Source organism: Pleurodeles waltl, chromosome 11, assembly GCF_031143425.1.
Source record: "Pleurodeles waltl isolate 20211129_DDA chromosome 11, aPleWal1.hap1.20221129, whole genome shotgun sequence".
Classification (NCBI taxonomy): domain Eukaryota; kingdom Metazoa; phylum Chordata; class Amphibia; order Caudata; family Salamandridae; genus Pleurodeles; species Pleurodeles waltl.
In genome coordinates, this window is record NC_090450.1 from 762,118,091 (window position 1) to 762,190,179 (window position 72,089).

The window sequence follows — 72,089 nt, forward strand, 5'->3', positions numbered from 1 at the left end:
AGAGTTTACCATGTAGGCCTACTGAAAAGTCTATGGAAAATGCATTGGGAAATTTTCTTTTGGGACCCCTTTTTTATCAGTCCCTGCTTGACAGATCATCATGAAACTTTCCAGGGAGAAGCTCAGGTGATTTTTTTTTTTGTACTTATAAGTAGGACCTAGTTTCCATAGGAAAATAATTTTTTCCTTTTGCTTCTAACTTTGGTGCTGTTTGACAAAACTTTTAAAGCTAGTGTGCCAGTCAGTTCAGCTGCTGTGTGGATTGTTTTGGGTGATTCTTCAAGCTATGGCTGAGAAAAGAGGGTCCTAAACACATTTTCCCCATACAATTTCCCATTGGGATACTAAACCCTATTATAGCCCGAACCTGCAGAACTGAATCACAAAAAATGTGTCAGTCAGCTACATCTTGGCCAGAAAAGATCTCTTTTTGTAATTTAGTGGGGCTATGGGCACATTGGAGGAGGCCACAGGGCCCCTCTAGAGGAACCACTGATGGCCCTGAGGACGACCACCCCTCAGGTCTAGCTCCTGATATGTCCCAGGGTGCCCATCCCCAGGACATAGCTGTATGCTGTGTCTTGGCCGCAGCTCTGAAGCTGCAGCCAAGCCACAGCAAAAAATCAGCTGTTTGAAAAAAAAAAAAAAAAAAAAAAATATATATATATATATATATATATATATATAGTGGAGCACACAAACATACAATACAAATCATGCTGATGCCGTATGTGGGCTCAACATATGTCTTTTAGGCCCACTGACGTCAAGCTTGCAGTACTGTGTGAAGAACACATTACGACTTCTGTAATAGTTAATTGTTAGTGCATTTTTAATGTATCAGTTTGTTTTGTGTTATGATTTGTATTGTATGTTGTGTGTTTCTTTTAATAAATCATAGCTTTCTTTATATGTGTAAATGAATTGTTATGTACACGTGAACAAGAGAACTTACACCAGGGTTGCTAATGCAAGAATAGTATTGTAGGAACATATTGGAATTCTTGTTTTCAACTTAGGAGCCACTATTGGCCCTTCACATTTGTATACTAAGAATGATTTGTGTGCCTCGCTATATTTTTTCTTTTGTCTATTACTGGTTTTCTGTGGGGAATTCCGGGAGGCACATCATGGCAACAATGTGTTTTAGTGTATGAGCACCTTCAACCAATATTACATATCGGAATACTATGGGAATGTGCATTGATTTTCTTCTTAGTGTTGCCAAATAATTATTTTACATTCCAAAACTCAGCTGTTTGACACCTCTGCCTGTCAAGCACTTCCCACTGTCAAAGAGCGGATCTTTCGTCTCTGTCCCCTGCTCACATGCAGGGAACAAAGATGAAAGCAGCTCCTTGCTTGCTGAAGCAATGGCACCAAGCATTTGGCCTTAAGGCTTCCCCAACAGTGGCAGATAGCAAGTAAAGGGTATTTAAAAATAATATTAAATAAAACAAAATTAAATAAATAAATATGTAGGGGCCATTGGCTCCCTCACGGTACCAGAAAGCCTATAAATGGCAAAAAAAGAAAAGAAAATCAATATCTCAGTTTGAAGGTTGTGGCCCTCACAACTGAGCATTAAGTGTTAGAGTCCAGCTGAACTCGTTTCCCTCTTTTTTTTTAATAATAAAGTACAAATTTTTTTTTTTAAATGACAGATGCATTTTTTATTTTAAAATGTACACAAATATTTCATTATAAGTATATCAGACATCAAAGCCTGAAACCCTTTCACTTTCTTTCTTTCTCTCGCCTTTTATCAGTTTCTCCCACTAACACACCCAATCATACATGTATGCACCTATGCACCCACTCACAAACACACTCAGACACTCATGCACCCACTTACATACCCACTCACTCACGCACCCACTTACAGACCCACTCAGACAGTTACACACCGACTCACACACCCTCTCAGACTATCACACATCCACTCAAAGACCCACTGACACTCTTATGCACCATTCACAGACCCACACACATACTGGCGCACCCACTAAAACACTGATCCACACACTCTCTCACCCAGATAGACACTCATGATAGACACTCTCACCCCCAGATGCAGCCTCTCACACCTATTCTCACACCAAGGGAGGCCGCTGCCACTTCTGCCTTGCATGGATAAAGAGCCAAGCACAGCATGGGGTTGGTTGGTTAGGGTAGTTGGCCGTATGGACTGGCTGCAGGCCAGCTCTTGTGAGCAACCCCTGCTGCTCATGGGTAAAGGACATGCACAATGCAATGTTTGGTGTTTATAGGGGGTTGACCCCAGGGCCTGGTCACAGGCTGAAGGCCGTGCATGGTGGTGGATGGATTAACTTATAGTAATGAAAATTACTATACATTGAAAAACCATAGAAATTCACTGAAAAAACAAAGGTTACAGGGATGATTAAGTAACTATAACTTGTGCCCTAAGGTAACTATAACTCACGCCTTCACCATGCACAGCTAATTACTCCACATATGACATCATTGATGACATCCTATTTCCCATCTTTCATATTATCACTGCAACATTCATAACAAAAATATTGATGAGACAACTGTGCATGGCTAAGGCGTGAGTTATAGTTACCTTAAAGCACGAGATATAGTTACTTGAAAGAATAGATATAAACATATACACACATGAAGCCACTCCATTCAGGTACTTAAAAAACAAAGGCCCAAATTTAAGAAAAGTGCTACTGTATTATATGCAGTGCCACTTTTCTTGCACCCATCAGCGCCCCCCCTAACTCCACCATGTGTGTGCCATATTAAACATACGACACACCATGGCACAGGTAAGGGACAATAGAGTCATACTTTTTGAAGCTATTGCAGTACATTGCAGGATTAGCATAAAAAATGTTGGCAGTAATCCTTCTAGGTACGTAGGGGCCCATTAAGAATAATGGTGTTCCCCTTTTAACACTTACTCTGTGCAGAGATTCCATTGTGCCATTTTTGCGGTCCCCCATAACCAGAGACCCTCCCTTTGCTTGCATTATGCCTGGCGCAGGTATAATGTGGTGCAAGGGGTTACAAAGTAGCACAACGCATGCATTGCACCATTTTGTCAATCTGACACGGCAAATTTGGCCTTGTTGAGCCACATTAGCATCATAAAAAATTACGCTAATGTGTTGCAAGGATGTGTTAGGCCTTTTTAAATCTGAGACAACATTTATTATGGTGAGGAAAAGCAAAGAACGCGTTTTGACCAAAAAACGGGTCTTGCTGATTGTAGGAGGCTGGACTGGTTTATAGTGGGTACCTTGTGGTACTTACACCTTGTGCCTGGTCCAGTTATCCCTTATTAGTAGACTAGAGGTGTTCTAGAAGCTTAGGCTGATAGAGGTAGCTATAGCAGAGCAGCTTAGGCTGAACTAGGAGACATACAAAGCTCCTACTATACCACTTATATCACTTATCACTATATCATAAGAAAACACAATATTCAGAGTTACTAAAAATAGAGGTACTTTATTTTAGTGACAATATACCAAAAGTATCTCAGAGGATATACTCCCTTAGGAGGTAAGCAAAATATACACACAAACCAAAATCAGGTAAGTAAACACTTAGAAAAGTAGTGCAAACACTGTAGAACACAATAGAATGCAAAAGGAGACAATAAGCCTAGGGGCAACACAAACCAGATACTCCAAAAGTGGAATGCGAACCACAAATGGACCCCAGGCCTAGTGTAATGTGTAGAGGGTCACTGGGAGTGTAAGAAAACAGTAAGGGTGTCCAAGATACCCCACCCCAAGACCCTGAAAAGTAGGAGTAAAGTTATCCTACTACCCCAGAAAGACAGTAAAGTCGAGATAGGGGATTCTGCAAAGATAACAATTGACTGCAAAGCACTGAAGATGGATTCCTGGACCTGAGGACCTGCAAAGGAAGGGGACCAAGTCCAAGAGTCACGCAAGTGTCCGGGGGGGCAGGAGCCCACTAAACTCCGGATGAAGGTGCAAAAGGGCTGCCTCTGGTTGGAAGAAGCCAAAGATTCTGCAACAACGGAAGGTGCCAGGAACTTTTCCTTCAGTCAGAAGATGTCCCACGGCATGCTGGAGGATGCAGAGGTGTTTCCATTCATAAAGACTGCAAACAAGCCTTGCTAGCTGCAAGAGTCACAGTTGAGGAATTTTGGGTGCTGCCTGGGCTCAGGAAGGACCATGAAATGGTCCCTTGTAGGAGAAGACAGAGGGGGAGCTCAGCAACAGAGAGAGCCCATGCAGGAGCAGGTAGCACCCGCAGAAGCACCTGAACAGGCATTCAGAAGATCTGAGCACAACAGTCGACTCAGCACAACAAAAGAGGGTCCCACGAAGTCGGAGTCCAACTCAGGGAGTTGGGCAATGCAGAACAGAGTGCTGGGGATCTGGGCGAGGCTGTGCATGAAGGAAGTCTTGCAAAAGTGCACAGAAGACCTAGCAGCTGCATTTCACGCAGTACACAGGATTACTGTCTGGCATAGGGAGGCAATGACTTACCTCCCCCAAATTTGGACAGAAGGGCCACTGGACTGCCGGGGACACTTGGATCCAGCTCCTGTGTTCCAGGGACCAAGCTCTGCAAGATGAGAGGAGTCCCAGAGGACTGGTGATGCAGAAGTTTGGTGCCTGCGTTGGCAGGGGGAAGATTCTGTCGACCCACTGGAGATTTCTTCTTAGCTTCCAGTGCAGGGAGAAGGCAGACAGCCCTCAGAACATGCACCACCAGGAAACAGTCGAGAAAGCCAGCAGGATGAGGCGCTAAAATGTTGCTTGGAGTCTTCTTGCTACTTTGTTGCGGTTTTGCAGGTGTCCTGGAGCAGGTAGCAGTCGATCCTTGGCAGAAGTCGAAGAGGGAAGTGCAGAGGAACTCTGGTGAGCTCTTTCTTTCGTTATCTGAAGAGAAACCCACAGGAGAGACCCTAAATATCCCTCAGAGGAAGATTGGCTACAGAGAAAGGTAAGCACCTATCAGCAGGGGTCTCTGGCATCACCTGCTGGCACTGGCCACTCAGAGGTGTCCATTGTGCCCTCACACCTCTGCATTCAAGATGGCAGAGGTCTGGGACACACTGGAGGAGCTCTGGGCACCTCCCCTTGGGAGGTGCTGGTCAGGGGAGTGGTCACTCCCCTTTCCTTTGTCCAGTTTCACGCCAGAGCAGGGCTCAGGGGATCCCTGAACCGGTGTAGACTGGCTTAGGCAAGGAGGGCATCATCTGTGCCCTTCAAAGCATTTCCAGAGGCCAGGAGGGGCTACTCCTGTCAGGCCCTTAACACCTATTTCCAAAGGGAGAGGGAGTAACACCCTCTCTCAGAGGAAATCCTCTGTTCTGCCTTCCTGGGACAGGGCTGCCCAGGGGGGCAGAAACCTGTCTGAGGGTTGGCAGCAGTGGTAGCTGCAGAGAAAACCCTGGAGAGCTAGTTTGGCAGTACCCGGGCTCTATGCTGGAGCCCCGGGGATGCATGGAATTGTCCCCCCAATACCATAATGCTACTGGGGTGACACTTCCATGATCCTAGACATGTTACATGGCCATGTTCAGAGTTACCATGGTGAAGCTACATATAGGTATTGACCTATATGTAGTGTACGCATGTAATGGTGTCCTCGCACTCACAAAGCCCGGGGAATTTGCCCTGAACAATGTGGGGACACCTTGGCTAGTGCCAGGGTGTCCTCACACTAAGTAACTTTGCACCTAACCTTCACTAAGTGAGGGTTAAACATATAGGGGACTTATAAGTTACTTACATGCAGTGTAAAATGGCTGTGAAATAACGGACATTATTTCACTCAGGCTGCAGTGGCAGTCCTGTGTAAGATTTGTCTGAGCTCCCTATGGGTGGCAAAAGAAATGCTGCAGCCCATAGGGATCTCCTGGAACCCCAATACCCTGGGTACCTAGGTACCATATACTGGGGAATTATAAGGGTGTTCCAGTGTGCCATTCAGAATTGGTAAAAATAGTCACTAACCTGCAGTGACAATTTTAAAACCAGAGAGAGCATAAACACTGAGGTGCTGATTAGCAGGGCCTCAGTGATACAGTTAGGAATCACACAGGGACACATACAGGGCACACTTTATGAGCACTGGGGTCCTGGCTAGCAGGATTCCAGTGACACAGGTAAAAACAAACATACATACAGTAAAAATGGGGGTAACATGCCAGGCAAGATGGTACTTTCCTACACTGATGGTGAACAAGACCTGTTTGGTTGAAACTGTTCATCCACCTCAGCTCCATTCTGCAAAGTTTTGGAGTGATCTGTCAAGCTGGAAAGAATGCTTTTAATGATTTGGTATACATCTGTACAGTAGTTTTAGAAAATTAAGGTTTAAAAACTATTTATCTGGATGTTGAGTTTGAGCTTCAAATAATAGAGCAATCTGATTGGTGGATGATGCTTTTTTCCCATCGGCTTCATCATTCTGGTGAGAGTGAAAAGCTCTTGCAAGCTCTCATGAGACCTTGCACTCTCTACACCACTGTATTATGATGTATGCAGGTTGAACCGCTGACTGCCAAAACAAATGATTGCCCGCCAGCTTTGCAGCGGCCTGCAATCTTGGCAGTGCGCTGTCCATTGCAGACATAGCCACATGGAACTGCCGAGCCCATTACAAAAACACAGTCAGCATGGCGGTCTCCTTGGGGCAGTCATCAGACACCGGTCAGCCACCATGGTACGCATTCGGCAAAGCTACAGACAAGTGGCAATTGGATGGATTAAAAACAACACAGCTGACTTTCATTGGTCCAGTGGACACACCTCCAAATCACACTATAAAACTCACCCCATCCCATACCATGATCCTTTTTCTCTCCACTGTGTTGGCTTAACTGTTTTGAAGATGTCATGTTCTTTCCCTCATCTAAAGTGCAGTTGATCAACAATCTAATGAGTTGCTTGAGTCTAATAATTTCTGAAAGCTTCACACCTGACATGTCAACAACTTCTATTCCAAGTTAACATAGCACAATCAGCAAACCTACCACTTAAGATTGTCCAATGTCTCTACTTACAGTGACACAAATCCTTTGGATGTAGATACCACACTTCAACCAAAAACATTTTACTCTATTGCTCAACAGGTCAAGCTGGTACAGCACCTGGCCAGACATTGTCTACCAACCAGTCTCCCAAACCACCTCTGGATGAAGCCCTTAGTGATGATGACCTTCTAGACATGTGGACATAGATGACGGTCCTGCCCCATCTGGGTAGCCTTGTCAGAGGGCAAAAGTGAGTCTCACTGTGTACACAACAACACCTTCCACCACAGTTACACCCACATCACAGGCAACAACATGCCCCCCAACCTGTGTACCTAGCACAGTTGCTACCATCTTGTACCCCAGTCTTGGATCCTGAGATGAAAATCAACAATCCTAACACTGAGGGTCTAGGATCCAGTTGGAGAGTGCACCCTGTGCCAAGGGCACAGGCTCATGCGGTAAGGTCCATGGGAGGGATGGTGAGGGCCAGCACAGTGAGGTCAGTGGGGCCACTCACGATCATCAACCTAGTCTTACTTATCAGGAGTCCCAAGGTGTGATGGGCCTTGTGCTAACCGAACTCTGGGAAATCAAGTAGCTGCAGAGGGACATGAACTAACATGTGTAGGACCATAATTTTAACATGGCCACCCACAGGGATGCTGAGGGACATCCATACAACCCTGAGCAAGGCTTTTCGCTCCAACATCTACTCCTTGTTATGGGCCAACTACAGCAAGCCCAAGTACATCTGTGGCAAACACAGGAAGGGAGGCCCTGCCAGAGGACCAACTACTTTCAGACACTCCTGCAACAACTGAACTCCACGTGAAAATCTGGGAGGTGCGGATGGCAAGACATCCACCACTGCCAGCAAGAAACCTCATCCTTAACGTCCTCCTTGGTGTGTCAAACATTCACTCTGTGGGCTAATCCTGAGCCCTAATTCACTTCTGATGGGAGAAGTACTCTAGACTTTGGACCTCTGAAGGCATCTACTCCTACGATTTCATTCACCATGACTGACCACTTCACTTTTCATTTATGTAGCTTTTGTCACACGTTTGTTCTCACCCTTAGCAACATAACACATTCACCAGTCACAAACTCATTGCCTGCTATCTTAAATTTCACAATTACATATTAGCAATGTAGATAACTATGAACATGTGAACCATACAATGAAAAAGCAAGCTACATGTGGAAGCATGGATATGTTGCATGTACACAGTGTCAAGCTCAAGATTGCAACCATTCCATACAAACACATACATACACGTGTCTTGTCAAAGAAGAAATTGTATTACAGTATTCAGCTTGTAGGATGTCAATATGTACGAAACATAGGAAATCACACATGATTTAATCATACTGGACAAATGATCAAATTTACAGGTACAGACCTCCAGACCATGGAAGGAAGGGATATATCAGACATTGTCCCGTAGAATAGACAACAATGAAATTGCTTGATGTCATCAGATGCAGCCATATTGCCTGCCTCACAAAAGGAACCGAACATCATGAAACACATCAACATCTACATATAGTTCATACAAAAAGAGTGTTTAGCCATGTGAAAGTAAACTAACAGAAGTTCAGCCCAGCCTAGGACTACATACTGTCTGATGCATCAGGGCCACCACACGACAAGCAACAAGTCCAATGGAGTCTGCACAGGTCTTGTACACCCAAAATATGTGACCTACATTTCCAGGAACAATCCATGTCCAGAAAGCATCATATCCCTGCCAGTGTCACAGCTCGTAAATGTCTCAATGTAGATGTCATGGTAAAGGTACCTGAACAAACACAAAAATAAGGAGTATAGTTATGAATCCGTATATATGACACAATTCACATAGAAAAGGTCTGGAGAAAACTGTCCATGTTATAAATCTCACGCAAACAAAGCAACATCTCCAAACTGTGATTGTGTCAAAAGCTTCCTCATCAGATCCACTTTGCCAGTAATTGTCAAAGCTTCAGCTTCTGAACTTTTCCAACAAATATACTGCTCAAATCATCATAACAAGAGTTCATTGTACAGTGAAAGTCATGACATCTCATGACATACTTCCGCTCATCAGAAGAAGCTGTTGACGAGATCTTGTCGCAGGTCAGTTCCTTCCTCTTCACCACCACCATCTTCATTAGCATCTTCATTTGGCATTTCCAGATTCTCACTTGGTGGCACTACATGCTCCCACTTCTCTGGGATGTAAGGGATGTTATGGAGCATGCAGCATGCTAGAGTGATTTGACACACCTTCCCGGGTGAGTAGAGGAGGGCTTTCCCAGTCTTGTCCAGACAGGAAAATCTGGCTTTCAGGAGCCCCAAAGCCCACTTTACTGGTTGCCATGTTCTTCCATGGATCTCATTGAAGAAGACTTTCCCTGGCAAAGTTGGATTCATCAGCAGTGTTAACAATCAAGGATGTTTGGGATATGCTGAGCCTCCTGTTTTGTAATAAGACATAAGTGCCACAATGAGTCACACACTTCTGAATGTAGCACCTGACATTGCACATACAAGATCAGGACAGATGAACCTTACCAACAAGCCAGGCCCTCTCAAGTTGCAGTTGTGACATCAGATGGGGTATGGTGCTGTTCCCCAAAACAAAGGAATCATGGGCTGAACCTGGGAAGTGGGCACAGATGTACAGATCAGACAAGCAGACAACTTGCATGTTGATTGAATGGAAGTGCTTCCTGTTGCGATAGACTTGTTCACTGGCATGCAGTGGCACCAATGCTATATGGGTGCCATCAATAGCTCCCACAACATGTGGGAGGTGACCAAATCCATAGAAGTCAACCTTCACATTGGCTAAATCCTCACGTGTGTGGAACCTGATATAGCTGTCAATGTTTTCATCATTGATGATAACGTCTTTTAAAAGACGACTGAACATAAGTTGAGATGTACCAAGAGATATATCTACTGTATATTGAAATGACACCATGAGATGAAGTGTAATACTGCCATGTGCCTCACAATGGGTGGTATACATGTTGGATTATTGTTTTGAGGCATGAGCTCTGGCTCCAAATTATAAGATAGATCTTTAATTGTTTGCCCATTCAGATGGAAGTCCTTTACTATATGATGTTCTACCAGGTTCTGGAGGTCTGAAAATGGAAGGTATACTGGAGGTTGTCACCTACTCCCTCTCCCAGGGAACCTATGTGTGGATTGAAATGAGTTGGAGCATTAGTCACTCTGTCCAGACCAACATATCTGATGAGTAATACCAAAGTCATATGAAAAACATTACTGACTGGAAATACATTACACCCATTGCACATCAAAACTGCCTACTACTCAAGGTCCAGCATTGATCTCCATGGTGGTCTAGACATGTGTATACAACATGTATATGCACATAATGCACTTAGCTGCTCTTCTTGTGCCCCATGATATTGTAAAGTATGCTCTGACTGTCAAAAATACAGTGCACCGCAGTTATATGGGATTTGTGACCAGTGACACACCACACTGATAATTGTATAGGAAAATCTACATAACAAGAGAGCTTTATATCTGTTGAGATGTTACTATACATTAATAGATGTTGGGATGCATTTAACAGTCACCAAAACTGTTGTTGTCCACTACCAAAATGGGGGATGTCTGACCTCTTTCATTGGACTTAAGGAACCTTCTGCCGCTGGCGGAAATCAACTTCATGGTGGGCGGTTCTATCTGCAGCAGACACAGCCATAGGCTAACATTGACAGTGACAGTCTTGGACCAATGGATGTGCTCGCCGACGATGATGACCGTGGATGTTGCGTACATGTACACAGTGATTTGCAAAATAACTCACTTCCCTCCTTACACTGCTGCCTTCAACACCTCCACCACTTCAGCTGCTGTGTGCCACCTCTGGGAACAATCATGCCAGGCCAAGCAGGTGAAAAGGCCCCTACCTTCTCTCCAGAGGAGCAGGAGAAGCTTGTTGAAGTGGTCCTTCCCCTGTATGATCAGCTCTATGGCTCACCAGTGGAACAGGTTACTATCTCACAAACATATTTGACTATGATAAAAACCATCATTTTCTTCCTCACAGGCTAAAATGTGAGCCCCAGTGAGTTATTTGGATGCCTGTTGTCACAAGCTGTGGTCCATACAAGAATGTACAGGTAGTGGATTGTGAAGCTCTGTACTTTGAGTATTTCAAATGACCAATGTGTTGTGTGATGAGCCCTAGATCCTCCTTGGGTTGCATTCAAATATCTATGGAAGTAAACTTACAGCCAGACAATGATATATCTGATGATCTAATGATGGTAAATAACACAGTAAATTTATTTGCATTATAGCATGAGCTGTGTATGTTTACCATTGGAGTCAGTTAACAATGATGTTAGCAGTGTGTAAAGTCCCACAGATCACTCAGCCCAGATCAGGCCTGGGGCAAACTGTGATATGAGACCAATGTAAAAGTCACTGAGCCCTCCATAGTGCCACACAACCCTGAACTCACATATTAAGATGGCAACACAATGTACTGCCACGTATGGACGTGATGGAAATGTGCTGTTCATGTAGGCTCTGTATGCTCAGCCTGCAGAGAGCAAGGCTGACCAAAGCTTTTTCACAGTATGGGACATATGCCAGGCTGGTGCACCGTAAAGGTGGTTATGCAACTGTGGCACTGGGCCCACTCCTTGTTGACATTCCAATCCTTGGACGTGGCCTAAATGAGTCTTCAGAAGCAAGCTTTTTCCTGAATGCTTTTACATTGATTACATTAGGAGTGAGGGCTGAGATAACCACCTGACCTCGTACTTATTTCCATTAACCCTCATTGGCAATGTGTGTCATTACCTAATGACAGGCCCTTTACTCTCATACGTCTGTTGCCACCTTTCCAGACGTTATGTTTAGACAGTGCAGGCCTATTGCACAAATGACAAACCCACAGTGCAGATAGTTGATTAATGCAAGGGAGATCATGACATGTGAATACCTAGCTTTGTTACATGCAACCAATGAGACCAACCATACCTTGGTATGTTGAATGTCATCTCTGAAGGAGTGCCATATATGGTAAGAGGTGTTTCCTTTGATTCCAGCACATACCACAGAAATCCACTCAAACGTGGTGTGAGATTCCATTATGTAGACAACATTTCCACACATACACAGAGACACAGCATTCAGTGACACCCATGCCAGCCTTTTCATTGTCACCTAAATCGTATGGTGTAGTCTGTAGGCATGGTAGTTGGCTGTTTGGACTGTATGCAGTGAGTGAATGTGCCTGGCTGTAAAGGTGTCTCTACAGTCATGTACAAGCTTGTTACCCCTCAGAAGAGCTCTATGGTGTGTTTCCCAATGGCTCACATCATAGTACATGTTGCTTGGCCCTAGGCTACATGATGTCAATGGCCTTGCTTAGTCAGTGTAGGCCATGACCAAGTTTGTGGCTAGTCAGCAGATGACCCAAAATTATCTATTTATGTCCCTGTACGTATCACCATGTGTACTTTACATTTGCTGACAATTACAACATACTTGTGCTAGGTTTTTACTAAATGTGTGTTAAACAACGAGTTACCTTTAAAAAGTGCAGTTGTGATCTCTTCATTTGTCTATTGCATCCATACAGGTCAACGTCTATCAGAAGCAAGTGATATGGAGAGCCATTGTGTGGAACATGTGGACCCTGAGATCTATCGCCAGTGCAGCATCCACTGTTGAAAAAGGTGGGGGTACCTGAGATGTTGGGCCTGGAAGATCGCTGAGGTCTAGCTGGGACTGTTCTCCCAACGTGTGTGGGGTGCATGCCAGAACCTGCCCCCCCCCGGATGGCCTGCATACTGGAGGTGGCCTACCCCAAGATTGATGTGCATTTGAGGGGAGCACAGCAGCTACAAGGGGGTGATTCCTGGGAAGATTAATACCTGTTACATTGCCAGGTTGATGTGTTTAAGGCAGCCATCACTCCATGAACATTGGACACAGCCAATGTACTATATACAAGATGAGTTATTGTTTGTGTAGGTATGTTAGATGTTGCATGATGATGTGCCATACGTCTTGTCCTATTGTCCAGGGACACAACAGAGTACAGTTCACTAACAATATACTCTCGTGGGCAGACACATGAGCACAACAAAATCTATTGGAAAATAGTTTTATTTGATCGGTATATTGTTCATGTGGTACCACAGACAGGAGTGTGTCAATGTTTGTTGTGTCACACATACTCCAACCCATTACTCCATATAATTTATTATGAACAAATGCAGAAACAATAAAGGACATGGCAGGTAGACCTACCATACTTACTCACAATTTGCATGTCCATGCCATTGATGTTCAATTATTTGGCTAAGTGGTTTGCACATATTAATTTTTGAAGGTTTACTACCTGAATGTTGACATGCATCAGGGAGTGACATACAAAAATGTTTGATTCATATGTGAGTGTGTACACTCAGTAATCCAATGGAATTTGTGTTTGCATGACAAAAAGGTACAGAGAGGTGCCTTCCCATTGAAAAACATGTCAAATAACCTCTTCAGCTATTGGAGATTCCCTGAGCCACAACAATGATCAATGCACTCTTTCCTTTTAGTTATGCAATGTTAGACAGGTGTTCTCAGCAATACCAATTGAAACAGGTGATTTCCCTAGGCATAGCTGATACATTGTGCTGTGAATATTTGTAGACACATCTTCCAGACTGACCAGATTGTCTCTAGTGTAATTTTCTGTGCAAGATGTATTATATAGCAAATCAACATTAGGGATGTGCGGGGAGCACTGTTCCGCTGGTGAAGCTAACTGAGGTTTTGGAACTCTACGCTCTACATGGACCAGGCAGTTATCCAAAAAATCTCTGCTACTCCCGACAGCGGAGCGGAGCTCACTCGGTGCATGCTGCAGCCCAGTATGGCTGCGCAGCGCAAGCACAGACAGTCGGCACTTGTGCTGTGCATCCCATAACTGGGCTGCAGCATGCACCAGAGCAGAGGAGGGAGGCTGCCACTGGAGAGGACTTGTCGTCGGATGATGAGGAGATGAGGACCCCCAGAAAAACCCAGGTAAGTCCTTGTCTCTTTCTTTGTTTTGTCGTTGCACACTGGTGCACAAACAAGAACTGAAACAGCAGCTTTCACTGCCTACGGCCCTGGTCTGAATTTAAGCCAGTGCTGTAGACATTGAAAGCTGCTGTTTGAGGTCTCTTTTGCACCGGCGTGCCCTGTGTTCAATGCACACAGGGCAGGCCAGTGCACAAACGGCCTAGCAGCTTTTGCTGCCAGGCCAGGGCAGGAGGCAGCGAAAGAAAGCTGCACTTTATACGGGACAGACGGGTGCACATGTGGCTTGAAAGTGCAGTTTTCACTGCCTACGGCCATCCTGAATTCATCCATCTGGGAAGCGTTAAGCAGGGTCGGGCCTGGCTGACCAGAAGTACTTTGCAGAATTCCACCGAGTTTTTTTAAACTCTGTGGAATTCCACAAAGCCAGACCCATTCACTCCACCCAGGCGTAATCAACATTAGTACAAAATCCATTACACAATTTAGACAATGTACATAATGTGAAGTTACCATTGGTGAGTTTTTACAGTGTGACATAGGTATTTCCATGTCATCTTCTTTGGGCTACTGTACTTCCTACTGCAACATGGCTAGATTATTAGCCCATCATTTCATCATGATGTAGTATTGTGTATATGAACATTTGCTGATTGCAGAACCTTGTGTGGCATCTGTGAGAATGCCCTTGGCATTGCCATTATTTTAGATACCAACAGGTTAGCGAGGGGGGCTACAAAAGCAAAATCATTGAAGGTGACAAGGTCTCCTACATGGATATTGGGATTGGACAGCTTCACTCATGCATCTGAAGTTGTCTCTGATTCTGATTTTTCTCTGTGCAAATGCATACAGTTCATGTAGCATGCATACATATGGTGTTGCAAATGTTGGAGGCACTCTGGAGGACCTTGTGGCTAGGGGCTACTATACATTATGGAAATGTTTTGTAATCAAAGTTGTTATTCAAGTGTGTACAGGCACATGGACCTACGTATTTATATCTGTCATTTTACCATCCTCACAGGCAAGTGCAGGAGACAAGGCTGACATCAATGGGGAAACATCTGACCATGATACCTCTGGTCACGAAACATCAGACACGGAGGGATCCAGTGGTCCAGAGGGTTAGGGGAATGCCACGGAGGAGACCGGCTCCACATCATTTTCTTCTGAATCGATCTCCAGTGGACACTCCCTAGTGGTGGTAGAATACTCAGGACCTACACCTGATCCATCCTTGTCCACTACCCCCAGTTCCATCTCCACCCTCCCTGTTGCTCTTCACCCAGTTGGCTGAGCCCTCTCACCCAAGAGGGTAGCCGTCTCCTTCACACCAGGCACCTCACCCACCTCCCCAGTTACCCCTGCTGCCCTCAGTTAGGAGGCTATTGATCTCCTGAGGACCATCTCTGTGGGTCAGACCACCATTCTGAATGCCATCCAGGTGAAGAGCACCCAGCAACAACATATAGTTACGTACCTGGAAGGCATTCACAGTGCTATGTCTGCCCTACAGAGATCTTTTCAGGCTCTGGCCTTCCAACCACCCACAATTCTCCCTCCACCCCCACCCCCTTCCTCTTCCATCTAATTTCCCTATTACCTTACCTGTCCAAAGCACCCATACTCACGCACACCATTAAACAGCCACAAGCAGCACACATAAACACAAACATCAAAAGACACACAAGCACACAAACACTCAATAGTCAGTCACCCCATTCACAACCACCACCACATCCACCATACCACTGGACACCACTCCAACACCCATAGACACAGCCACCACATCCACCATACCCCCAGACACCACCCCAACAATCACAGATACAGTCACCACATCCACCACACCCCGAGGCATCACCCCAGCACCCACAGACATGTCCATCACATCCACTATAGCCCCAAATACCACCCCAACATCCACAGACACAGTCACCACATTCACCATACCCTCAGACACCACCCCAAAACCCAGAGACAAATCCACCACTCTCACACCTTACCTCCACACACCACCTCCACACACACAGACATATCTACCACACCTACCTTACCATCATGTCTATGTCACAGCCCACCAAGAGACGCAAGCGCCAACATTCCATCATGCAACAGTCACAAACAAAACACATACTTCAGACATACACACTCCAGCACTAAATACTCCCAAATCCACAGCTGACAGAAGAACTTCTTCAACCTCCCAACTCTTAATCCCTCCTGTACATCCTCCTCCTTTTCCCAAAGAAATGTTCCTGTTTGTCCTTACGCTTACCCCTGTGAGCCCCTTTCCCAAATCAAAAAGGACCCTGCCCACACCCCAACCCATGCCTTCAATGTCCAAGTCCTCCCCTGTGATACCTGCCTCCCCCAGACCCAGCCATACCCCCAACCCAAAAAGAAGTTGGCACCTCCCAAAGTGAAGCTCACCCCTCCCAAGACCAAACCCACCCATCCAAAAGCTAACCCCACCAAGGGTTGATCATTGAGGTGCCTGGAATACCCATTAGATGCCCCTTCCTGTGGAGGTTCCTGTGGCAGTGATTTGTGAGCCAAGTTGTGGGGCACAGCAGTGTGCTCAGCACACTTTTTTCACGACGGACTGGCCATTGGCCCTCACTCCATTTTTGGAGCGCTGTATATTAAGTTCACTTGTTTGCTTTGCTAACATTGGTCCTGTCATTACTCTTCTACCTTTTTTGATGTTCATGAATAATTTTTGATATGACTATATTTGTGTCTGCTTTACCTTGATATATGAGCCAGTTGATGTGGTTGGTAAGATTTGACTTTGGAATCAGTGCTGCTCACCCAAGACAAGGTGAATTGTTTGATGCATGGATGGATGTTTGGGATGTAATCTAATTGGGTTGGCATTACGTTGGATGTTTGCTTTCTAGACTTGCACTTACACATTTACCATGTTGACATGACACTTGGTTATGCTACTGGTAGTCCCTGATATTTATCAGGCAGCAGACCCTGTGCAAATAGTGTTTTTGAGATATGTGCAAGGTGAAATGTGTCCCTTGGCAGTAGCGCTCCTCGGGTCTCCCTGACGCCGCCTAACCAATTCTACAAGGATTGTTTAAAATGTGTGCTTTGGATGTTTGTCACACAAATCATTCTGCATCTCATTTAGCTTACATTCTCTTGCAATGTGGTTGATATGTTTGAGCCCATTACAAGGATTTTGCAGGGAAGTTGTGTTTGGTTCAATGACACTTCCATGCAGATTTACATGGTCTGTCACACAAGCCATGGCATGTAAAACATTTGAGGGTGTCACTTCAATTTGTAGGAGTGAAACTGATGAGGATTTGCTGTTGTGTGGCACACTGTTCTGAGCACATCATTTTCCCTGAAACTGGGATGTGTGCACATTTCCTGCTTTGCAGAGTGAGGCGGTACAGTGTCAGTGCCTGGGGCCAAAGGGAGTGCTATGGGACAGTGATTGGGACATACGATGTGTACAACTCTAAACTGGGACACATGACATATATGCTCAAGCAGCGGCAGGACCTGTAGGATTGGCTCCATGGGAGCAGAGGACGTGTGACGCTGCCTACAGGTAAGTTTTGACCTTATAATATTCTGTTTCCTTCTGCTCAAGTGTGGTGGTTGGACGTCCACCATCATGTCAGCAGAAAGCAAAATTGTGATTGGGACGGCAGTTGAGCTGCCCTTCAATAGACGCATTGGCCTATCTTGCCAATGTGGTGGTCTAGATTTGCCAGTGGTGCAGACAGGACCGTGGCCGTCTATGTAACCACATTTATCATAATACGACAGTCAGACTACCAACACTGCGCGGTCGGACCACCGGCACCACCATGGTAGTCCCCAGACTGCCAAACTTGTGGTCAGGCTTTGAGTCTCTGTGTCCTGAAAATAAAAATAAACAAGCAATAAACGGGTAGCATTAGGGTGTCCTATCATGCACAATCTTGTAGGGGTACCGGAGCAATGCCCCCTAGCACCAAATTAAAAAAAAATATATGTATATATTTTTTGTGGTGTCTGCGATCCTGCAGGTGCCTCACATGAAATTGACACTAACAAAACCCTAGAAATTCACAGAAAAAAGCAAAGGGTATAGCAACGTTATTGTTAGCTATGGTAATAATATCTTAATTTGCATGAAATAAACCTCAGAAAGTCATGAATAAAAAATTAGGATACAATGATGTTATAGTAATGAGAAAATGTCAATTTAACCTTAACAATATAAATAAAAAAAAATATGAAATTCAGCAGTTCTATTTATTTCAAATAACTATATCTTGCTCCATCGCCATGCACTGCTTATGACCTCACTCATTAGATGTTCTGTGACATCATTGATAATATTACTAATGACAACTGAGCTGACATAACTGACAACATTGCTTTGGATGGTGGGGCCCTAGGTTATAGTTACTGGAAAGAACTATAACTCTTGAATTTCTATTTTTAGACTCATAATAAACATTAGAAATTACAAGGTACTACATAATGGCAGAAACAATCCTCTTATCAACTTTCGTGTATTTGATGTACAGCCCTAAGTTGCAAAGGTATGCACAGATATAGGTTCTGTGTCTCATGTTCCACTAGAATTAAGCTATATCTGACTGACGAGCCCCGATCAGGGTGAAACCGATCAAAGGCTGCTTAGTTCAGAGTGGACCTTTCTTGGCAGGTTGGACTGTTCCTATTGCAACAGGGTCAGGAATGATTTGCATCTTGCTAGAACCAAACTCATGTGTCGTGTTGGGCAAAAGTATGTAAGGTTGGAATGCTACCTCGAGTGGTTGCCAGTGTTTACACGTATTGCAAGAATTATTTACTTCCCCTTTTGTGTGTTTGATGAAAAGTGAATTCTTATCAGAATTTAGGGGTGATTTTTTACAAAAAGTTCTTTTAAACTACATTGGAAACTAAGGCGGTCATTCTGACCCTGGCGGTCCAAGACCGCCAGGGCCACGAATGACGGAAGCACCGCCAACAGGCTGGCGCTGCTTCCAAGCCCATTCTGAGCGCGGCGGTAAAGCCGCAGTCAGAAAACCGGGGCCAGCGGTTTCCCGCCGTTTTTGCCCCGGCTGGGCTGGGTTTACACCGCCAGGAAGAGGCTGGTAGTAAGGGGTGTCCTGGGACCCCTGGGGGCCCCTGCACTGCCCATGCCAGTGGCATGGGCAGTGCAGGGGCCCCCTAACAGGGCCCCATGAAGCTTTTCACTGTCTGCCTAGCAGACAGTGAAAAGTGCGACGGGTGCAACTGCACCCGTCCCACCGCAGCAACAACGCCGGCTCCATTCGGAGCCGGCTCCTGTGTTGCGGCCCCCATTCCCGCTGTGCTGGCCGGCGCTAACTTGGCTAGCGCCCGCCGGCCCAGCGGGAATGTCGGAATGCGGGAAGCTACCGCCGCCCGCCAGAGTCAGAATGAGGGCCTAAGTGCTAAATTTAAGAAGGGCACACCGCCACAGAGCGCCATATTAGCATTATTTTAGTTACGCTAATGTGGCATTAGGTTGGCAAAAACACTGTACCAAATTTACAAAGTGGTGCAATGCACGCATTGTGCCACTTTGTAAACCCTTGCGCCACATTATACCTACTCCAGGCCTAATGTATGCAAAGAGGGTGGTCCTCCGTTAGGAGGCTGAGAAAAATGGTGCAGTGGAACCTCTTAGATGCAGGCATTAATTGAGGCTCACTATTGTTTACAATGGGCCTCTATGTACTTTGCAGGATTAGTGCCATTAAGAGGGTGCTGGGTGGGTAGGCCCTGCACTGCCTTTCCTCCAGCCATTTTCTGGAGGAAGTAGGACTTGTGAGCAGCGTGGTGGCTCTGAACTCAATGCCGCTGTCGCTGACCACGAGTAAGAACGCTGCCAGTCTGCCGGAAACCAAGACACTCCTAAGACCACCTTGTCTTCTTCCGACCATGGTGGTGTTTAATACAGTCTCAAACTTTAAGAATTTAAATATTTTACATTCAAATTATTTGCAACAAAATCGTTGTTAGTCTTTTATTTAACTCCACTGATTTTATCAATATTTAATTCAGTCCCAAACCTTCAGAATTGCAACTTTTTCAATTCTAATTTCATGTTTTAAGCCACATCCCTAATTACAAAGGCCAAGTCTTTTGGAAAGGATTTCCAGTTAAACTTCTTTGCCAATGTCTCTTGTATGCACTTCCAACTTTTTTCATCCCACTTAAAGTACTAGCCACCTACGATGATGACTACGTTGTTCCGATCAATACATAGTGGTGTAGCTTTACGCCCCTCCCAGGCTTTATGTATGTTCCTGGGCCTTTGGAACACAGTCCATCAACTACTGAAGTTGCTCTCAAATTATGTGTTCCCCACTGCAGCATTGTTTTCCTCTATCTGAAACTGCTGATGTGCATGAAATGTATCAAGGATCTACAGTTCAGTGATTTCATCTGGTGCTGTTGGGTCCAAACAAAATCAAGCTTTGTTTACAATCAGCAGCTTCCAGTCGGATCTTTAAAGATCCTAGGACTGCATACCTGCTTCTCTTAGGGTCTGCATTGTCTGTCACCCATCTATCTCTATGGTGAGTCACTGCTTCAGGGTTTGCAGTGGTCAATTTTTACTCAAAGAATAACAGCTCAAACAGGTACACTTTACTGACAGTGTTGTGGCAGTCTGAAGGGCTGTAAATAATTAATGTTCTGATAGATTGTGGGACATTTTTAAACTACTATTTAATTTATACTTTAACATTTTTCAGCATTTTCTACAACATTTTTGACATTTTACATGTTTAATATTTTTTTTACATTTTTGGACTACATTTATTAAACATTTTCTTTTACCTAGTTTCCCATTTATTTCCATGAGCAGATAGCCGTTTTTTAGTTTCATTTTGCAGCCTTTTTTACTGCTCTCTTCTATTTTGCAGTGCATTTCTGACATTTTTTGTTTATTTTACGGAATCTAGGTCGCAGTAAGGTGCTTCTGGCTGTCAGAACAGTTAAGACCTTTTTAAAGATTTTTTTTCAGGATTTTGAAAGTATGAGATGTGAGGGGGAGATCTAGTGGTTTCTTATAGTGTTCTTTGTGGGGTTTTTGTACATTGAGGGGGTCGTTATGAGTGTGGCAGAGAAGACCGCCATATTATGACCATGGCAGTATTCCCAACAGAATACAGCCAAAGCACTGCCAGCACTGTCAGAGAGGTCTGGCCGCCACAGACAACAGGTGCCACTTGCATGCTGGCAGAGTTCATGTTTCCGCCAGACAGATTATGAGGTTGCACACTGCCATGGTTTCCACTGCTGTCGCATCACCACAGAAACCCAGACGGAAACCAGTTGCATAGAGACACCCACCTTCCCACTGCTCCATCTCACACAAAGATCTTGGAATCTGCAATGACAACAGCAACTGTAAGTATACACACTTACCTGTTACTGTTGTATATTGTCAATTTTTGTACACACTCACAGCATACATTCGGGAAAGAGGTGCGAGGGTGACACACATGTAACTGCACACAAACACACACTCACAGACAGCCACAAACACACTTGCATATACACAACAAACACAGCACGGCCACCACACACACACACATATACACATGCAAACGTCCCAAACCAAGCAGGATCACACGGAAACACTGCACAGGCCCACACTCACACATTACCAAACAACATCACAACACATCACAAGAACAACACAACAACACCATCTCCAACTACTTGGCAGGTACCCACAGGAGACACTATCCAGGGACACATCACACAGACTTCACAACGTAACAGCAACAGGAAAAACACACATACAAATACACAATCAAACCACTTACAGCTCGACCTACAAAGAACTCCATGTCCAACATTTCATGCACATAACACGGTCAATGCACACAAAGCCACACATCACACCAGTAAACAATTCATAATACCAACAACAAACAATACCAACCCAACTAAACCCCTTGAACACACAATTGTACATCACACAACACATACCCTACAATGTTCGGACAAAATCACTGGACACAACCTCACATGCTGCCTAAACAACACACATAACCCAAGCAGAACACACACAGACATACAACTAAGGTCAGCCAGGAACAATTACATACTACAGAAAGAAATGCATGAAAAAGATGTAACCAGGACACCAACAACTGGTTGGTCCAAATTATTATTTGTGGTATCAAATCTTAAAAACAAAGGCCATAGGCCAGTCCTTTTGAAAACATGACACAATGTACACAGTGCACATACATGTGCCTCAAACATGACTCCTGACTGCCATGTAACCTCCACAGGAAGGGGCATCAATGGGCAGGCATGCACCTCAGAGGTTATCAGGGGGCTGGGTGGGGGGATTAGGGTTTTGGAGGGGGCCTTTGGTATCTGGCTTGGAAGGAGGAGTTTGGGCTTGGACTTAGGTGTAGGGGATGTTTGGCTTTTAGGTAGAGGGGTAGCCTTCTTGGCAGGGGAGGAGCATGGAAACTTTCAGGGGGCAGGGGAGATCTTAGAGGTGGAAGGGCTCGACTTGGAGAGGAGCACAACATGTTTAAAGGTATCACAGGGTGGGAGAGGAGGAGGGAAAAGGGCAATCTCTGAAAGGAAAGCTTTTTTAGACACACGGGGATGGTCAAAGCAAAAGGGTTTTGGTGTGTAGGGAGAGGGAGTGATTGCATGGGATGTATGTGTGGATTTCTTGGGTGCATGTTTGTAAAAGGTATGCTGGTGGGTGTCTGTTGGGTGGATGAGTGTGGGCATTTATATGTCTTGGGAGGAGGTGGTTAAAGGTGCTAGATGATGCTGTGCTCATTGGGAGAGTGTCTGTTGGGGTTGTGACTGCAGGTATGGAGGATTTGCTGCATTAAGGTGTCTGTGGTTGTGGTGTCTGCAGATGTGGTGACTGGGGTGGATGTCTAAGGGTCTGCTGTGGTGCTGTCTGTGGATAAGATAGGTGTAATGGCTGGATCTGTGATTGTTGGTGTGATGTCTGCAGGTGTGTCAGATGTGGTGTCTGTGATATTAGGGATGTTGGGTGTGACTTGCTGTCTGTGCAAGTGTATGTTGCTTGTGTGCATGATGGTGGCGTGTCTTGTGGTACTTGTGTTTGTCTGAGCTACCCTTGGGTGTTGAGGCAGATGCATGCTTGTCTGTCTGTGTGCTTTGGCTGGATAGGGGTAGAGGTGCTTGGGATTGGAAAGAGAAAGATGGCGGTGGGACAGAAGACAAAGGATGACTGGCTGCCATCAGTGTGGAGACCAGAGCATTAAAGGATCTCTGTAGGCCATCCAGTGCTCCATGAATGCTCTCCAGGAACCCATTACTCTTGAGTTGCCAATCCCTGGATGGCATTCAGGATGGTCGACTGACCCACAGAGTTCTACCTCAGGAGGTTAATAGCCTCATTACTGAGGTCAGCAGGGCTGACCGGGTCAGGGTCAGAGGTGCCTATGGCAAAGGAGTTGTCCACCCTCTTGGGTGAATGGGCACGGGCAACTGGGTAGGGAGTTACAGGGAGGGGGATGGTAGGAAGGGAGTGGTGGACATAGATGGTGCTGGGGTGGTCCCAGAAGGGTTCACCACTGCCAGGAAGTATCCACTGGGGAAGGATTCCGATGATGAAGAACTGGATCCAGTCTCACCCATGGCGATCCCCTTGCAAACCCGGGCCACTGGGTCCCTCTGTGTCGGTGGTATCAGCACTCTGGGTGATGTGACCAGCAGCTTCCCCACACAGCTGTGACCTGTCTCCTTTGCCTGCTGATGCTGATGCCCAGAAAGAGAGATAGGGAGAGAGGGTCATCACATTCTCAACATACACATAAATTACACCATACACAACAGAAACAACACATCTATGTCAAATAAAGCCCAAGATAGGAACTATTTAGATTCTACATCATGTCACAACTACACAGTTCCAAAATTCCCATATAACCACAGTCTCACCTGCAATATAAGCCAACCACCTGACCACTACATCACCATCCCATCAATTCAGCAGTAACTTAAAATGATAATGCACAAGATGAATTGTCTACATCTAAAGTCTCTCCCCATACAGATCATCACTGTGTATCAACCAATCATTATTAGGAAAGGCAGTTTACTAACAACACAATATCATGCCTCCTGTTGTGACCGGTACTAGGGTTGGGATTCCTCTTGGTTTGTGGTTTTAAGGTTAGTGTTGTGATTGGTTATCTGGACTAGGGGTGTGGTTGGTGAATAGGGCAGGGTCTCCTACTGGTTGTGGGATTTAGGGTTACAAATCTGATTGGTTATGGTTAGGGCTACAGTTCTATCGGCCAATAGGGCTATTTAAGACTAGGGCTCAGGGAGTCTCAGACTGGGCATCGAGGCTAAGGGCAAAGAGGACAAGGGCACTTGCCAATTACCAAAAAGGACCTTACACCCTACACATCCATCAACATGCAAACACATTATCAGAAAAGACATCTAACTCCTGCATCACAAACTGACTTCATACAGATTGCAATGTCTCATCAACCAACACAAAACCCCACACACCACACCTATACACATATCCACCACAGTAAAACGCCTTCATTCTCATTGAAAACACTACTCTGTCCATTCCCACTAAAACAACCTACCATCACCCACACAACACAAAACCACATTATACATCACTTTCAGCCATCCAAATATACACTCCCTGTTATACAAACCAACAACAATATCTTCAATTTTTTTTCCTGACAGACCCCCATTTATCATTACAGTACCTAAACCCAGTCTTCCAACCCACCATCTACAAACACCCTCCCCCATTCTTCACCAATTACACACAACCATACTCCATCACATATATTACTTCTTCCAGTGATCAAAACTAACACAAACACCCTTGACCTACATCCATCCTCTCTTATACATCTAATACACGCTTCTCCAAAACACGTTAACGCCCCCTGTACCACACACCAGCACTAACTCACATACAAATCATTCACAGAAAACCTCTACATCTCCTCTCACTATTCCACGAAAACAAAACAGACCACACACATCAGCACATCATATTAACACAAACTTTCATTTTACTTTCCGTCACTCCCACTCTTACCCTCAAGACTACACAAAGAATACAAATCCTGACCAATCCTTACTCCTACATTCTCACTCTTCACAAACATCTACTGCAAGCACCCCAACACAGCAACATTCATTCACCCACCTCTCATCTATTGCACAATTTAGAGCCTTACATCATGGTCCACATGCTCCTCCACCATCCCTAACCCATACTCCTTCCTCACTAAACAGACACAAACTAAATAAACAACATGCCAAGGTTGGGAAATTACATGGTCCCATTGCTGCATGAAACCATTCTTCCGAGCTATCAAACCATCACACAAAACCAAGTAGGTAAGAGAGGCGTTGGCCTAGCTATTATATTCAAACAAACAATAAATCTCAGTAAAACAGAAAACATTTCCATTCCAGGTTGTGAGGCCCTCCTCACCAGATTTAACCCTACACTAACTTCCTCCTGTAACTTTCACCTCCTTTACAGACCTCCACCTAACAACTCAACATTCCCAGAAACTTTTTTGGATACAGTCTCAAACCTTATAACATTAAACTCAAATCTATGCATTCTTAGGGACCTAAACATTTGGTTTAATAAACTCAATATGCCCCATCCAAAAGCTATCACCACTGGCCTAGTCACATTGAACCTACATCAGATTGTACACAATCCCACACACATCACTGGACACATCCTAGATGTCATTTTTGCAATGCCTGAACTAATTACCGCTCATAGCATCACGCCAATCACATTGTCAGACCACCATTTGATAACTTTCCAACATAAAACACCACAAATCAACACACCCCATAGCAACTCACAGACTTTATGAGTGGCTACAGGAACCTTTAGATATCCTAATACCACTCAGAACAACTAAACAAGACAAAAGAAAACCAACAACTTGGAGAAACACCAAACTTAAAAAGATAAAGCAACAAATCAGAAGGTTGCAACTGACCTGGCTTAAAACAAACAACATTCAAGACAAACTTCAGCTACACAAACTTAACAGAATATACAAATCATCATTCAAAAAAGCTAAAAGAAGGTACTACACAAACAGAATTATAGATGGTAAATCTGCAACTGAAGAATATTATAACATTCTCAATTAATTTAAAAAACCTAAATGCATTGAAGGAAGTAATCCCACTACTCAAGATTCACAAACAAATTGGCAACTTATTACATAACCAAGGCAGGCACATTGGACTCATATTTAAAACAGAATAAAACCATGAGCACCAAGCCCTTTCCTAAAATCCCCTCAAAGAATAAACCAACCCAGTCTCTTCAAACAAATATCACCAGGTGAATTTATGGATTTGGTCAAAGAAAGCAGGCCTTCCAGTCGTCCGTCCAACCCTTGTCTACCACACATCTTCAAGAACATTCTTTTATCAACTTCTACTGCCACACCTGTTAGAAGAATCCTCAATAACTCTTTAATTACAGGAACTTTTCCTGAAGACCTGAAAAAGGCACACATACGTCCATTATTAAAGAAAACAAACCTAGACCCAAAGGACCCCAACAACTACAGACCAATCACCCGGGCAAACTGATAGAAAGAGCAGCATTCACCCAGATGTCATAACTCATTGAAGACAATTCCATTCTTGATCCACGAAGAGGCACTAATTCAGCACTCATAGCAATCTGGGATGCTCTTAAAAACACAGTAGACCGCAACGGAGTTGCTGCACTACTTCTCTTGAACCTCTCAGCTGCCTTTGATACTGTTGACCATGACACCCTAATTCAAAGACACCACAAAGCTGCATAGCAGGGACTTCTCTTGACTGGATTACATCTTACCTTCAAAACAAAAGTAATATTATCTATTCTCCCACCTTCTCGTCCAAATCCTACCTCACAAAACCAGGGGTCCCTCATGGATCAATCATCTCACCTATGCTTTTCAACTTCTACATGATGTCATGATGTCATTACCAGAACTGATCAATGAATTACAACTCACATGCTACAACTATGTAGATGACACACAAATACTACTTAAATTGGACATTGAACACTCACAAATCTTCAGTTGCCTCAGACCCGTTGATCGGTGGATGACATGGAGCCATCTCAGACTGAACCACTGTGAGCATGACCTGACAATCTCAGACCACCTCCTCAAGTATCCAAGGAAGTTAAAAACCTTGGAATTACCATGGACTCCAAGCTAGCAATGAATGCCCAAGTGGACAAATTAGCATGATCAAGCTTCATCACCTTGAAGGCTCTGCGACGCATCTTCCCACACCTCAGATTTCCACACAAGATGCAGGCTATTATCTCTCTTGGTTTATGCCAATGGCCTCTACCATGGATCATCTCTATCTATTACGAAAAAACTGCAACGTATTTAGAGTTCAGCTTCCAGGCTACTATTACATGTAAAGCCACAGGCCCACATCTCCTCTGACTTGAGAGCACTACAATGGTTATTATTTATATATATATATATATGTGTGTGTGTGTATGTGTATGCGTGAATGTATATATGTGTGTGTATATAAATATATATGTGGATATTATTTTTTGCTTTACATGTTCATAGATCATTGCAAAGCTCCTAGATAAGTTGTTTTATTAGATACTTATGAAACCCTGCTTTCGTTTTTCTATCACAATGATCAAATGTTTTGTTATCTATTTAAAAAGCAAGCATTTACCTATTCAACAATTGAGGAAAGATAATGAATATAAGAAAGGTACACTCATTAATTAACTTCAAATATTACAAATCTTCAAAGTCTGTGTTTATGCAATACTACTTTTCTTCTTATATTATTATATCCATTATTATATTCCTTGCACATGTATTCCCTTACTATGTATTTACATACATATTTATTTATTACTATAGCCCTACTGTACCAGAGAAAAACTAAATACAACTAAATAAAATAAAATCTACAAACACAATTCAAATTATAAATAATTAAATTAAATTAAAAAAAAAAAAAAAAAAATTATATATAAATAAAATAATAAATGAATAAAAATAATATAAATTTACTCTCTTGTAAGCTTTACTCTGTATCTCCATCCCCCTTTGTCTCTATCAATCTATCCTCCATCCCCTCTCTGACTCATCCTAAACCCATTCTACTACTTTCATCATCAAAATAACCCAGCCTAAGCTCTTCCCTCCTCTACTGTATCTAGCTCACCCCAAACCTTAGTTTACTACCATGATCTCCCAAATAACCCTACTAAATTCTCCCTCATTTATCTCACCTTTGATTCATCCAAAATTCCTCCTGCTACAATGATCTCCCTAATCCTTTCCACAGACTCCATCTCTCCTTTACTCATCCCAAGTCTCATCCTATTACTATAAACTCAAAACAAACTCACATATCCCCTGCTCAAATTAACTCATAATAAAACTAATACTGTACTCATATGTCCCTATGCTAATCCACCACTAATTACTCCTGGGTTCCGAAGTAGGGTGCCACTCACCAAACAAAAAATCGATTTGATGCCTCATCAGAGGTAGTAAGCGCTGTATAAATAAATACCATTACAAATTACACTTGTCCAGACCATCACCTGTAGTCATGTTCCATGAAAGTAAACTCATCTCACTTCAAATACAACACATGTTGCTTTGTAATCACATACCTAATTTGTTAATCTGTCCATATCTTTCACAATGTCAAATACCTCAGATGAATACACTACATATGGCATAACCAAATAGTGTGCCCCACAAAATGACATAGCATGACATTGAAACATCTATCCAAATATTATGAAAAGGTTTATAATGAGTATCTGGACCCACCTATCTCACTCATTGACACATAGATAACAATTCTATGACCTGCAATAGGGGCCTACTTAGAACACACAGGATACAACCACAGACAACCACAGGGTGCACACCAGCACCCCCAGTACAATGGACACCAAACAATGCGCATGAAGGCCACATGCCATTTCACTATACATGCTGATTAGAAACCTCTACATGACAATATCTAACCACCTATACCACTAACAACTGTCCAGTCATGTGAATCCTGTGACCTTAGTACAGAATTAACACTTACATAAATAATTACTAATGTAACCATGAATGACACATACACCTAGAGTCAAAAAATGTAATGAAAGCATATCCCATTACACCATCATGTGTTAGTCAAATGAATGAAAGCCCTGCTAAACTATTAAGTCAGGAGGAAATGAGCGGATCCATTACCAGAACAGCCTCAAATTAGTGAAGGTAAGTCTGACAATGAAGTGCTTCCAACATAACAATAGGCACGAAGTATCAACTGACACATGATGTAGGCACAATGTGGTTCTAAAAATTCTGGACCCATGTAATTTACTTTGCCACAGCAGTACGATTTTAGTATCAAAAGACCGATAATGACTAGTACACTAAGCATGAGCATTTTCGCTCAATTCCAGCAGCGTTTTCACCTCGAAATCGCCATTTTCGTCCTGCACTCGTGGCTCCCATTTTATACACGGCAGCCATTTTTAAAAGTTGCCCTCACATAGGCTTATAATACAGTCAGATTTGATTCCAAGGACACGTACACCTTGATTGACTTTTCTCTGACCTGGGCAAGCTGGAACCATTGCCTCAGGCCAAACCTGTTTGGTCAGTCCCTCTCCCAGTGGCCGAATCAGATAGCATCAAGGCACACCATGCCATAAAACCCTTATTATCGCTCACACACCCTGCCTAATCTTGCTCACACCTGTAACCTGCTCTTTTCTTCTTCTAACTTTACGAGGGGGAGGTGCCCGATTTTATTGGGGGTCCACACTTATCTGATGTAAAATCCTAGGCCTTGCCGGGTAATTTATTATGGGTTGGATGACATGAAATATGAGGTTTCATCATGACACAGTTTTTTCCTTTGTAGTGAAAACATGTGAATGACCAACCAAAATGTCAAGAATGTTTGCCTGAAGCTTAAAAAACTGTATATAAGGAAACCTGACTTTGCATTGAAACACAGTCTCCTGAGAACATACAATGCTGTTGTACTTCTAGGACGCTTGTCACTTGGTTGCAGCCAATAAATTCGATCTTTGACTTCACCTAGAAGACTCTGAGTTTCTGTGGTCTGAATCAGGAAAGTACCCGAGGTCTTTGGGTGTACCCTGGCACCACTGGGTTACCGGATCAGTACCGGTTCTGAAAAACCCAGTACCTCAGTTGGCGCCCAACGTGGGGCGATGCCAGCGGTACCGGTTCAAGCCTGAGGTCCGTGAGGAGCTTCGTGTGAAACTTCTGGAGGAAGGCCGCCACTTCATCGACCCTGCATGTCGACGTGGTCCGAAAGTCTTTGCTGCGAGGTTCCCCGCTTCCTGACGGCTACGAAGGACTGCTGCCCTGGCTATCGCCCTGATTTGGACTCTTGATGTTTGGTAGAGCGAAACGATAAGACGGGTCTTCTGGTGACGTCATCAATATTGTCAGTTAAGTATAAGTGGAGCGTCTCCCAGTCCTTAGTTGGTCACTTGGTTTGGTCCTTAGTTGGACATTTGGTTTGGTATCCCTTCGGGATCACTTTGATTTGGAACTTGCAAGTACCAAAGCCGAAGGACTCGTGTATTCACGAGACTATCGTAAACAATAATCCTTTGAAGTTTGAAGCTAGACTAGTGAGCGAAGATGCCTGGTCTTAGCAGACTTGGAAATATGTTTTGTCTTGGTTGTAAAAGGGACTCCCGGTTGGAGGACTCATGTCCGGTTCCTCCGATTGGAACTCCAACCTATGAACTATATGTGAAGCACGGAGTGGGACCCATCACGTTTAATAAAGTATGGGTCCGCTATTCTTGGAAATAAATGTCTGTGAGGCTGTTTTTGCAGTTTTTTGGAACACTATTGAGAAAAGTTTTCTTTTCTCTTGTAAATACGACTTAAACTAGGATCTGCAAAGGGTTCTGTAAGTAAATTGCGACGGCGCTATTTATGAAAAATGGCTAAAGCGCGCTGTATTGTGTGTCCTGAGAGTTTTCTGTTTATATCTGAAATGAGCTCAATGTGTGTTTGTGGGTCTTCTTGATGTTTTCAGTTTGTTAAGTAAAATGTTGGTTAAATAATATTAAGTAGAAACTTAGAAAAAATCCAGAAATGAACCATGTGATGTGCTAACATAGCTATATGTTGCTCTTTAATTTATAGAATGAGCAATTGTGCACATAAACAAAACTGCTGTTAAATGCTTAATAAATTAGAAAACACATTCAATAGATATAAATAGGGCCCCAAAAAAACAAAACAAAATTACCTATTTTTGCAAAAAAATAAATAAATTTACAGCATTTTTCTTAGATGCATTGTATTAGATGTTCACAGGCAAACTTTTCAGCTGCAGTATATTTGATAGGAATGTTCAATTCAGCCAGCACTTTCCCAGTTAAACACGGGTGGAATTTTGCATAACCTTCCTTTTAAATGAAAGTGGCGCAAAAATGTGACGCATTTCAAGTTAGGCTTATGCGGTTAGGCTTGTGAGTTAATGTATCCCAAATAATATGCAAGGGATGCAGCTTGCTTTTATATGTGGAATTATCACAAAAAAAAGAATAATTGGGTTTTTAAAAAAACATTTTTTTTTTTATTAATTATGGAAAAATTATTAAAAAAAGAAGTGCCTTTCAAAATCGTTTTTTAATATTTATAAAGCTTAATACCTATACTATGACATCCTAGCATTAAAATTTAATTTAAGTTATGTTGCACCGCTAAAATGACATTTGTATGTGCAATTTTCTCTTGGCGCAGGAGCAAACAAGCTAATTTCTATAAAGTATACGTTAATATTTTCAATGGCTGACTCATGGATTGTGTAATAGACATTCTGGTAATGTATATTATGCAAGAAAATTGTAGGATACTGATTTTTAATGCCTAAAATATCAAAGTTGATTTTGGGCACAAGCACTGTTTAAACTGCATTTTCTTTCATTCAGAGTACTTTTTAAAGTGTCTCAGGCTTCAGTAAATGCATACATTTAGGTTTGATATATATTTGCAGGTTGTGCCTTCTTATGATTCAATGAGTCAATGTGCCAGTACAAAGGCTTGTTTTAATATCGAGGTTGAAGGTTCTAACTTCAGCTGGGCCTACTGAGACGTTCATTCATTCGAGGTTGATGAAATATGTACCATTGCATGGGATTGCAACAAGCATTTATTCTAACAACTGGTATGTGTGTTATTAAGGTTTGTGAATTATTCACAGTAAATGTAGTTTAATAATCTGGAAATAGAGATAATTTTTTTTAGCGCCTAAAAAGGATATATTTTTTTTTTTTAAATAGAGTGAATTATTGCAGGTTAGAAGGAAAACAGGAAGGCCTACTGTCTTTGACAGATTCAGAGTGGCAGAAGCTAGGAGAGCTACAGAGGCTGGCTCAAGTCACGCTGCTGCTGAGATGCTATCTTTAGTTTTCCCATAAACAATGGAGGAGGCTGTCATGTTGACACGTATGACCTTTTAAATTAGGGCCCTGTCTCTGTGAAATGCAGAATGACCCTACAAGCCTCTAAAAGTGGGATTTCTGGTTTCTCCAGAAGAACATCAATACAATTAAAGAACTTAATTCCAAAGGGAAAATATACAAAAAAAGGGGTTTCTTTGAAAGTCCCAACATCATGTTAAATGCTCTGCAGAACTGATACATTTGTGTCTCCGCTCTAAAAAAATAAAATGATGCCTGCTAGTTGCTTTTATTTGACAGAAAACGAAGTGTTGCATTAAGTCTTAGACAGAAAATAAGATGCAGCCCTTTTCTAAAATTTTGAAGGCTACATGCCTTAATGAGAACGATTTACCAATTAAGACTTATTTTTCACAGTGGAAATTGTAGGTGCCAAATTAATATGGAGTGTCAGTGTAACAATTTTTACTTTTAGAAAGGTAAAACTAAGGTGGCTTGATGTTGCGAAGTAACTAACAAGAGGGTAACAGTTAAGTAAAGGAAATTTATTTTAGTGTATTTGGTTCTATCATGAATTGTTCTTGCTGGTCCTGTATGTTAGAAGAGAAACAGTAAAGTTATATTTGACAGCAGATTTCCATTGCCTGGTGATCTACTGTCAAAAGGAGGGTAAGGATTTTAAACCTGACAAATTAAACAGGCCCAAATATTGGGTTTTGGGCTCCAGGTTTACAGTGCATAAAGTACATGACATGGTGTTGTGTGTCACCGCTTATTCACACATGCTATTGTTTTGTCTATGCTTTTTGTGCTTGATACACAGCAAGTATATCTGATAGCTTGACGTTTTGTGCGTTTTTATTATTTTGTATTTGTTTTTTTGCATGTTTGTTGCTGCTTTTGATACTATTACAAGCTCCCCTGTGTTGTGAGGGGATGGTCATGACGATGCCCATCGCTACGCAACAGTTGGTTGAACTTGTTCTGGTTACTAAATTCCACAGATAATGATATTTCATGCTGTGAACATAAGAGACAACACTTCACCAGTGCATGTCTATTTGGCTATAATGGTATTGAAGGAAAATAAAAAGAGATATACAGGATCAAAGTGTGTCACCTGCAGTTAGTCACGTTACTGCCCCTTCCCTTAAAGGAACAGGCAGCCCTACATTTATGTAGCCTTGATTGGACCTAAGGATGAAATTATAAATCTTTGACTCAAGGTGGCCTAATTTCTATATTACATTAGTTAATGATGTTCTGTTTCCTAAGTAGCATATGGCTTTTGTTCCTTAAAAGAAAACCAGGTTTTCATTTTTTCCTGAAGAAGGAACTGAAACATTAGCTAGGAGTACCGTATATGGTGTAGTCACCAACGGTAGAGTTAAAATTTGTGTAACTTTGGCCTTTGTGTATCACCCGTACTCTCGGTGTTGTGTCACATGTCTGACTATCACCCAAATAATTTTTTTGTTCTTCCTATAGATTTTTTTCTTTTGTTACTTCCCCTGACCAATGTCACATCATGCTTAGTTATTGAGATTTTAGCTATGTCCTAGTCCCATTTCTCTTTTTCAAATTCCTTTCACCAGTCAGACCTTTTATTATTATTGATGTATTGTTCAGGTTCACATTTCCAGACTGCAGTGATGTACCAGGGACCCCCATGTTATGTATAATTCCCTTTGGTATGACCAGACTGGTTTTCAAGAATTTGCTTTAGGCCTGCTTCAATGTTTTCCAGCCTGACTGTCAGGGTAGCGATAGACTGGTTAACTGACTCAATATTATAGTAAGACAAGTTTTCCATCTCAATAGGAGATATCTTATGTTTACCTTTTTGAACATGACGAATTTTCAATGTCTATTTTAATTTGGTTTTCGGTTCCCTTCTGTTCCTGCTACTTTAATTTTTGGTGGGATCAGATGTGTCCTAATCATGCAAATATCAGGACCCTCTAGTTCTTGTCTTTTTGTTTGCACATTTGACTATTAGCCTGTGTATTGCATAGTGCACCTGATGCACAGTTTTTAAAGGAAGTTTTCTACATGTCCCTGATAATCGGTATCATGTGATTTCTCTATTGAGATGTTCTAATATAAGGAGGAACACCTAGACTTAATCATTGAGGAAAATATGTGTTTACCCCATTAGACAATGCCACTGTGTGAGGAAATCCATTCAGATAGAATTCTCATGTAGCTATAGATGGCAGAGAATAATGGAGAGAACCCAATTAAAGATGCTAGAGACCCTGTTTTGCCCTTCTGCCTTTGTCTTTGTATTTTATGCCCATGGTGTATGGCTACTCCTTTGAAGATTGCAGACCACCTGCTTGCAGTCCCCTTGTTAAAAACCATGAACTGTTTTTGTACTAAATTGAAGGGAACTAACAACTGTGGCACATTTCCTACGTCACTAGATTCTGCGGGTATCAAGTCATAATAACCTGCAGGACATTGATTTAAGCCTAATTCCCATCAGTGACAGCTACAGATGAAAGACGGACGTTTTGGCCCTACAGTCTCAGCACCCAGAAAGTAGCAAAGCTGGACAGCGATCGCCAGCGCATGGTATCGTACTTGCTCAATCAGACGGCGTTGGACATCACAAAACCAAAGTTTCAGTGTAAAAGAGCTAAAGAGAAGGATTCCTATTGTTGATGGCAGAGCTGTTTTGAGGTTTCATTTCTCTACCTGTCATTTGCTGGTAACCTCTGACAGTGTGCAATCCCTTGAGCCCCTTGGCCTGAGTTTTGCCCATACACCCCCTTTTCTTTGCTCCAAGGGAAGAAGGGCAGTGCACCGGAGATTTCAAGTTTGAAAAAAGGCACTATATTGTGGTGCCCATGAAAGAGCAGCTTGAGCGTCCTCTGACACTAAATAATGAGTGTTGGAGTCTGAAAGTGCTGCTGAGCTTGAGCTATTTCCCAATTAATGGTGCTTGGGTCTGCACGAGATGATTTGTGCCCTTGATCAATGAAGAGCACATTGTTTGTAGTGTCTGCCACAGAGGAGAGACACTGGTGCATTGCTTTAAGACATTGAGACTTTCGAGTGAGCTGTGGGTGTTTGCCAGGAGGGCACTCCAACTAAGCAGAACTTTTCTCACGAAGAGGCCTGAATTGAGAGGCCCATGCAAAAGAAAACAACAAAAGAAAATTTGATGGACAATAGAAGCCTGCCAGAGAGGCTTTTTGAACGGACTCTGGGCATAGTTGGTTTCACAAGAGGTTTCCGTGTGATTGTATAGACTAGGTGTTAGGAGACTGATTGTTTTGCTGGCATTGTTTTAAAGTACTATTCTGTTTACTAAAAGCAGAATAAAGTCCATTTTCTGTGGAAAGAGTACCCCCTTTTCACCTTAGAGCATTGATGAGAGTCACCACTGTTCCACCTGAACATACCAAAATTACTGAAATGCAGAGGAGCCCTAAAAATGTTACTGGATAATTTTAGGATTTGCTTTTTGGTTAGGGTTGTGAAAAATTATTATTTCATTTGTAATAGTGGTCACTACTTTCTCCCGTTGTCTATATGTTCTTAATAACGTGTTTTCTAGTGTCTTTTAAACATGACGTTGTCATTTATGGGTGGGATTGTTTTTCTCTACTCAATTGACTTCTGCACCCACTTCCCAACCTATGTCTTTTCCTACTATTGTTTCTTTGCACTCTTTTCACCCTTTTCCTGAACATGAGCAGGTTAGAAGATCAGAATTCGTAAGCAATTCTTTTGTACAGCTTCTGCATCAACACTAGTTAGTAGTGAACATCACTAATTGTTGGGTGTGTGATCTTATGCCACCTACTGCAGATAGAGGTATTCCTTACTTTGTCCTGCCATATGTGGCCTCTGTGTTACATCATGCATAAGGAAACCTGCACCAAGAGACGAGCTAAATACTAGGATGATGTTACAGCAACATTTCAACGACTTTAGAAACATAGACCTGGACTCAGATTAGCATGAGAATAGGTTTATTGCCTATGTAAGGGCAAAAGGAGGGTTTGTGGTTCTAAAAATTCTGGACCCATGTAATTTACTTTGCCACAGCAGTACGATTTTAGTATCAAAAGACCGATAATGACTAGTACACTAAGCATGAGCATTTTCACTCAATTCCAGCAGCGTTTTCACCTCGAAATCGCCATTTTCGTCCTGCACTCGTGGCTCCCATTTTATACACGGCAGCCATTTTTAAAAGTTGCCCTACATAGGCTTATAATACAGTCAGATTTGATTCCAAGGACACGTACACCTTGATTGACTTTTCTCTGACCTGGGCAAGCTGGAACCATTGCCTCAGGCCAAACCTGTTTGGTCAGTCCCTCTCCCAGTGGCCGAATCAGATAGCATCAAGGCACACCATGCCATAAAACCCTTATTATCGCTCACACACCCTGCCTAATCTTGCTCACACCTGCACTTGCTCTTTTCTTCTTCTTACTTTACGAGGGGGAGGTGCCCAATTTTATTGGGGGTCCACACTTATCTGATGTAAAATCCTAGGCCTTGACGGGTAATTTATTATGGGTTGGATGACATGAAATATGAGGTTTCATCATGACACAGTTTTTTCCTTTGTAGTGAAAACATGTGAATGACCAACCAAAATGTCAAGAATGTTTGCCTGAAGCTTAAAAAACTGTATATAAGGAAACCTGACTTTGCATTGAAACACAGTCTCCTGAGAACATACAAACCGTGCTGTTGTATTTCTAGGACGCTTGTCACTTGGTTGCAGCCAATAAATTCGATCTTTGACTTCACCTAGAAGACTCTGAGTTTCTGTGGTCTGAATCAGGAAAGTACCCGAGGTCTTTGGGTGTACCCTGGCACCACTGGGTTACCGGATCAGTACCAGTTCTGAAAAACCCAGTACCTCAACAAAATAGTTTATGGTGCACCCATATAGGTATGGTACTGCCTCATACAGCATGGACAATTTACAAGGGCCAAGGGATCACCTCCTCAAACCTCACAGGGAGTGTAGTAAGTTTGCCATATCAAAATCCTGATTGGGAGGACAGCCTCACATGAAGTTTCAAACTATCTCAGGACACATGATTACTTGGCACTGTTACTCATCTGACAGACCCAATGTTGCAGATAGAGCAATATCCATTGGAACAGCACTGGCCTCAGACCAAAGAGCTATACAATTGGGTAAATTGACTTGGGAACACTAGGGGGGAAGGGTGACACAGCAGGTTACACATATGTTTGGCTGTGTAAAGTTACACATATGACACAGGCACATGTGTATCTTCACATGCAGTCATACTATTTGGTTGACATAGGTGATTAACATGTTCCTGTACACAATACAATGGTCACATCTGTATTGCAATGTTGGCAACTGTAGTACTATGTCTTCCTAGGAGAAACTTTACCTGTAGCACTTACCACATTGTCACAGCTGCAATACTTAGACATCATACAGTCAACTGGCAGAGGCATGTACATGTGCTGTGTCAGTACTTACCCCCTTGTGGCTGCTGTGCTACCCTCAAACACCCATCTACCTCAAGGTATGCCACTGCCAAAATGCGGGCTATTAGGGGGTATGGTCCAACGGGCATCCCTCCCTCGTTAGGAGGACATCCCCAGCTGGGCCTCTGTGGTCTTCTGGGCCCAGCGTCTCACAGTGGGTGCTCCACTGGCTATGGACCCCAAGAGTCTGAACTTGCTTGGCATTGGCACACCAGATTCTCTTTTTTGATGGGCGTTGACCTGCATGGATGACACGGACAAAGGCAAACAGTCAGCTCCATATGCACCATACCAATAGTAGTGGACAGAACACTTCAGTAACAACAAGTAGGCAAACATTCCCACCCTCTCAGTTCACACTCATGTACAAATTAGCATCTAAATGCATCAACACTTTCACTGCTGTACATTTCAGGTACACCATCATACACTGCACCTTTTAAACATAGTTATTGCATGGGACTCACCTGCTCCTTTAGTGCTCCATATAGCTGTCCATACAAGGATAGGACCTCCTCTATGAGCTTGTCAGCTCTTCAGGGGTGAAGGCTGGGGCCCTATTACCTGCAAGATGTGGCATGATAGTTCCCGGCGGCATCACACTGCAGCTCAGGTAGTGGAGGTCTTGCTGGCAGCAGTGTCAGGAGTCAAGTGAGCAATACCCAGAAGATGGAGGTCACATCCACTACATACAGGACCGTCACCGCAGGCGGACATCGCCACTGGCCCAAGTCCGCCAAAGGCAGTAATGTCTTCCATCATTGTGACCGCCTACCACCATGACGACTTCCGCTGGCAGACTTAGGTCACTTCCACATGTCCAATACAGTAAGCCAGACGGCTGCCATTTTGAGCAAGTTTAATGTGTGGAAGAGTTTTGTAATCTGCGTCATAAACTAAGTCCTATATTGTGCATTATATTTGTAAGTACTGCCTTCATGTTTAGTTGTCTATTAGTGCATGTGAGCAGTAAAAGCTGTGTAACTGTGTGACATGTGGTGATAGCAATGTACACCTATTCTGAGGATCCTATAAGCTTTGTTAATGTAGATAATGTGCAACCATATGTGTATGACATATCAAGTCAGATGGACTAAACAAAAATAGTCATAGATGAATGTACATGTGTGCTACAATAGGTAATTGAGGGAATGTGCTGAAAGGAGAGTTTCATAGCATACATAGTTGTGTGCTGTACTATAGATGTCAGAGGTTGTAACCAACCTCAACAGCAGATATGAGTTAGAAATGGAGTCTTTGGTTGGCGGTCAGGTTACCCCCTGTCCAAGCAAGGACACTCACTCTAGTTAGGGTAAAGGAGAACCACACTCAGTTAACCCCTGCTCACCCCCTTGGTAGCTTGGCACGAGGAGGCAGACTTAACTTCAGAGATAATGTGTTAAGTATTTGTACAAACAAAGACAGTAATACAGTGAACCACTACAAAATGACACAACACAGGTTTAGAAAAATGAGTAAGTATGTTATCTAAATAAACAAGGCCAAATACAAAAAAGGCCACAATACACAGTTAAAAATAGGAATTTAGCACATAAAAGCACAAAAAAGTGTCTAGAGGCACAAATATTGCAAGTTGGAATTAGGCAGCTTCGTGACGGAGTCGTTTTCTACAATGCAATGCCAATGGCGCCATTTACAGTGTCGTTCGACCCCCCAGGTACAGTACCTTAGCAAACAAGTAGAAAACAGGCTGGTGCATGGAGTCGGGGAGCGAAGTGTCGTTGGATCCAATGCGGCGTCTGTTCCGGTGCTACAGGGCAGAAAGGCACAGGAGTTGCGCAGGGGTGTCGGGTCCTTACTGCAGAGAGATGGAGGTGAAGCAGCATCAGTTGCGAAGTCAGTCCCTTGGTTACCGCAGGCACACAGCCCGGTGAAATTACAATGCTGTGGGGTGACCTCACGGGCTCGTGACGATGGCATCGTATGTCATGGACATCGGACTTACAACACTCCGAAGTCAGCACAGTCGTGCGGGATCAGTGGCTGTGGCCTAGGCAAAACCTACAGGATTGTCTGGGTCATTGCACTTCTGCAAGGTCCATGGCCTCTGGGTAGCCGGCATCGGGATTCCGGGCCGCATGGTCCTTTACAAAGTTGCACGGCATCATCTGGTGTCATTTAACAGGTTTTTCTCCAGAAATTCACTTCCAGGGGCCCAGGAACTAGAATGGCACCCACTAGCAAGCTAGAGTCTACAGCAGGCAGACTCAGAGCTGGGTGGTGAAGCCTTTGCTGTCCCTAAGGCTTCAAAACAGGAGACAAGCTATACTCCAAGCGTTTGGAGATACCTCTCAATCAGGAATACAAAACAAAGTCCAGTCTCTGTCCCCTTGCACAGGCAGAAGCAGCAACTGCAGGATAGCCCAACACAGCACAGTCACAGGCCAGGGCAACACTTCTCCGCAGCTCTTCAGCTCTTCTCTAGGCAAAGGTTCCTCTTGAATCCCTAAAGTAATCTGATTTGCAGGGGTTTTGGGACCAATAGTTATATCCTTTTCTGCCTTTGAAGTTTGTTAACTTCAAAGCAACATCTCTCTTGTGTGCAAGACCCTGCCTAGCCCAGGCCAGGCCCCAGACACACAACAGAGACTTCATTGTATGAGGGGAGGCACAGCCCTTTCAGGTGTGAGTGACCATTCCTCCCTCCCCTTCTAGCACAGATGGCTCATCAGGATATGCAGGCTACATCTCAGCTCCCTTTGTGTTACAGTCCAAAGGAGAGCTGCAAACAGCCCAACTGTCAAACTGACCCAGGCAGGGAATCCACAAACAGGCAGAGTCATAGAATGGTTTAAGCAACAAAATGCCTTCTTCCTAAAAGTGGCATTTTCAAATTCACAATAAAAATTCCAACTTCACTAAAAGATGTAGTTTTAAATTGTGAGCTCAGAGACCCCAACTCCATATTTTATATGCTCTCAAAGGGAATCTTCACTTTAATAATATTTAAAGTCAGCCTCCATGGTAACCTATGAGAGGGATAGGCCTTGCAACAGAGAAAACTGCATTTGGCAGTATTTCATTGTCAGGACATGTAAAAAACACATAAGTACATGTCTGACCTTTAACATAGACTGAGCCCTTTCCAGGGAGCTACCTAGGGCCTACCTTAGGGGCGCCTTACATGTATAAAAAAGGAGGGTTTAGGCCTGGCAAGTGGGTACACTTGCCAAGTCAAATTGTCAGGTCAAAACTGCACGTACAGACACTGCAGTGGAAGGTCTGAGCCATGTTTACAGGACTACTCAAGTGGGTGGCACAATCAGTGCTGCAGGCCCACTAGTAGCATTTGATTTGCAGGCCCTAGGCAACTCTAGTGCACTTTACTAGGAACTTACTAGTAAAAAGAATATGCCAATCCTGGATAAACCAATCAACAATACAATTTACACAGAGAACATATTTACTCTAGCACTGGTTAACAGCAATAAAGTGCCCAGAGTCCTAAAGCCAACAAAAACAGGTCATAAAAAATAGGAGGAAGGAGGCAAAACGTTAAGGGATGACCCTGCAGAAAGGGCCATTTCCAACAATATTCGTGATTTGTATATGGACAGTTACATGATGTTTGCATCTGTCATGTCACATACTATTTTTACATGTTTCTATATAGTTACCCTGCCATGAGGAGAGGAAGACAACCATCAGTGTATGGCCCACTTGTAGACCTGCACACCATGGAGGAAAGACATACTATCAAGATATATTGGCTGAATCAGCATACAATCATGGATTTTTGTGATCAATTGGAGCCAGATCTGATACCTGCCATACACAATCTCTATAGCATACCTCACATTGTTCAAGTCACGTCAGTGCTACACTTCCTGGCAACTGGGTCATTTCAGAATACATTGGCCTTAACTGCAGGGATGTCTCAGCCCATGTTCAGTGTGGTTTTGAAGAATGTTCTGTGTGCATTGTTGATACACCTGTCCACTACATCAGGTTTCCCCAATGTGCAGATTTGGCCTATGTTAAGGCAGAGTTTTATGCTATGGGACACATTCCACATGTAGTTGGACCATAGTTGGCACCAATGTTGCCTTGGTTCCCCCCAGTACCATTGAACAGGTGTATAGGGACTAGACAAACTACCACTCCATCAACGTTCAAGTGGTGTGTCTGGCAGACCAGTACATTTCACAAGTCAGTGCTAAGTATCCAGGATCAGTCCATGATTCCTTCATCATGTGGAACAGTAATGTCCCCCTGCTGATAACATAACTCAACACAGAGAGGACCTGGTTGTTTGGTAAGTTACAATTGAAATTTGTGTTTGCAAAGTATGTCTCCTGCCAACACAATGTTTCATGTCCCACACATATGCTTGTGTTGCTCTACCAAATTGTTGACACCAATGAGGTACCCAACCATACCAGGGGAAGTCCACTACAATGAGGCACACAGGAGGTCAAGGCATGTCATGGAGTGGACTTTTGGGCTCCTGAAGGCAAGATTTAGGTGCTCAGACATTTCAGGAGGAGCCTTCCTCTTCTCACCCAACAAGGTGTGTCAAATAATTGTTGCCTGCTGCATGCTCCGCAATCTTGCCCTAAGACGTCAGATACCATTTCTACCAGATGAGGGGGAGCCAGCAGCACCTGTGGGTAGAAATGCAGATTTGCCAAGTGATGGTGAGCCAGAGGAAGGTGAAGCAGGAGACCCCAGGGCAGATCTCATCAATCAGTACTTCAATTGACCAAAAGGTATGTGATGTTTACTGAATGTTGTGATTCAATTTTTTAACCTTAAGTTGATGGAAAGCATATCACCTCCTTTATTACATCATCTGTGGGGCTGTAGGTAGCTCCAATGCCTCTGAGTGAAATGTGCATGCAGACTGAAAATTTGTATTGTGTACTGGACAGAGTGGTATACAGTAACATGTTTTGTTTTTGCAGATGGAAAGTCACACTTGTGGACACAACTTCTCTGATTTGAGGAATGTTTTTTGCTATGTCCTGTACATTTTCTCTGTCCATCACAGATTTGCTGACATCCTGTTGGGCTCATCAACCTTGACAAGTGAAAGACAGTGTCAGCACCAGAGGGTAATTGCAAGCAGACATGAGATGTGGACATGGCTGATGCCATGTGCTAATAGTCATGAGTTTATGGAGTGTAGATAACATTGTCAGAATGTCAGGACACTAGGGTGGAAATATGTTTTCCCACCAAGTTCACCGGTAGGGTACAGGAGGTGGACAAATAGGGTCTCCATATGTGCCTGGCGCATCTGTAAATGTAGTACTATAGCCTCTCTCATCACAATGGTTTCTGTAGTATGAATTCTTACTTGAACCTGGCTGTGAGTTGTTGCTCCTTTGCAGACCAATGTGCATATCATTGTGGACTGACATATGCAAGTGACAAGCCTACAGGTATGTGACCAATGTAAGTGAGAGGTCCCTGGACTGGGTACATCAGTACTGATCTCTGTCTGTACCATGGGACATGAATATTTGGAAGCTTAGGTATGGCTATTGCCGGTATGGCTTAGATAAGTCTTTACCAGGTGATACAAAGGACCAATATATGTGCCTACTACTCTGTAGGAAGACTAGCATGACCCTAACATCTCTATCCTGTGGTTTAGTATTGTGTGATACCTTAGCAAACATCCTGATGTTACTCTCAGTTATGCTGTATGTGCTGTATGCATATCTATCACAAAATGTGTGTAGATATGGTATACAACTTTTTTTAAACAAATCTGTCCGTGTTCCTAATGTAATGAGTCTCCTGCTGATAGAGTCCAAGTGTGATGTCCATAACAAAAGTTGTACAATACAGAAGGACATATACATACTTGAGTTGGCATGCATAACTATTGTACATGGTTGATAAATGACACATACACAGGACCTGTGTTCAGGTGTAGTTTATGTTGAACAGGAAAACAATATATGTGACCAGTAACTAAATGAAACACAGAATTAACAGTAAAAGGTTCACTCATGGTGGCTGACATCAGCAGGGTAGCTGTTACACCATTAGGACACACAAGCCCAGTGTCCGTCAAAAAGGAAAAATGGAGATTGGTTGCAAAACATTCAACAGTGTGTATCTGTGGCATACAAGGAGAACAAGTCAGGAGAGGTTCACTTTCTGGCAGTGAGTTTGGTCTTGGCATCTGCTTCTGCTGGATGTCTGGATAGTCCATGTTTGCCTGGAGTTCCTCTGTTACAAGGTGTCTGAGGCATGCCCTTCTCCTGGTAGGGCCTCAATTCCACTACCAGTCGCAGATATTGAAGGACCTGAAGAGTCATTATTAGTGGAAGGGGCCTGATGGTGTATTGCAGAACTACTCAGGGTAGTGTTGATGTCCCTCAGCACCCCAGCAATGGAAGCCACAATGGCATTTTGTGCATGCCACTGCTACATGACTTCCTAGTGGTTGTCCCACTGCAGCTTTTGTATTTCCCCCAACATGGTGATTACCTGGCCCATCAGGCCTTGGGAATTTTTGCAGGCTCCCAAGACTTGGGAGATGGTTTCCTGGTCAGCATTGTCCCTTTGAGACCCAATCCTCTGGCACATAACATCCCTCACACACACCCTACCCCCAATTGTCTGTGTCCCTGGCACAGTGTGCCCACTTCCAATGGTGGGAGGATCATCATTGTCAAAGGATGATAAGAGGAGACTCAGGTGCCTGTACCGTGGGGCACACAATAGATGGACCTGTCCTTGGAACACAGGTTGGGGGGCGAATGGTTGCCTGTCTTTGTAGGTGCAACAAGGGTGAGAGAAGTGGATGTGGGGACGGTGAGGCTGACAGTTGTTGACTGACTAGGTGACCCTGATGGGCCAGGTTCATCGTCAGTCTTCCGACATCCAGGGGTGCTGTCCTCACTGGGGCCTTAATCCAAAGGGACAGTGACAGTCTCTGATATCCTGGTCATGGTGACACTGGCAAGGTTAGGTGTGGAAGAAGTGGAACACAGAGTTCATGTTACATTGGGGTATTGTTGAAGTAGTGTTGTCGTGTAGGCTTTCATTATTCTAATGAGACTACTGGATTTTGAGCAGCAAGATCATCCACGGTGTGGGAGACTGAGTCTAACCCACTGTGGGTGATACTTGTCGCTCTAAACTGGGTTTTGCTCTGGTTAACTAGCAGTGCCTCATGCCTACCAAAGGATAGGGATGATTGGGCAGCCGAGCGCATGATATATTAGGCTTCTCAGGGAAGTCGTGGTCACTCAGGTCGAATCCGGTTCTCTCATTCACAATTCAGTCTCATATATAAATGACAAACAGAAGCAGTATATGTTTCAATGATTGGTTAAATAAAACGACTGCATCTTAGATAGCAAAGAGTGAGCTGCAATAACCAGGACGACACAACATGACAGTACTAAAATGGTGACGAGAAAAGTGAAGCATAAGAATAACACTATCATATTGTCACTGTGATCGATGGACTATTTCCTATCTAAGTTATAATCTGAGCACAGCGTGTTAAACTCTAATTCTGCCTTTCAGGTTCCTCCGGGAAAACATCAACCCTCATACCTGAGCAAAGGCCTGTGGTCTGCGTTGGCATCTGTAGCGAAGCATTCAGCAATCAACATACAGTCGTGGTTTCCTGGCTGGAATCTCCCCCTTAACGTGTGATGGGACTAGGAAGTGTTTTTATAATAACACAGCTGATGTTCTAAGAAAATGTCCCTATGTAAGGATGTGTATTTTCTTCGAATGTTGGAGAATAAACTTCTACCACGTTCACCTGGAATGTACCACACTGTAGCCTTGAATGAAGCACAGAGTGATCAAGAATGTCTTGTTTGAGAACACAGTGCTGGGCTAAGCAAAAACAATTAGATGGATGAAAAATAAAACAAGACCGTGAAACTGGTTATTGTAAAAATAACAATGCGAAGCCGAATAAAATATATCTAGGTTAAAGTGCACAGCAGCCTAGTGCGTTAAACGAACATGCATTGAGCTATAACTAAAATGGCTACACAACAGTGTGAGATGCAGTCAGTGCCTTAACATGATCTCCAGCAAAGACAATGACAACTGCTGTACAGAATAACTTAGAACAACATTAAACTATGTGACTTGAATTACATACTCCATGTTTAGAGATGTTAAGCTATGCTGGTAGTGATGCCATCTCATGTTGTCTGATTATTGACTTGGATGTTCACCTCTGTTATCTAGTGAACTGTCTGGCATGATAGATAGCACAAATCAAAGCTGTACAATGAACATTAGTGTCATTGTAGGGACAGAGTATGTGAGTAATCAATGGACATTGGCCTGTATCTGGATGTACTGTGTCTTCATCCACTCAGCCATCTGACTTTCCAACCCAGGTGAGTATATTTCTATCTTAGGAATGTTTAATCTGATGCCATTATGAATGGGCAGTCAGCTATAGCTTTGGTTTGCTGGTCATGATAGTGTGAGTGAGCCAATGAATTGCTGTCTGTGACAGGTGGTCATATCCAAGGAGGTATGTAATGCTTCTATTTAGTCTAACAAGTGCTCTACTCTATGTATATTTGACCAGATGTACTTTATTTGTACCCAATACAGAGTTCTAATGTCTTCTTGGACTATATGTGTGGGGTGTATTTGTGCTATGTCTTGTTTCCTTCCCCGTGTGACAGTTTCTTTGTTCTTTCCTAAGGACGTCAGGAATACTTCCGTCTTCTACTCCCAAACAACCAGCAAAAGAAGAGGAGAAAAACAAATGGAAAGCCATTGTCAGGTAAGTGATTTCTCTTACCTTAGTTTCTGTTTTATTATTATTATTTTTTTCCGTGTACATACAAGTTGCGGTAATTAGGGGGTAGGGTAATCCTCTTTGTGAACATACCAGTGGGTTTTAAATTTGTGCTGCCCAAGGGCCCGGAGTTGGTTTCAGGAGTTTGGGTTTGTTTGATTTTGTGTTTTTATATTGTTTTGAGTTGGTGTAGTTTAGAGAAAGGAGCAGAACACAAAATAATAATAATAATAATAATAATAATAATAATAATAATAATAATAATAATAATAAATACATTAAAAAACTACAGTGCTAATAGAGTGATTTCCCCTACCCTGCTCTTGCTCACCAGATAATGGTCCTCTTCACCTCTTGATGCTGGTGATTTCCCAAGCTCCAGGTCTCGTACTGGGTCCCTCCCTACCTTCCCCACCAGACCTGATAGTTGACCACTCAAGTGGTAACGTACCTGGAAGAGCCACCCCCCTCCAGGGATGTGGCTGGCTTCTCCACTCTCTCCGTTCCTCGCAGTTGCTCCCCAGCTCTCCTTTTCGGTTCTGACATTGCTTCAGATTGGCTCTCCTGGGTCTCCATGTTCCTCACATCTCTCCTCCTTCTCCTCCAGCCATCCTGAGTCCTTTTTGCATCCGTCTTCTGACTCGCCTCCTTCCTTTCCCACAATCCCATATTCTGCTCCGGTTCTGGCTTTTCTCCGTATCAGGAAATCCCAAGTGACATAAGCACGTTCCTTTGTGCTTGCGTCCACTAAGTTCTTGTGAGTTCCTCTGGGGAATGCCAACATCGGCCCGTCCTCCATTGATTCCCGAGCCCTGTCACACTGTCATTGCCATATACTGTTCCACACTAGAAGATTTAAGATGGTTTGAATAGATAGTTAGCTTATTATGCATGCTATCTTATATTTGGTGCACTCTCCAGGTTTTTTACAATGATGGGATATTGCATTCTGGGAGTTGTAGTGCTATAATTTGCCAGTACTTCATGTGCCATTTCCAAGGGCTGTGGGTCCAGGTGACTTTAGTGGACATGCGGCATGCCAGAGAGGAGTATTAGGTAATTTGGACAGAGGTGATGAGTTACATGAATGTTGTAGTGACTTACCAGATTCCACTCCCCCAGAGATTCCTGTAAGGCCCTCAGGATGCAATATGCCCAAATCCTTCTCCTCCCAAGATGTGAAAGTGGGGAGAGGAGGTGGGGGTCCACTGCCAGGCTTCATTATTGCCAGCTGGTGCCTGGCGGCCATGGAATGTATCTTCCCCCTGAGGTCGTTCTGTCACGACTTACTTGTTGTTTGTGCCTGGAATCCGCTGGACGTGTGACGAGGTTCTTGTTCTTGCAGGTTCTGCCTTGGCCCAGATAGGGGTGACTTTTTCTGGTAGCCACGGTGCTGCAGGCGATGGGAATGCCAAGGGCAGTCCGTGTCCTTTAGAAGGAGTGCCAGATGGGAAAAAACCCTAAAAAAGGGAGAAAAAAACCCTCAAAAAGGACCTCCTGAAATAAGAGCAAAGGATCAATAATTTCAGAACGACTTGGCAAAATGAACAGAAAAAACTGGAACAAGAGCGAAATCAGTATCTGATGCAGGAAGGAGCGAAGATCACCATCCAAAAAGGAAGTGTTGCAGTGCAAGAAGAAAAGGAATCACAGCCCTTAAATACCCACAGAACAGGAAACAACCGGCAGGAAGTAAAAGGACACCATATTGGATAGGGAACAATACATAGAAAGCAATAGACAAGGCACCATTGTGAATAGAGAACCAAGGCATGCTGGGAAAGAGAGGGGAATCATGGGTAAAGCAAATCATAAAAATGGAGAGAAAACGAGGGCGACAGCAAGAGAAAAGGAGCAAAACAGAAGGTAAGTGGGGGGAAACGCAGGAGTCAATAGGGGCATTTGCACACTTCTTTGATGAATTTCCTCGGAGAACAGCCTTCTCCAGAGTCTCTGTTGGGAAAGCTAGTTAAGGTAAAGGTAGCATTGTTTTAGTGTCTTGGGTGTAGAATTCTTGTGTCAGTAGACTGGAATAAAAAGGTAAACATTTAATTATTCAGTCACAAAGGTCTTTCCACAGCGTTTTTTTTTTTTTCCAATGCCGCCCTTTCTTTCTGTTTTGAGAAACTATGTACCTTGAGTGAAAGAGAGTTTCTAGGAAAACAGAACAGTATTTCCTTCATGGCATTTCAGTGAACTGGCTTCACCTTGAATTTAACAATTATTCTCAAATTAGCAGTGTGCTTTTAAGATTCAGTTCAACAAAAGGTCAGCAGTTTTCAAGAAATAAGAAAAGGACATTGAAACTACAGACTCTGTGAATGGCATGCCATTTTTATTTTTCAAAGGAGGCAGTGGGCTCCATTACAAAAAAAAACTGCTTTATTTAAAAGCAGTCACAGACATGGTGGTCTGCTGTCTCCAGCAGACCACTATCCCTGTGAGTGCCGCCACTCACAAGGGTGTCGCAAATTGCGACCCACCTCATTATTATTAATGTGGTGGGCCTTTGTAACCCCCTTGCAAGTCGCAGATGGTGTCAGGGACACCATCGTACATTCTGGATTGCGACTTGCAAATTGTGAGTCGGTCTGACTCGCAGTTTGCGAGTCGCAATACAGATTTTTACTACATCTGGTCCCAAGTGACTACAAGGCCGTCTCTTCTTGTCTTCCCATATCCCCTTTCCTCCCTTAGGGCGCTTCTGTTGTTCAGTTTTATTTGAGAACAGAGCGTGTGTCCTGGGAAGGGAACTGGGAATAGTCTCCACATCTGCTCCTGTGCAGGAAATTGGTAAGAGCCTTCTGACAGCGGATGTGTGTCAGATGTGGAGTATTCAAACTATCCAGTGGTGAGTTGTGTTCAATGTAATGTGAGTTGAGACCGCTGCAGTTTGCACCACTAATGGTTTTCCGCAATGTAAGAACTGGTGTCGATTTGTAAATTGTAATCTGGTGGGAGGATTTTTGTCAGGTTGGCCGTGCTGGTGGTGGGACTGCCTCTTTTCAGTCCTCCAGTGTCCTGGCTTTTTCAGAAATTTGACTGCTTTTTGGCAGACTTCACAGTGTAACTCCTAATATTGCATTCGGATTACTGCCAACATGGCAGTCTTTTGACGGCCGCCACTGCGGCGGTCTTGTCAAAAGACAGCCAAACTCATAATGAGGCCCCAAGGTGTATTAATTGTAGTTTTCTTTTTTACCAGTTGGTTGGTTTGGGTTTTCAGGCACTGTTTTAGTAATGTATCAATATGTTGGATTATATTGTGTTATGTTACTTCTTTTATTATGTTTAGGTGTACTGTATATGGACTTTTTAAATGTTTTTGAGGGGGTTTTCTGTTTCACTTTGCAGGTTTTTCTCTACAAACTTGTGCTGTGGACGTTTAGTTTCAACACTTTTTGGTAAGAAAATCATTTTTAGTTTCTAATAAACCAATATTTTTTTACTCTGATTTACTTTTTTGGGTTTCCAAGAGTGTTTCTTTTTTTTAAACACATTTTCAGGTTTATGGTTCCTATAAGCTTTGGATTGCTTCAAGGGATCGTTGATAATGTGATTTATTTTTTGCTTTTATTTGGGGCTTTTTGGCAAATATTTTTCGCATTATTGGTGGACTATACTTTTGAGTGCATGGATACAGATGATGATCTGCAGGTACAGAACAGTAAGTGATATTTAATTTATTTTCTTTAGGTGGAATGATACATTTTATTATTTGTATATATATTGTGTGATTTCTATTTGAAATGTGTTTTTTTATGTTGTAATTATTTTATTAATGGATTGACTTCATTATTTGGACTTTTTGGTTGATGAGCTTTAGATTCTTAATATAAACAATATATATATTGTTTAATTATATTTGTGTTATGTAAGATTAGAGTTGTATGTAATGTTTTGACTGATGTAATAAAACATAATTTATATAAAAATGAATTGTCATATTGTTTACATTATGTTAGTTTTTGATAGTTTTTTTGGTTAGTATTATTTTATAAAATACTTTTGGATAATATTTGTTATATAATGCCCTTGAGCCATCCTGAGAAGGAAGAATGATACTTCTATATCAGTCCTGAGATGTGTAAAAGTTATGGTTGTTCTAGTAAGGATATGATAAAGTGAGACTTTCGCAAGTAGGCAATATGGTCACCTGTCAGGTAGGAGGTGGGTGCTTGTTTATGCCCTGAAGAAGGTGTATTGTGTCTGTCAAGTTTCAACTATTCTCTACATATCATACTGCAACAAATAGACAAGTCTTTGTTACCCAGGGAAGCACTTATTTGGCATCCCACAGAAGAAACAAAAGTGACCGAATCTCGTTTGTGGTTGACTATCATCCATCAGCTTCCAACTACAGAAATATAATGCAACAACTTTTCCCCTTACTATCAACTTGTGAAATATTGCAAAAGGTTTTTCCAAAACTGTCAGTCATTGTTTACCGCAGAGCTCCCAATTTAAGATTGCTTACAGTGAAAGCCAAACTTAAGCAAGCTGTAATAAATGAGGGGGTTAATTGCCATGATTCTAAAAGATGCATCACATGTGAATACCTTTTGCAAACATCACCAGTAACTAGCTCTGTAATGAGAGGGACCTATGGAATAAGACCACATCTTACATGTCGCTCAACATGCATTATTTATGTGATTCAGTGCCAGCAACAAATATGTACAAAATTATATGTAGGCCAAACAGTAAATGACAAAAATCAGCAATAATTAACAAGAAACATGAGCAGCCTGTAGCCAATCATTTCAACCTTGTGGACCATTTACTATACATTTTGAAGATTTTCCCTGTGGAACATGTCTTAAAGAAAGAACTACTGGACATTAGAGAAAACTTCTGGCTGTACCATTTAAAATCACTGCATCCAGATGGACTGAACATCACTGACAATACGACTAGATTACCGTATATCTAAAGAGTACTCAGGACTGAATTGATTCTACGCTCCAAGAGAAATCTTCACTAATGATGCTTTTTGAAAATACAGCAGTGTCAGCAGTACAGCCACTGAGCAAATCACCCTGTACTCGCTGAGGAAGGTGGAAGCTGAAACATTGTAGTGGAAATATATTTTTGTTTTTTGGTGACTCCATCTGTTTAAGTCACTTCTTTCTTGGATATATATGTAGAGAGAGGGAGTGTGTAAGAGAGATACAGAGAGACATCTATCTATCTATAGGTATATCTATATATATCTCTATATATATATATATGTATATATATATAGTTATATATATATTTTGCAGATACCCGTGTGCTGGAAGTGATTTAATAACATGTCTCTCGCTAGAGTGCTGGCTTCTTTTTACTTAAATGAAAGAGTGTTTTATATATATATATATATATATATATATATATATATATATATATATATATATATATATATACAGATCAACACTCTCCACAGGAAATGGAACTGTGCACTCCAAGCTTTGCCTCAGAAAGTTGGTTTAATTAGATTTCCCAATTCCAAACTACAAGTGTCTTCCAGCACTTTTTACCTTGAAATTGGACTAAACTGAACTTTTGAGGCAACGGTTGGAGTGCGCACTTCTTTTTCCTGTAGAGAGGGGTTTGGGGTGTAACTAGGGTTCTCATACCTGCTGGGCACACTGCCACAGAAAAGACAGGGGCCCTGTGAAACTACAGAGGATTATATATATATATATATATATATATATATATATATATATATATATATAGAGAGAGAGAGAGAGAGAGAGAGATTTATATTTTTTTATTTAGATTGCTTCATAAATGTTTGCAGTGTACATAATGTTCTGCTTTCATTTGTATGTATTTAGTTGCATATTTTATTTGGGTGAATTATTTTGGTGATGTGATTTATTCTTTAATGTTCATTGGAATTATTTGTTTAATGTAAAAAGTAGTCCTTATGTTTATTAATGAGCATGTACATATGTTGATGATGTCATTGTAGTCGATATTGTGTGAGGTAATATTTTTGACAAATCACATGTTTATTTGAAGGTGATATTTTTGTTTCTAATAATAATTTTTCAACATTATAAAAATCGATTTTTTTATCAACTATATATGTGTTCCTGATATTTGTGGATTTAGAAGTTAAGTATAGGAAAGTGATATTTTTATTAACAATATTTATTTTCTGATATTTTTCTGTTTCAATACTGTGTGCATCGATAATATGTCAGTGATCCATCCAACTGTCCATCAACTGACAGCATTATCCACATCTTCATCATTTACCCATGTTTCAATACATTCATAATCATCATCACCACCAAATACTTTATTCGGTTCAAATAAAAACCATAAAAAGACATCAAATATATACATACATAACTCTCATACATTCAATAAGTAGCAAAGTTAATTAGAGTTTCGGATACTGTTGTACTTGTTTTCCTTATGCAGGGTCATCCCCAATCTTTTTGCCTCCTATTTTTTCTGACCTGTTTTTGTTGGCTTTAGAACTCTGGGGACTTTACCAATGCTAACCAGTGCTAAAGTGCATATGTTCTCCGTATAAATTGTACTGATGATTGGGTTTCCATGATTGGCATATTTGATTTACTGGTAGGTCCCTAGTACAGTGCACTAGAGGTGCCCAGGGCTTGTAAATCAAATGCTACTAGTGGGCCTGCAGCACTGGTTGTGCCACCCACATTAATAGCCCTGTAATCATGTCTCCGACCTGCCACTGCAGTGTCTTTGTGTGAAGTTTTAAACTGCCAATTCGACTTGGCAAGTGTAACCACTTGCAAGGCCTAAACCTTCCCTTTCCTTACATGTAAGACACTCCTAAGTAAGGCCCTAGGTAGCCCATGGAGAGGGTGCAGAGTATGGTTAAGGTAGGACATATACTAATGTGTTTTATATGTCCTAAGAAATATTTCTAAATTCGGCTTTCAATGTTGCAAGGCCTATCCCTCTCATAGGTTAACATGGGGGCTTCCTTTAAATATGATTAAAGTGTAGATTCCCTTTGCGAGCAGATAGACATGTGGAGTTTGGGGTCTCTGAGCTCACAATTTAAAAATGCATCTTTTAGTAAAGTTGGTTTTAAGATTGGGTGTTTGAAAATGCACCTTTTAGAAAGTGGGCATTTTCTTGCTTAAACCATTCTGTGACTCTGCCCTTTTGTGGATTCCCTGTCTGGGTCAGTTTGACAGTTGGGCTGTTTGCAGCTCTCTCTAGACAGTGACACAAAGGGAGCTGGGGTGTAGCCTGCATATCCTGATGAGCCATCTATGCTAGGAGGGAGGGGAGGAGTAGTCACTTACACCTGAAAGGGCTGTGCCTGCCCTCACACAATGCAGTCTCCAAAACCCTGGTGTGTGTCTGGGGCCTGGCAGGATTTCACAAACAAGGGAGACTTTCCTCTGAAGTAGGCTTACTTCAAGGGCCAAAATGGCTACAAGAAGAGCACCCAAAACCACAGACTTTAGATCACTTCTGGACATCAAGACGAACCTTTGCCTGCAGAAGAGCTTAAGAGCTGAGGAGAAGTGCTGCCTTGCCTGAGACTGTGCTTTGTGGAGCTATCCTGCAGTTGCTGCTTCTGCCAGTGCAAGAGGACAAAGACTGGACTGTGCGTGCCTTTTGCTTATAAAAAAATATCCAAGGTCTTGTCCTGAGTTTGCCTCCTGTTGTTGAAGTCTGAGGCCATCAAAGACATCTCCTGTCAGCACCTGGACTCTGCTGAGACTCCTGCCCTGCCAAGTTGTGCCCTATCCAGTTCCTGGGGCCTTGGAAGGTGAAACAGGCAGACCAAGACTGAAATTCCACGCACAGACCGCCGTGCAGGGAAAAATTTGACGCACCTTCCACAATGCGCCTGAAAAACGAAGCTGGCTTCACCACAGAAATCGATGCTCCACCAGCATCGGGCAGAAAAGTCGATGCACGGAGCTGGAAGAACGACGCTCACACCAGCTGACGGAGGCTGTTAACATCGCAACCCACATTGCGCGGTTTGGCTGAGACCGTGCGGCAGGATTTTTAACGCAAACCTTGCTGGGTGTGGAAAAATGCTGCAACGCCTGCCCGGACCCGAGTGCTGCCTAGATCGACGCATTGCTCCCCTGTGGGGAGGAAAAACGACGCACGCCGACCTGACTGAATAAGGAAAAACGACGCACGGTCTCGCTTGCGGGTGAGAATTCGAGGCACAGCTTATCTTTTTTGACGTACACTTGCGTGTGCGTGTTATTTTGACGCTACACAGGTACTTTTCAACGCTAACAGTGGTTTTACTGTTTACTAAAGGATTTAAGACTCTTTTGTTTTAAAATCAATAACTTGACTTGTGTATGTTGGAGTTTTGTCATTTTGGTCTTGTTTCTTTTAGATAAATATTTTCTATTTCTCTAAGTCTGTGTTGTGCCATTTTGTAGTGTTTTCATTAAGTTACTGTGTGTGTTAGTACAAATACTTTACACCTAGCAGTCCGAAGGTGAACCTACCTGCTCATGCCAAGCTACCAAAGGGGTGAGCAGGGTTAGCTGAGGGTGATTCTCCTTTACCCTGACTAGGGTGAGGGTCCTTGCTTGGACAATGGGTAACCTGACTGCCAACCGAAGACCCCATTTCTAACAGATACCAAAAGCAGCATATATAAAATTTAACAGGAAAACTGGAAAGGGAGCACCCTGCCTCACACTCCAGTATGCAGTCCGCCCCAGTGCATCATGGTAAATGCAGTACAAGTTTGTTTTTTATCCATAAAGTAAACTAAAGTTTTTCACCTTAGTAGGTGCAGCAAGTGCTGTAAATCTCCGGGACACGTGTTTCTGGGTAAGCCCTTCATCAGCAGAGAGCAGCTTTGTCTGTGGGGTTGCTGGAAATGATGCCATAAATCCTCTCAGGTATCTGTATCACTCACTGGCACGCAGGTGCTTCAACCAGAGCTCGACAGCTCGTTGGCTCAACGAAGCCTTCTTAAACAGAAAACCAGAAAGGGAGCACCCTGCCTCACACTCCAGCATGCTGTCAGCCCCAGTGCATCATGGTAAATGCAGTGCAAGTAAATTTTTTATCCACAAAGTAAACTAAAGTTTTTCACCTTAGTAGGTGCAGCAAGTGCTGTAAATCTCTGGGACCAGTGTTTCTGGGTACGCCCTTCCTCAGCAGAGAGCATCTTTGTCTATGGGGTTGCTGGAAATGCTGCCAAAAGTCCTCTAAGGTTTCTGTACCACTCAGTGGCACGCAGGTGCTTCAACCAGAGCTCGTCAGCTCGTTGGCTCACGGGAGCCTTCTTAAACAGGAAAACCAGAAAGGGAGCATAATTTGCAGCGCTGCACTGCGTCACTTTGAAATGGAGGGATACGCACATTTATGAAAATACTGCACCATAGTTCAAGGGTGTTTGCGTTGAGGGTATTCATTGTTTATGTGTAGGAAGGAGTCAACAATCTACAATGGCAATTTGGCACTTCTATGTGTACTGCAGAATACAGCTCACATGGAAAAAGCAAAAACGACGAGGAATAAAAGTATTCCTCTTCATTGTGCCATTTGTTAGTTTTTGGCACTGCCACAGATTTGCAGGCTTGTTTTAAATCTGAGGTAGCATCAGAAGCAATGGGTTTTGAGGTGGAATGCCCACAGCAATATCCATTGCACGCCCCTCCCCTCTGATGCAGAAAACTGCATCTGGGGGGGCCATAATTATAAAGTGGTGCTAAGCAACAAAATTGTGGCTTAGTGCCACCTTGTAAATGTCGCACACTGCACAGCGCCACCAGAGCATCACAAAAAGTCTTGCTCCAGTAGCGCAAGGGCCTTGTAAATCTGGCCCATTTTTTTTAAAGAACCAACATTTTTTAAAACGTTCAAAGCAGAGAGAGATTCTGTGTGCTTTTTCGTCTGTGTTTATGTAAACATTTCTTGTAAAATCCGACAGACATCTCACCATACCGGACTGAAAGCATGTGTATCCAACTGTGTTCTAAAAAAATTGATTTAACACAGCACTGAAGCTACGCTCCTGGTGGTGCATAAGGCACAGATTAAATGAAATTCCACTGTGAATGAACCAAGCACTGGCATCTGGGTTTCTAAGTATCCATATTGCACCCAGACGCAGATCTGACACAACGGGCAGATGCATTTTTCATCTTTGCTTGTGCACATATTGTGCATCTGGAGCACGCTCAATTTCATTTTGAAAATTAGCACATTGACAACATTCTGCTTCTTCCTAATCTGTTGCAACCCAGATTAGAACAAAAATATCTGGGAACCTGAGTCATGCAAGGTAAAGTAATAACAAGTATTGCAATGTGCAAGCATTTTCAACATCAAAAAACATGTGATTAGCAAAATCACAGGCATCACCCCTACAAAAATACCGGTCACAATGAAGTGTTGCTGTGTACAAAATGCAAATTGTGAGTCAGAACTGATGAACCACAAAGCAAAGGCAGCATGTTCCTTCCCTTTGTGATTTGCTCTGTTTTGTATCAATGCTTTGCGACTGTAATTACAGTTGCAAACATTTGCTAGATTAATGCTGTCCCACTAAGTGTGAACTGTCCCTTAGGGATAACTTCTACCTTGTGGATGTTGGCATTGCCCTCCCATTTCCTTCATTGAAAGCTAACTCTGTTTTTGAAAGCAGAACCTGTTCCGTTAAAGAGCTTCTTCTAAATGAAAATACTGCATTCAGTGAATGCGAACGGGGGAGGGAGGTTTGCTGTCTCATGTAGGCCTCCATTCCCGTATTTGAAGCCTTTTTGAAAAATCTCCAGCCTCATAAATATTATTCAGGAAGTTTGGAAACATTACCACATCAGTTGCAATGTAAAATGAAGGCATAGGTCACAAAATATTCGGGCCCAGATTTATGTGGGCCTAGCGCCATTCCAGCGCCACACTAATGTCATTTTTTACATTAATGTTGCGTTTAGAAGGCCAAAAATGCAGACCCATATTTACAAATTGTTGCAATGCTTGCATTGCGCCACTCTGCAACATCCTGTGCCACATTATGCCTGAGCCAGGCATAATGTATGCAATGGGGGTGTTCCAGCGCATGGGGGGCTATAAAAATGGCTCAGATAAATCTAAGAGATTTCTTTGTGCCATTGTTGTCTGCATTTTTTAACACCTGCTTAGAGCAGGCATTAAAAAGAGGCTCCTATTGTGTACAATGGGCCTCTGGGTGCTTTGCAGTTTTAGCGTCATCATTTTTTACGCTAATCCTGCAAAGTGCCGGACTACCATATAAAATGATGATGCTAGTCCCTCTGACTACAACCATGGAGCGCCGTATTTTAACTACTGCGCACACCTGGTGGCGTTAGAGGGGCGCTAGGAGGCGCAGCACCACTTTTCATAAATATGTCCCTTATTTTTTTGCAAACCTCCCACTCAGCATAGTTCATCGATTTGCAGATCACACTGCGAGTGCTGGCAAAGGGCGCCTTCTTTCTAGTGCTTCTTTCAAAAGTAAGAGGCCGATTTAAGGAAAGTGGCGCAGCACCCAGGGCAGCAATACTTTCCTTCCATCCCTTATTGGCCCCCTACCACCACCCTGTGTGTGCCATATTTAAAATATGGTGCACCATGGTGCAGGGTAGGGGGCAATAGTGTTATTTTATTTTACTCTAATGATGTACCATGCAGGAATGGTGCCAAAGTATTGGCACTACTCCTGCAGATTACGTAGGGGCCCATTAAAATAATGGCACTCCCCCTTATAATGCCCGCTCTGAGCAGGAGTAAAAAGGGCCGAAAAAAATGGCTCAACAAAATTTCGTATGTTTCCTTGCGCCATTTTTTCACCCACCCTTACATACACTATGCCTGGCGCAGGCATAATGAGGTGCAAGGATAAACAAAATGGTGCAATGCAAGCATTGCATAATTTTTTAAGTATGGCGTGGGGAAAATGCCACTTATGTGACACCTTAGAGTAAAAAAATTATGCTATGGTGGTGCTAGTGTGGTGCTAAGGACCATATGCTGCAAAAGCTTTAGATTTAACGCCATTAAACGGAATTCTTGTTCAACTGGACTACCTTTGAGCCATGTTTTTTCGCATTGTGTTAAATAGTACGAAAACTTCAAGCTGAATACACCAAGGAGAAAACAATAATTCAAACAAGGATAAAGAGTGCCATACATAAGAACTGGGTAGTATCACTTCCAGAAAGGCTAAGGGGCAGATTTAAGAGCCCCTAGCGCCACCAGTGTGTCACTTCTCATAATGCACTGGTGGCACTAACCACTGCTCCATATTTACAAGTGGGTGTAACACACTTTTTGTGCCATTATGCCTCATTGTAAATATGGGCCCCTCCAAGGCAGTTTTCTGCATCAGAGGGGCATGCAATGGGTGTTGTAGCGGGCGTTTCACCCCAACACCCATTGCTTTTGACACTGCCTCAGATTTACGAGTAATCGTAAATCTGTGGCAGCACCAAAAACTAATGCCACCCCAGAGTTGGCGTTAGCATGGCTTAATGAGGAGGATTGCCTTATTCCTCCTCATTTCTTGCTTTTTCCATGTGTGCTGCATTCCGCTGCACTCATAGAAAGAGCAAAATGGCATGGGAGATTGTTTATGTGCAGGAAGGTGTCCCTTCCTGCATGTAAACAATCACACCAAAATGTAGCTTTGGCACTTCTATGTGTGCTGCCTTTTGCAGCACACATAGAAGTGCTAAATCACCATTATAGATTGTTTATGTGCAGGAAGGCACACGTTCCTGCACATAAACACTCTATCCCCTCAATGCAGACACCTTTGCACTATGATGCATGGATGCCTGTGTTAACGTTAGGCAGCTTAATGCAGCGCCACCGCAGAGGGAAACGCAGGGGTGCGCCACATTCCTCTAAATATGTTATACCTCAGTGTTTCTGAATTGACGCAGCGTGGCTCTGCTATTTTTGCAGCAGCACCGCGCTGCACTACATTAACATATAAATGGGCCAAACAACCTAGCCCCTCAAAGCAGACACTATGGTGCAAGGATGCCTGTGTTGGCACAGGCAGCTTAATTCAGCATTGGCACAGGGGGAGAAGCAGCAGTGCACCATATTCCTGTAAATACAGCACATCCCTGCGTTTCTAAAGTGGCACAGCGCAGCACTGCTATTTTTGGCATACCACCGTGATATGTCACTTCTGAATAAATCAGGGCCTATTTTATCTATCACTGCCATGGGAAACAAATAACTCTTCTCTCTGCCTTTGTGTTAAAAAGGAATTTTTGTGGTACAGAATGTCTACTGTAGTACTGAAACTCCTGACAGACCTCGATGAGCAAATCTGTGTCTTCCCCATCAAATGCTTTTTTACAGCTCTTATGTGTGTTAACTGAAACAAGGGAAGATGAACTCTATGGTGGAATGAAATATCGATAAACTCCAACCAGGGATGTGCCTCCACTTGAAAAAAAAACCTTTGGGCTGCTTAATGTCCAGCAGATTGTCGACCATTTTAGAAACACCTGCTATCTAGGCATAAAACGGTATTTCAAAATAACTGAGAAAATGTGGCTACTAGGTTCTTCATTTATTGCTATTTTCCTTTACTCAAAATTGATCTGGCAGAGGTAAAAGCCATAAAGCACGACTACCGGGTGTGCTAGATCATAGTATTTATACTTCATCACATTCTTATGAATATAAAATCGAGATTAAAATACATCATGTTTCATTCAGTCAGTTCTCTGTGTAATGTTATTATCTCCGTATTACTCTCTCTTTAATGTACACAAAACTTTAAATACCAAAGAGCAGAATGTTAATCAAACACGTTCACCATGGAATCAGTTGTTCAAATATAAATACAGAAAAAAAGGCAACAAAATAATTTCCATGCCGGACTGCGAGAGCCGAGAAAGCAAGGTGCATCTGTATTAGGAAGAGGAAATATAAAAGGAAATGCGAAGTTTCTAAAGACAGAGGCAGGGGTCATACATCAAGAAAAAGAATGTGAAAAGGTCTACAAGAGACCACTTTCGGGTAAAAACATTTTATAATTGAAAAGAAACCATTTGTCGCCCAGAAAAAATAAATCGGTGAAAATGCTTGGATGCTATTAACATACACGTGTATGCTTATATTTATTGAATTAATAAGTTATTTTATGTCTTTTATTTCACAGTGTTGGCTTATGACCAGCAGCCAGTACTCAGCAACTTGTTACAAGATAAAGGATACATGAATAGATGCACTGTTGCTCATGAACTTACATTTTTGGGTTGACAGGAGTATTTTTCACTTGAGTTTGAGGACCAATCTATTTCATTATGTGGCCACATGAGAAATTGTTACTGAAACCGTATTTCACTTTTAGCCGTGACAAAGTTCTAGAGCCAAAAGGACACTCAAGCAAAATACGTAATGACTAAACAAGAAAAGACTGGTGTACACGTAATGTCACTTACAAAGATAGTGGCATTTGCATGTAAATGAAGAGGCACAAAATAAATTGATGAACAAAATATTCACATATAACTGAAACAAAAAAATATATTCTTGAAACCAATTGAAACACTCGTAACACTTTCTTTTGATAAATTAATCCATACAATGTATAGCCTGAAAAGAAAAATATTGAATGGATAACAGAGAGTAGTATCTGCTTTCCTACTATTACGATTATAATGTATGCTCGTCACTTAGGCCTGACTCAGTGAAAATAGGAACAGCCACAAGGTGATTTGAATAAACCCTGAAAGGGAATTATGTTAATGAATTATATTAATGAACACTATCACTAAGTAGGCTCCCTTTCAACGTTTTCCTCATTTCTTTTGTAGGTCTCTAATGAATTTATTGTGCTTTTATTACCCCTCTATTAACAACATTTACCAACTCAGATATTCTGGCTAAATACATACTTGACTCTAGATCATTTATCATCATAAATATACATGAAATGGTGGTTACTTACTAACTCTTGCCCATATTGAAATAAATAACCTCCTTTGTGACTTCATGTTAGGTTTAAGGTCATGAGAAAGAGAGGAACGTACTGACGGAAGGGACCCACGCTAGAATTGAGCTTTGCTTGATACACCATCATTTTATCATTGCTGTCTCCAGCAGGACATAGAGGGCTGCTAGCCCTATCTACCATACCTGAGAAATAGGGGTTTATCCAGCTGTACAATCTGACCATGATGATGAGGCATATTTCAGCTACTACTGGGAGATACTTACTTGAAGAATCTACAGTCAGCATTCAAACACAAGGCACCTAACCCTATGTGAAATTTCCTGTCCTAGAGAGGAAAGATTTGAGCCCTCATTATTTGCGGTGGCTACCTTACCGCCGCTGTCCGGGTGGTGAAGACCTTCGCATTACAAGTACAGTGGTTTGGCTTAAGCCAAACAGTCACAACGCTGCCAGTCCTGCAAGTGCGGTAGTACCAGCGCAGCTGGCGGTGAGCTCCTCCAGGCCGGCGGCATACCTAAGACTGTCGGCTGTATAATGAGGCAGCAAACCGTCAGGCTTTTCGTGACACTTGCCAGTAACGCACCTGGCAACAATGCATCCCCATACATCCACACACTGCCTGATACACACCCCTACTTGCCCACTCATTTCCTGATGCCCACTCAACCGCACACATACATCCAAACACCCCCACCCAACCAAACACAAACAGACACACACCTCCACCCAACTAAACACAAACAGGCATGCACCCCCACCCAACCAAACACAAACAGACATGCACCCCCACTCGCTTGCACATAAACAGATACGCACCTCCACTCGCTCACACCCATATGCACCCCGACTTCGCACTCATGCACACTCACAGTGCCACCCTTGCATTCATGCACACACACACACACCCTCCACATTCATGCACACACAACCCCCTATGCATTTATGCAGACACACCCCCTCTGCATACATGCACACACACCATCCGCATTCATGCACACATACACCCGTCTGCATTCATGCACACACACACACCCACCCACTGCATGCATTCACATACAGCCCTACCCGCCACATACATTCACACAACACACATACACCCCCTGCATATATCTACACCCCATACCATCATGCTCACATACAGTTAAACACACACTGCCAATGCCACACCACCTTGTAAGGACTGCCCTGCCATATTACTGCTTGTAATATGGCAGGTGGAGACCTTCTGGTGTGGTGGTGTTGGTGGTGAGACCACCTCTCTCTCGCCATTGGACGGCCTTGCAGTGGGTGCAATGTGGCCTGATTTCAGCAGTCTCATGCGTGTGCCTCATATTATGGTGGTCAGGAGACCACCATCACTGACAGTAGTTCAGCGTCCGCCAGAGCTGCGGTCTTGCCGAAATACTGCCAGAGTCGTAATAAGGGCCTTGATGTGGCAGAAAGTTACAACTTTTACCACTTTTGTATTTCAACTTAATGCACATTCTCTTATTCTCCTGTTTTTAATATTCTTCATTTTAGTATGTAATATTCCTCATCACTTTCAGCCTCACTATTTCACTATATTCATAATGGTGTCATCCTTTCACAGCACTACAGTAATTCATTTCATACTCAGTACAGTGTTTGAAATTAGCCCCCTTTCTCTCTTAGACCACCAAAGTGATCAATGGCATTCAACATAGTTTTTCTTGTCTCTGGCCTGATCCAAATGCCAGCATGGCACCACTCACCATCGTCGTCAGCTGCAACAATACTGGATGATGTTTTTATGACACAACCAGATTCATGTGATGACACCAAATTTTCTGCAATTTCACAGTATTATCTTTAAACGTTTATTCACAAATTCAGGTATAGGTGAATGAAATCACTCTGCATTGATGTAGAAGAACATGAGATTTTGTACTTGGCTCTAGATGTTCAGTAGTACTCTAATTTGAGAGGCACCCCAGCACATGATCCCCACAACAATTCCATCAGTCCAATATCTTATTGATCTTACAGATCTATCAACTTAACAGATACTAGTTACTGCAACACATTTTCCTCTTCCTAAACATTGAGCTTCCTCTATCAAAAGCAGAACTATGGACCAGGATCCTAGGGACACTAAGTGGTCACAAATAGTTGTTGCTTTTGCCACCCCTATTTTATTTTGCAAGCTAACTTGTTATGTATATACTAATAAATTGGTTCGCAAAGTATTGACTCACAGAGGGTTACAGAACGACTTGCCTAATTAATATTCATAAGACAGGACACAATTTACAAAATTCTAACATTGGCTAGTAAAACAGACCACCATCACTATGATTGTATTCCTTTATGGAACCAGCTTGCTTTTAAAAAAAAAAAGGTTTTGGAAAACACTTGGAGGAGGTAGTTGTCCCCTGAAATACAACCTAGTTCCCCTGAAGCCACTACTCTGATTCTCAAAGAGCAAGGTGTCCAAATGTCAATCAATCAATCAATCAATCACTTGTTAAGCGCGCTACTCACCTGTTAGAGTCTCAAGGTGCTGGGGGGAGGGTGTTGCTACTGTTAGAATAGCCAGGTCTTGAGTCATTTCCTGAAGGTCAGGAGGTGCTGGGTCAGACATAGGTTGACGGGGAGGGAGTTTCAGGTTTTGGCAGTGAGGTGGGAGAAGGATCTGACGCCGGTTGTGGAACGATGATGCGGGGGACAGTGGCGAGGTTGGCGGAGCGGAGCTGGCGGATGGATATGTGGAAGCTGAGACACTCGTTAAGGTAGGCAGGGCCTGCGTTGTGGAGAGCCTTGTGAGCGTGGATGAGGAGTTTGAAGGTGATCCTCTTGTTGACGGGGAGCCAGTGTAGGTCTCTGAGGTGGGCTGAGATGTGTTTGTGGTGTGGGATGTTGAGGATGAGGTGTGTGGAGGCGTTCTTAATGCGTTGAAGTTTCCTCTGGAGCTTAGCTGTTGTTCCAGCGTAGGGTGCGTTGCCGTAGTCCAGTCTGCTGCTGACGAGGGTGTGGGTGACCGTTCTTCTGGTTTCGATGAGAATCCATCTGAAGGTCTTGCGAAGCATGCGGAGAGTGTTGAAACAGGAGGATGAGACGGTGTTGACTTGCTGGATCATGATGAGCGATGAGTCTAGTATGAAGCCAAGGTTGCGTGCATGAGTGGTGGGAGTTGGTGCGGTTCCTAGGATGGTTGGCCACCAGGAGTCGTCCCATGCTGAGCAGTTGGAGCCGAGGATGAGGATCTCAGTCTTATCCGAGTCCAGTTTGAGGCAGCTTATCTCCATCCAGTTGGCGATGGCATGCATTCCATTGTGGAGATTGATCTTAGCGGGGTCTTTGGTGAGTGAGAGGATCAGTTGAGTGTTGTCTTCATAGGAGACGATGTTAAGGCAATGAGATCGAATGATGTTGGCAAACAGTACCATGTAGACGTTAAAAAGGGTTGGGCTGAGAGAAGATCCTTGGGGGATTCCACAGATGGTCTTGGTGGCTTTCGACAGGAACGGAGGGAGGTGGACTCTCTGAGTTCTACTGGAGAGGAAGGATGTGATCCAGTCCAGGGTCTTCTGTCAGATCCCGGAGTTGTGGAGGTGTGCGCAGAGGGTGTGGTGACAGACGGTATCGAAGGCTGCCGAGAGGACAAGGAGGATGAGGGCTGCGGTTTCACCTTTGTCGAGCATGATCCTGATGTCGTCGGTTGCGGCGATGAGAGCGGTCTCGGTGCTGTGGTTCTAGCTAAAGCCAGATTGGGAGATGTCTAGCGTGTTGTTGTTCTCCAAGAAGTGGGACAGTTGGCTGTTGACTATCTTCTCAATGACCTTCACTGGGAACGGGAGGAGGGAGATGGGCCATTAGTTCTTGAGGTCTTCGGGGTCTGCCTTTGATTTTTTGAGCAGGGTGTTGACTTTGGTGTGTTTCCAGCTCTCCAGGAAGGTGGCAGTCTTGAAGGAGCTGTTGATGATGAAACGGAGTTGGGGGGGCGATGATTTGGCTGGCTTTGTTGAAGACATAGTGAGGGCAGGGATCAGCGGGTGATCCGGAGTGGATGGTGCTCATGGTCTTAGTGGTGTCCTTGTCGGTGGTTTGGATCCAGGTGCTCAGGAGGTTGGTGTGGCTGGGTGCGTTGGGGTTAGTGGTGGCCGCGGTGGTCGTGGGGATCTGGGAGGCGAAGCTGCCTTGGATGTCCATGATCTTTCAGTGAAAAAAGGTGGCGAGGAATCGCAGAGGTCTTGAGGGGGGGGGTCGATGGAGCAGGACTTGGGGTTGGTGAGTTCTTTGATGATGCTGAAGAGCTCTTAGCTGTTGTGTGCGTTGCTGTTGATTCGGTCTTTGTAGAATGATCTTTTGGTAGTCCGGATGAGCTGGTGATGCTTGTGGATGGCTGTCTTGAGGGCAGTGTGGTTGCTCTCAGTTTGTTCGTGGCACCATATCTTCTCGATTTTCTGTCACTCCCGCATGGAGGCCTGAAGGTCGGCGGTGAACCAGAGAGCTTTCATGCTGGTGCGGTTGTTGGGAGGTTTCCTAAGTGGGGCAAGGGTGTTGGCGCAGTCATCTAACCACTGTTTGAGGTTGAGGGCAGCAGTGTTGGGATCACTGGTGCTGGGTGGCAGGGCATGGGTGAGGGTGGAAATCAGCTGGTCTTCTGAAATCTTGTTCCATCTAGGGTGAAGGTTCTGTTGCGGGTGGTGGTGAGCGGTGGGTTTCTGGAAGGTGAAGTGGACACTGCGGTGGTCGGTCCAGTGGGGTTCTGTGGTATGGTTGAAGGTGATGTGGCTGCTAGCGGGGAAGATGGGGTCGAGCGTGTGGCCGGCTGAGTGGGTGGGCGTTATGACGAGTTGTTTGAGACCGAGCTTGGTGAGGTTGTTGATCAAGACTGAAGAGTTGCTGTTGTTGGCGTTCTGTAGGTGAAAATTCAGGTCGCCGAGGAGCATAGTCCATAGAGGTGAGGGTGTGGGCGCTGATTGTGTCGGTGATGGCATCGCAGAACTGTGGTCGTGGGCCTGTGGGTCTGTAGACGAGGGTTCCTCTGAAAGCAGTGTTGGCGTTGACGTGAATCTGGAAGTGTAAGTGTTCTGTGGCATTGATGGTGTCATTGGTGTTGGATGAGATCCTGATGGTTCTCCTGTGGACTATGGGGATTCCTCCTCCTGGTTTGTTGGTGTGGTCTCTGCGGGTAATCTTATAGCCTTCAGGCATGGCTATGGTGATGTCAGGTTCTGAGGAGGGGTTCATTCAGGTTTTGGTGAGGAAGGCGATGTCTGGGGATGCTGAAGTGAGTAGGTCCCAGAGTTCGATGACGTGCTTGTGGACAGAGCAGGTGTTGAGAAGGATGCAGCTGAGGTGGTTGTGGGTGGAGCTGCTGTGGTGCTTGGTGGCTTTGGTGCAGGTGAAGCTGCACATCCAGCAGGAGAAGGGTCCATGGGTGTGCTTCGGGGTGGGGCAGCGAGGGTTGAGGGCATGGAGTTCCTTGGCGTTGTAGTGGCGTCTGGCGGCATGGGGAGTGTGTGGGCCAGGGGGCCTGGTGCTGTGCGCGGTCCAGATGCAAACGGGCACAGACAGGCTTGGCTCTGGCGCACCTCTGGCACGCCTCTGGCACGCCCGCTGCGCAGCTGCGCAGTGTTCGCCATTAAGAAGGGGTGGTGGGAGGGAGGAGCAGTTGGGAGGCGGGAGCAGTGGGCAAATGGGGGCGCAAGGGGGGCGGGAAAGGAGAGACCGGCAGAAGCCACAAAAATACACAAGGAAAGCGACAGAAGGAAAAAGGCAGAAAACACGGGCAGAAAGGCACAGAGAGGCAAAAAAGGCACAAATACAAAAAACAATAACAGGAAATAAACACAATACTTACGGCAACCACTAGACACCAGGGATGAGGTGCAGACGGGTGCCTGCGGGTGGTGGAGGGCCTCGAACTCGCAGCAGCTGCGAGGGCGGGGTCGGGGGCACGGAGGCAGTCAGGGGGAGCTGCGCAGCATGAGGAGTGAAACCCGACCTAAAATCAGGTCAGGGGTCAAATCAGTTACCACACTAACTTGCAAGTCAGTAACTGATCAATAGTTTGCTGCCAGAATAACAGTTGAACTATTGATATCTGACTTACCGATTCTTGGAAAGGAATCCCCTTACAAGCCCCTTCCAAATAACGATGTTTTCATAATTTCTAAACTCATTTTATGATTAGGAAAAATGTTCCTCAATTGCAGCATTTATTTTGCAATTAGCTATCGCAATCCCACAATGTGTTTTTGTAACCAAATCAAAGGGGTTTGCAACTACAAAAATCCTTTGGACATCTTGCTTAAGCATCTCATTGCAATGCTTCTGTAATGATGTTCCTCCACTTGCTTTCAGTTACATAGAGATAAGAATTCAAATATATTACCTTGTACATAAAACCAATACCTAACAATGATCGCAAGTTCTTATCCAACTTTACACACCTATGCCAAATAACCTGATGTTAGTTTCTCTGAATCATATGTCTCTGAACCAATCATTATGTACATGGTTTGAGAGAGATCTTGCACTCAAGAAGCTCATCACTTAAGAACTTCCTGCCAGTGCCCTCTCATCTTCAAGAAGGTTTCAGAAAGTTCTGAAAATGTATTTTAAACCTGCGGCTCCAAGCAAACCCTTAAAGTTGTTGCTGCAGAGTTCTAATTTACCTACACTCCATGCCACTATTTTCCTTCCCGTCCTCCCAAAACATATCGAAGAAATCAACCGCTACTGAGCTTAGCACTATACAAAAACAGTAAGCAAATTAAATTAAAAAATGTTTTTTTAGAGGTGACACTAATTAGGGGTATGACTCAAATGCTCTTTGAGTCTTTATAGTGGTAAGGTTGAATAATTTTGGTAGGTGAGCCCATTTAAAATGATGGAGGTGAAACCAGCAGCTGCTGTTCATGTAGGGGCTTATTTACAAGCCCCTTGCACCACTGGTGCATCACTTTTTGTGATGCACCAGTAGCGCATTGTACAGACCCATATCTACAAGGGCACGCAAAGCCACTTTGAGTAGCTTTCTGTGGCCTTGTAGATACGGTGTAAGGCAATGTAGCTCAAATCTTTGCATTGCCTTACACTGCATCAGGGAGTTGCCATTGCTGTGGGTTTTCCCGTGCAACACCCATAGGTTTTGACACATTCCCAGATTTACAAGAATCTGTAAACCTGGAAATGTGTCAAAATCTTACGACTCCCCAGGGGAGGCGCAATAAAGAGAAATATCTTTATTTCTCCTCAGTTTTTCCTCTTCTTCTGCAGCCCACACAGAAAGAGGGAAGAGCCTTCATGGATTATTTTTGCACAGGAAGAAGCCCCTTCCTGCATAGAAGCAATCTTGTCTGCAACGCAGGAATCCTTGCACCATTGTGCAAGGGTTCCTGTGTTGGCACTAAGCAGCCCAACGTTCACCAGCGCAGGCGGAAAGGATAGAAGTTCACTGCATCTTGTAGATACTGTGCTCATTTCTGCCTTTTACTTGTGGTGCGCCACGGGGCTTGTAAATAACTCCGTATATTTTTTAGGACCAAAAAAAAAAAAAATCTAACGTCCAAAATAAATGTAAGAATGCATTTTGCACTAAAAATATCGCTAAAGTCGGGTTTGCAGGTGTAATTTTCTTGACATTTCTCTTAATCTTTTCATCTAATGGCTGTGTTTTAATCAGTGAAGAACCCAGCCGATTAGTCATGAACTTTGCTGTATTTTTACAATTCATCTTTATTAGGCACACCCCACTTATTCACCGGAGAGCGACGTGGTCAACCATTTAGCAAATCTTCATACTTTGTGGTGCTTCACTTAATGTTATTTTTGCACTCTCTATGAAAAATTTATTGAATAAGACAACTTTTCATTTATTGCAAGTTTTAGTATGTTATGGCCTTAATTGTACAAACCCCTGGCATACGTAGTTCAACAGTAAAGGGTGAGAGTACTGCAGCTCGGTACATAATGTACAAGCTTAGCGTCCACCAAGCTTCACTTATTGTATTTTTTTTCTTATTTTCATTTAAAATTGAGGAGAAATCCATTTAGAAATCATTATTACAAATGTAAGCTTCAAGGTGCATTCTTTCAACAAATAACTTGTCTGCTGTTTAATTAATTCCTATGAGTTCTCACAAGTATCAAACTTGAGTAACAGAAGTCTGATTAATCTTTACAAGGTGGCTACAGACAGACAAAATACTCCAGATGAAATCGTCACATCATCATAAAAAGGTTGAAATAGGCTGGAATGCTTCAGAGATTTAGCTTTTTATTTGTATTCTAACTTGTCAACTGTTGAAAAATGGCATCCTAAAAAGTGAAACATTTTCGCACTTCACAAATTGTCTGGGCAATTCTATTTTAAAGCTAATCATTGAGAATAATGTATGAATAGAATATATTTTTTGATTAAGAACAAAAGCAATCAAAAATACGTGTAGAAGTACTCAAAAATGATTGGAGCACGGTTTAAAGGGCATTATAATGCGCAGCTTTCCAATAAAACAATATTCAGACCACAACAAAGTACAGAAATATGGGGCATACTTACAAACCCCTTGTGCCTTTTTGCACCTCATTAACGTCATTTTTTTACGCTAATGTGGCACTAGAAAGAGATTTTTGTCGCACCAGATTTACAAAGTAGTGCAATGCATGCATTGTGTCACTTAGCACCCCCTTGCACCACATGTTTGTGCCAGGCATAATTTAGACAAAGGGGGCCTTCTGGCGCAGGGAGACCAGAAAAAATGGTGCAGTGAGATCTGCAAGATTTCACTGTGCCATATTTTCCATCATTTTTAACGCCTGCTAATAGCAGGCATTCAAATGTCACACCCATTGAAATCAGTGGGCCTCCCAGAACTTTGCTGCCCTACCGTCCAAATCTGCAATGCTAGTGCAGCAAAGTGCCAAAATAGCATAAAAAATGTTGACGCTATTAGCCTAACATGCGTCATAGTGCGCATATTGTAAATTCCATGCAACCATGGTGTCATTAGGTGGAGCAGGGGTGATGCATGAAAACTGGCACATCAGTGCAGATGTACCCATTTAATGTAAATCTGCCCCAACATGTGTGAACGGTTCACCAAGCGGGGGGATAGTGTCATGTATTGCCCTGACAATAATCAGACTACTTGGTCTAAGGGTGAGTAAAGTTGCCATACACTCAACTTTGCAACTTTGCACACCTACAAACAGTGGACTAGGACTATTAATTATTGCCAGATAAGTGCAGAGCACCATCCTATGAAAAAAACTTTTTGACCTGGTTTCGAAATTTGCAGCTGGCACCTTTTTAGGTCGAGCGCGCAAGAACTTTTTGATCTGTTGTAAGTATTCTGTGAGATTTTAACCACGCCCATCTCACGCCCATCACTTTCACTCATTGGTGGACTTGCCTTTCAAAAATCCCTTGATGTCATTGGTATATGCTTTATGTTTATCCCGCCTAAAGGGCGGTTTTGTTACCACCTTGCAAACTGACCCTGTTACATGGATTATTGGATGGTTGCTGAAATACTTCAGCATGGTGATCAATTATTTTCTTTTGTCTCTCCCCTTTGTGCTCCATGGTGGCCATGGCACTCACAGCATAAAACAACGCAAACTCCATCAGTGGTATTGACTCGCTGGTCACATTGTTCACACTGTTACCTAATCAGAGTAATTTCTTTTGGCTCTACCCTTCATGCTCCCCAGCTTTCACAAAAACACTTGTAATTTACAAATGCTTTATGTAAAAAACCACAGAAATCCGCAAAGCGGCTCTCCCAACACAGCAGAAGAGCAGATACTACAATATTCACTGCACTTAGGAAACTCACCCCATAATGCTTTGCAGGCCATTACTTTTCTAAAACATTTTTCCTGGTAACTCAGCCTGTGGTGGTCCTGAGAAGATGGGACCACCACCAAAATGATCACAGCAACATGCTATTTCTGTCTACATCCTTTCTGGGCCCCCACACTAGGTTAGTGGGGACCCAAAAATAATAATCCCTCCCACCATTAAGTGTCTGTTTAAGCTCTCTCATGGCTTGAACTATTGTTTTACATCTGGTAGTAGTTTGTGCTTCAAGGACCTTGTTCATAATATTGTTGCAGTTGGCTTGTTAATTCTGAAAATGTGTAATGCAGTGTGCTCTCTGTGGGCTAAATATATGGTTACGTCCCATTGCTTTTTGCATTTTCTTTTCATCTGGTTACGTTCTCTAGGGGCTAACTCTATGGATGCATTGCCATGTTTCTTACAAATGCTACTTTCATTATGGTGTCCTCTAGGGGCTGTTCTAAGCATTACAATCAACATACCACAATATTCGCTGGCATGAAAACTCACCCCATAATGTTTTGCAGGCT